Source organism: Strigops habroptila, chromosome 1, assembly GCF_004027225.2.
Source record: "Strigops habroptila isolate Jane chromosome 1, bStrHab1.2.pri, whole genome shotgun sequence".
Taxonomy (NCBI): Eukaryota; Metazoa; Chordata; class Aves; order Psittaciformes; family Psittacidae; genus Strigops; species Strigops habroptila.
The window spans coordinates 27,304,666-27,365,613 of record NC_044277.2 but is presented as its reverse complement, the minus strand read 5'-3'; the positions used below and the strand labels follow the sequence as shown (position 1 = coordinate 27,365,613).

Sequence of the window (60,948 nt, the reverse complement as noted above, 5' to 3'; positions counted from 1 at the left end):
CTGCACTCACAACACTTATTCAGTGTCTTTCTTACACTAGCAGGCTCAAAACTGGACAGAAGAACCAGTTGTACAAATGTTGAAAAGAGGGAAATTATCACTGCCATCAACCTGCTGGCTATGCTTTTGTTAAGGAAGCCTGGCATGCACCACAACAAGGGCGCACCACGTGTTGTTCACCAGGATCTCCATGTCCTTTCATGCAAAGCTGCCTGCTGGCCAGTCAGCCCCAGAACATCCAGGTGCAGGGAGGTGGTTACTCCCCAGGTACCGGACTCTGTGCTCCCTTGGTTGAACGGCATGAAGCTCCTTGTCAGCCCATTTCTCCATCCTGTCTGGGTTCCTCTGGATAGCAGCCGGTAATTTCATCCTTGAACTTGCTGAGGGTGTATTTTGTGCCACTGTTCAAGTCATTAAAGTTTTGCCAGTAAATAAAGCAAATGAAGTTTCACTCCAGCACAATAATGGATACTCTACTGGATCAAATCTTTTCCATAGTATCTGAATAAGTAGCTACCCTAATTTTTCTTAAATTAGCATAATCTCTTTGATTTGCCTCTTTCTTTTTGATCATAGAAGTACAAATATTCAAGGATGGGGACTCTCCATATAGAGGAGGATTGTACCAATACATTACTGCTTTTACTGGACATATTTATTGACCTTGCCAATGGCTTTTTTAGCTTCTCCACTCACAGACATTGTAAGCTGCCTTCCTTTTCTCCTTTCTGTTTTATGGACTCCTGGCAACCAGCCTATCTTCTATCATGCAAATAATTCTTGTGCCACAAATCTTTTCCCACCTTTTTCTTCACTGCTGCCCCTTTCTATTCAGTCCCCTTTCTCTTTTCTGCTTGCCCCAGGAATTTATATCAGTTTCTGTTATCCTTTTCCCATACTCAGCTCCCATTCTCCTTACAGCAAAGGGTTCCATATGTCCCTTGCCCACGCTCTTCTCTCTGTCACACAACAGAGGCTTCATATCCTTTTTTTCCCCTTTATTTCCCTCTTCTTTTTTCCTGCTCACCCAATAAATCACTTTGTGATTTATCAGTAAATATGCCTAATTGGGAAGATGAATAGGGAAAACACGTTTATAGCTGGGCAGTGCAGTATTAACTGGTGTGACCAGCTGACTGTTTATTTGATCTGCAGAAAACTGCAGAGGTATTTAAGCTGCTAGAGTACTATGTTGCTACACGTTCCATAGTTATCGCATTACTTCCAAGCAGACAGACAGAGAAATGTCATCAAGATGATGTCATAATGCTTAGCCAACTGGCTTATATGATGCTGATCCAACACATTTCTGAAATATGCTGCAGTTCTGAGGATGGATCTTTCTAGGCTAGTTTTAGGCAAGCTTATATGTATAAAGTAGCATGTATTAAATGCCTTCCTTTTGTCAGCACATTTCCCTCATATTTTTATTCTATTGCATATGTGCATTTTTCAGACTTACTGAATAATATGCCTGCTGTACAAATACCTGTACCACTGTAGCTGACCAGCAGTTCACTAACCGGGCTTTCCTAGCAGCTAATAATACTGGGACTTCATCCTCTTTGGATGCTTTTCATGTATAGCTACAAGACTAAAATGACATTTTCTGACTACATCCTTTTGAAAAGCAGTGCTTCATTCACTCTCTTAAAAGATTGTCATTGCTAGCAGCATTATTTTCCATTAGTTTTGAAGATAAAATATTATATCCTTACAGTATCATTGCTATCTACATTTTTTCATCAATACACCACTATGTTGAGTCACAATAACAAAATGACAAATGGAAAAATATTGTCTACTTAATATTTATTAAGCCAATTACTTTTCTGAATGTGACCAGCTGATTTTCAAATTTGGGGGGGGTTATAGTCAATAAAGATCAAACAAATGAAGTATTTGTGTATCTTCCTTTCTTAGAGTAAAATTATAGATAACTTTGCCAGCTTTCCTTGGAAGTAGCTGATAGCTGTTTTAGTGAAGTATGACTTCATTGTTCTTTTCTGGTGATCCACAAAATACCTGGAGGACCTTCAGCTCTCAAATTCTCTCTGCTGAAGCTGTTCTGTGTACTTACCACCAAAGTTCACATTTAAAGGCTTCTGGATGCAATCTCTGAAGACAGTGTGAAACACCTGCTGTAGTCTCTTTGCTTGCAATTTGGGAACCACAGTGAGGTTGGATAACTTTCCCACAGATCTCTTATCTGTTCCTTCTGCTCTGTACTCCATTCTGTAAATACTGTATTAAAAGTTTATTTTGGGGGTGAAACTGATGTAAAGGGGTGAGTTAGCATTCCCAGTCTCTTGCAGAATCAATTCAGTATTACAAAACCAGATATAACCCTAGAGAAGTAAGCATGGCCTTAGTAAGGATAGCCTTTTGGCAAAGGTTCAGCTCTGGAAAGCAATGCTTTTCCATTGCCTTCTCCTCCCTTGTACAAACAATGTACAGATGAAGAGGAAGAGGCAAAGAGAAAATGAAAAGATGTGTGTGGAAAAATTGCTTGAATTAAAGATCCAGTATGTATCAGTGTTTATGTGAATAAGCCAAAACTGGGATTGGGGTATGCTGTACAAGTGACAGCATATGATGAAAGATAAGTCTGATCTTACTTGTAATTGCTATTGATCCGCCTAATAATGGAAGAAGGGATTTTTCTGTTTAATAATGGACTTTCACAGTTACTCTTTATATTTCTTTTGTCACTTAGTTCTGAAAAGTGCAAGGAACAAGATTCTTTGGATGAGAACCCTGTAATAACCTAATGCAGCAAGAGCTGATTGTTCCTAGTCTTAATAACAGGAATTACAAAAGTACCACAGAAAAAGCTTTACTCTTGTGTTATGAAAGAAGCAGGCTGGCAATTACATTGCTTTCTATGGTTATATATTAAAGTCTTTTCAATCCTTTATAATTTGACCCTCTGTGTGGCTGACTAGTGCCATAGCTTCACAGCTTCTTTTCCATGTTCTCAGCAAAATGTCAATATGGGAAATTTCTGTAGTTAGAGGTGAAAGCATCTTAGTTGCTGAGATTTCTGTAAAATATGTGAATAACTTGGAAGAATAAATGTACCTTTATATTTATAATGAAAGCAAAATTTATACATTCTGATGAGTTTTGGAAAGGCATATGTCTAAATGCAGGATTAAAGACACAGTTATACTTAGAGAAATACAGTAATTCCTAGATTGATACTTTGAATGTAATTAGCCTTTTATTAAAACATTTTTGTGCACACTCTGTACCTAAATTCAGAATAAGCTTCAAATAATTTCTTCACCCCTCCTGGCAAAGCCTTAGTTTTAATGGTGATTAGTATTACGTGGAAAAAGATCCAGCTGAAGTGTTAAGTCCAAGCATATGTATGAGAAGTAAATATAACTGCCCAACCTACATCTCTTGGCCAACAATGTGCCTTTGTCTCTTTGAACAGGAATTACTCTTGTACTTGTTCAAAATAAGACTACACGCTCTTGGGTTAACAATCTTTTGTCCTGTGTATCTGTAAGAAGTGAATAATCATAAGGAGTGGAAACAATATGTAGAGGTGATAGTTTGCTAATCAATCATGGATTTTGCACTAATTTCTGGTCTCTTGAGCAAAGCCTAAATAAAAAGTCATTTGGGAGGAATCGCTATGTCAGGATTACTAGCAATAGCAACCTCCTCCACTCTCTGGAAGTGAGTTATGAAACATGAGCAAACACAACCTCTTATCTATTTCTGGAAGTCATTTTTGTATCTTTGTCCCCACCACCATCAGTAGCATCAAGGCTTTGGCTGATGGATCCTCACAATTGCAGATCTACCCTCCCACTGTGTTCCTCAGAGGGAACAGTCAGTTTACTGACACAAAAGATGCTTTTGTTGAGCACTTCTCCATGACATGTAAAGAATGCGGATTCATGCTATGCTTTTTGTCGTAAGACTTTGTCTCTCCCCAGCTATACTGCAGAACTATTTAAATTCCGACATATTTCAGTCCTCCTAAAAAGGTAGGTACAGGGCAGGATCTGGACCCTAATTCTAAAAGTGCTCAGGTTAGCCTTACATCTAAACCATTTAATGGAATATTTAAAGGCATTTGAACCATAAATGTCTTCTGTTAAAGACATGCTACAGTGAACAGTCAGAGAAAAAGTGAGAGCTGGGCATTTTCAACGAGCAAGTGGGAATGCTGCTGAAGTTTATAAGGAGTTTGGGTTTCTCTTCCAGATTTTCCTTATGTGTGTTTGGATCCTAAGACTGAAAATTTTATTCTATCAGTTAATACCAAGGATTAAGAATAAATGGTTTGTATGAGCTTTGGAAAATTATCCTGGTAAACTTAATCACCTGTTTAATAGGAGGTCAAATTCTTACTATTCTAGCATGACATGAGGTCAAATTCTTACTATTCTAAGCCTCAGTGCCAGAGCACACATGAGCAGATTGTTCCACTCTTGAACAGAGACTTACCTTTCAGCATATATGCCATCTGGGTAACACTTATGGTAGCACCATAATGGCTATCTAACTAGAAAGTTTATGGGATTCTCTGTGAATTTGCCTGTTTATTTTTTTAGTGGATAGATGTCGCCTGATGAATTTTAATCTCACTTCCTGGCTGCTTTTCATCTCTAAACTTGATCTTAATATTGATTTTAAATTAGAGATCAAGTTCGTCATATATTTTGTAATTCTACCTTTACCATTATCTAAAGCTGCTGTACATTTATTAACTACAACACACGGATGGGACCCACCAAACTGTAACCCATGGTCCGCCCTGAAATAGATTTCCATAGCTCATCAAGAAATCAGGACAACAAAACTTGATTTTGAGCACGAAATCCTATTTCTACCTGTCTCATTATTCTGCTTTGCAATTATGAGCTACTCTCAACGCTCCTGACTGCCCACCTGCTTCCCATCTGTCTCTCAGGCCTCTGAAGAAGGCCTTATTAAATGTTCGTACAATATCTAGCATGATAGGTCCTCTGACTGTTACTGTTATATAAAGAGCAAACACCAACAATAATAACTCTACAATGTAATACAACCTATAAATATATGTGTAGAAGATATACATTTTCAAAGAAAAAGGAGGAGCCTTGTTGGGACCCAAAGGAATCCTCTTTTGCTGTCAAATTAAAAAGAATCCTCTTTTTTTTCTCTCTGTCTCTCTCTCTCTCTTTCTTTCTTTGATTAGGGGAGTTTTAATGGTTCTGTGATATATCATAAAATCTTAAAAAACCAAACATTCTGATGGAGCTTATGTAGATCAACCCCTGTTTAAAGCAGAGTTAATTCCAAAGATTAGATTTGATCAGATTAAATCTCCCAGGGCTTTGTGTTCTTGCCATCCACCTCTTTCTGACTGGGAAAGGAAGTTCTCTTGGTGGGTGCAGGGCACATATTCAAAAATGGGGATACGGGGGAAGCTCTATATGTGATCAACTTCAATGCATGAGTAGAGGAGGCACTAGAACTCCACTTCTTATTTCCTTTCCTCTCCTCTTCCCAGAGACGTTTTCTCATTATGTTTTCCCTGATTTAACATTAATTTGGCTTTCAGGAGCAAATTTAAGCTTTTTATGTATATATGTATATATATACACATATACATATATATAAACTCAGAAATTGGAAAGGCGAAGAGAGTTGGGTTCCATCTGAGCAAATGTTGGACTGAGCTGCTACAGGTAGGCTATGGTCATGTTTGCAGTATAGCTCCGTCTGGAAGTCTGGCAAGCGTACTGAGTCACCGGGAGATAGATCTGGAAATTTGTCTGTGAGTCACAGCAGTAAGAACATGGTAGGAAATGGAAGTGAAAACTGAGGAAGAAGTGGGAAATAGTATGCAATCTGCAGGGCATAAATGCATAGCTCCTAACTACCTTGTTCATATCTCCACTTTTGGCATTGCAAAGTCACTGGAGTTACTGGAATACCTCGGGTGGTTCCAAATCTTCATGTTATCTTGTCTCAAACTGTTCATGGCACACACATATGTGACTGTTCCTTGGCTAACTTTGCTCTTTAACTTCAGTAACTCTTGTAATTTCTTGGTGTTTACATCTCTGATGGTGTGTATATACAGACAGCTGTCACTTCCCCTCTTACTATTCATTCACTATGCAAAACACCCTAAGCTTTTATAGTCTCCTCTCATAAAAGAGAATCTTTAGTTCCCTTGTCTCCCCTGCACCTGTTCCAACTCATCCTAATTCAGCTTTATGAGGACAACAGACGTGTTTCAGAGGAGGCCATGCCAGGGCCTCTCCAGCCACAGCGACATGCCCCTGGTCCGCGAGCAGTTCCTGCTGATTTGACATGGTTTAGTGGTGCCTTTGGCAGTCCTGGGGTAATGGTTGGAGTTGATGACCTTAAAGGTCTTTTCCAACATTCTTGATTCTATGATTCTGTGATCCTATGCCTAATTTGATAATGAAGATTTTATCTGGAGCTGGCAGGAGGTGGATCTTCAGCTAGTTTAGTGATTTCCAGTTTCCAAGAATCCTTAAGGTGGGAAGCAGCACCTTTTTAAAGGCCAGGAGCGATTAATGCTACCCATTTTTTGCAGAGAATCCATTCAGGAAGGCAGTAGGAGACAGCACAGTGGGGAGCAGTGCTGGAACCATGCGTGTATGTGCGTATTTCCTAGGGAAGGGTGGGAACCTTACATACAGGAGCTGTTGGATTGGTCCCCTCACCCCCAGCTGCACATCGAGTGTGAAACACATCACCAGTGGGTCTCCTGCGGGGAGTCCCAGCTTTTCCAGACCTGATGCTGTCTTACAGCAAACAGGCTTTCTACAAACAACCATAAAAAGCCCAGCCAGACCTGTAACTTCAATTTCAGAAGCCAGCCAGGCAAAGCTTCCTGATTTATGTGTGTTTCCGTCTGTGTACACAGATACGTATCTTGTTTGAATTGAAAAAATATTCCCGAATATTGTACCTAGTTCTGGACATTCGTGCTTTTCCACACTCGATTTTCCCGGCGTCGGGGCAGGCTCCTTTCCCCTCAACCACTGTCCCGGGCGGGCTCCTTTCCCCGCAGCCCCGTCTCAAGCACGGCCGGATTTTCATACCGGGTCCCCCGGCAGGGATCCCCCCGCAGCAGTATCCCCTCGAGCCACGTCCCCAGCGCCAGCTCTGAGGAGAACCACCCGGCGGCCGCCGGCGCCTCATCGCAGGAGCTGCGGCCAGGCGGAGTGAAGCGGCGCGGCTCTGCCCGCCCCCGGCGGTCGGAGCCTTGCGGTGCCTCCCGGGGAAGGGCATGGAGTTGGCGGGAGTCTATAAAAAGCCGCCGTGAGAGGAGGCCGCCGTCCTGCCAGAGCCGCCGGGGGAGGCTGAGGCGCGGCGCCGGGGTGCGGCAGCGACACCGACACCATGATCAACCCCAACTACTACCCGTGGGGCTACGACAGCGACAACGGTGAGTGGGGCCGTGGCTCGGCTCCGCTCTGCTGCGGGCCGGCGAGCACAGCTCCGGCCGACGGGGGGACTGCGGGCACCAGGCGGGCCTGGGTCGTCGCTCGCAGGTGTGGAAGAGGCGAAGCTGGTGGAAAGAGAGGCCGTGCAGAGAGGTCTCTAAGTTAAATAAAGTTAGTTTTCATACTGTTAATGTAATCTAACATTTGATATAGCTTTGAAATGCAGCTTTAGGCTAGCCTTGCTGCAGGAGGAGCGATGCTGGTCTGCAGTGCAGCCGCCATGCCTTCTGCCTGGGGAGGCTGTTAAACCCGGGTTGCCTGTTCCTGTGCTCCCGCCTGGCCTCAGTTAGGCTTCTTCCACATGAAGTTCTTAATAAAACCATGATAATAATTAAAACCACATTGCAAATTCCTGTCTTCTTCGGGTACCAGTGGTCTTTTCTCTCTCCAGATGGTTGTTGCATGGTGCCACATTTGAATCATAGCATCATAGAGCAGGGACATCATCAACTAGATCAGGTTGCTCAAACCCCATCCAGCCTGGCCTTGAACACTTCCACGAATGGGGCATCCGCAACTTCTCTGGGCAATCATTTGGGTATATCCCATCATATTTCTGGCTACTGCTGGACTTGGAGTACACTCCTCTAGTTTCCTTCCTTGGGGTATGGTCAGTCTCCTGATAAGTAAAGTCCTACGGTTGCTAGGAAAGTTTAGGTTCAGTTGAATGACTTGCAGTATCCAGTATTTCAGCTAGAATAATCTAATTGCTACCCTAATTAGACAGTGAAACTCTTGACAGGGCATGTCTAACAACCAGACTATTAGTAACCTACTTATTAATACATTTAATGGATGTTCTGTAGCTAAGCAAAATCAAGCTTGCATTTAATTGTAACAAGTATAATTCCTATCTAGCTGGAAAAGGTTGTCTTGATGCTTCTCTGGCCTTCTTTCTAGGACCAGATCAGTGGCACAAAAATTACCCAATTGCCAAAGGACGCCATCAGTCACCTATTGAAATCAATAACAAAGAAGTGCATTACGATCGCTCCCTGCTACCATGGTTTGCTAGTTACGATCCTGGTGCAGCGAAGACCATCCTCAACAATGGGAAAACCTGCAGAGTTGTATTTGATGATTCATTCGATAGATCAGGTTAGTTTTGTTTTCATCTCAAGCTTTCATTATGTATCAGTGGCTATTTCTGAAGCTGGTTGGAGAACAGAGTGTGCTCTGAATGCTCGTGGCTGTCAGAAGGTCTCTGTGTGTTGCCCATATGTGAAGTGCAGGCTTCTGTGATTTCAGTGCCCTGCAAAACTGGTGGGGAAAGCCTGGGACCACTTTTAAACGACATAGGTAAAATCCTAACTAATGGAGAGAACTACAAAGAAGCTTGGTGAAGGGTGAATTAAGGTGTAAGGTAAATTTCTGAACTTCCAAAAGTCATTGCAATTGTGTTGCTTCCCAGGACCAAGGAGTGCAGGTACTGTCTGTGGACCAAATTCCATTTAAGCTATTTGAGATGCCCAGCAGAACACCTTTAACTGTGTATCTGGCTGAAGTTACAGTATTTGAAAACTGCACCTGTGTAATTTCTGATAAATGGAGTAATGAACCATATGTTGCCACATACTCACGGTATTTAATCAGTTAAAACTCCCGCTGGCATTCATGAGATTTTATCTTAATGAAGTTTATAGGGGTGAAAATATCCAGTGTTTCAGATTTAGCATCCAAAATCTTTTATCCACTCATCGTTATGACAACAAGCAATGTGCTGCATATATAATGCATAGCTTTTAAGGGTTAGTGGGGTATATATTTTGAAGAGATACATCTGTTCTGTTTAACAGGTGCTAGAAATATTTAGTTTATGTTGGCAAAATTGCTGACGTTTCATGTTAATACTGTTGGCTATATTTCAAAGGAAAAAGCATTACTGAAAGAAGCATGAAATTGCATTAGTACTGTGATAAAAAGGAAAAATCAAATGCATACCTCACTATTCTTGTATCAATGTCAACAGAGTTGTGTTGCTATTTATAGTACCTGGGATGGTAAAGAAAGCAAAAAGAAACATCAATTTCAGTAAAATATTTAGAGTCTGTCTTATATAGTGTGCAGATTTATTTCTTAACTGCATTAAAAGTTCCAATTTCTATTACAATATAACTAGGATTGACAGCTATAATTACTAGGAGGAATTTTACTCATATATATATGCATGGATTTATTTTAATGGATTTTTAATTGATGACTTGGGTTTCATGAAAATAGAGGATCAACATGTATGTAAGCTGGACTAGTTAATACACTACCAAAACTCAAAAATGACTATGCAGTGAAGACTTTGATTACTTTTTGAGCAAAGTGGGAATCTTTAATGTTGTTTGAATAAAAATACTAATGTCAGATAACATGATACATCAGTAAGGAGATGTAACTATGGCTACATGGAAGACCTCCATGACCACTACTTACCATTTTTTTACCATCTCTTGTATTTGTTTGGGACAGCATCAAATATATCAATGGTTGCATCTTCTGCATAAATGTCAAAGTAATTCTTGTTAGAATTACTCAGATTTTGCGTAGGAGGGAGTATCCAGACACTACGATCTACAGCATGGATCTAACACTGACCACAAAGAGCACAAAGTTTTGCAATGTTCTGATTTTTTTCAGATTAACTTCTCAGTAACTGTTGTGTATCTCAGAAATAAAAAATGACTCACTGGAAAAAAGGTGTATTTCTCAGCTCTCTGAAGGCGAGAAACATTTAGTGTTTATTGTTATGTCTTCTTTGTTATACCATTGCCTGCAGAGTCTGTGGGTGGTGTTCCTTCTTTAATATAATGCTAATTGCAGTACTAATTCCACTGTACGTACTCCTACTGACTTGAGCATGTTTTAGGTTTTTTTAAGATATGTACAGTGATTTATTTTTTTGTGTAAAGGAACAACCAGCTGCGTAATACATACATACGTAATAGCAATCATATAGGAATGGAGCTTTTATTCCTTTGGAACAAAGACATTCTGTCTGTCTGTCTATCTCTCTATCTCTCTATCTCTCTTTCTATCTCTCTATCTCTCTCTTTATCTATCTGAATTATTGCTGAGTTAACCAGAAAACTAAGGGCTTCCTTTGTTTTCCTAACTTTTTCAGTTAGAGTGATCATATTCATATCTGTGGTTCTGTCTAGATTTTCATTGCTGGTAGATGAAATAGATTGCTGAATATATTGCAAAGGTGAGTGATAAAACAAATTACTTTGGATGTCTCCAAGTTTTGCTTACATTGTGTCTTCTCTGCCAGGAATACGTTGAATATTCACCATTGCGACAGTTTCTTTAACTCAAATGATTAGAGAGAAGCTTCCGGGTAAAGTGCCATTCAATGTGATTCACACTCTGTTGAAAAAGGCCTTATTATTGTGATCTTTGGAGTTAGTCTAGTGGAAGGAATTGCAGAATTTTTCTACAGCTCTTTATAAAGTCTGGTTGACTTTAACTACGCAATTGAAGGCTTTAATGACAGATACTTGCTTTAGGAGCTGTCCTCTGCCTCTGCTGCCTGTCCATACAAGATAATGGATTGTTGCGGACTCAGTTCCCTGTTTGGCCATACCTATGTGGAAGAACTGTAAGCACTGTGAGATCATTTCGGGTGGAGGCTGGAGTCTCAAAATCCAGGAAAGAACTGGGAGCTGAAATCAAAACCTCTTAGGTGTCTGTACCAAATAAAACCCATACTAGAACTTGTTTACTTTGTCAGCCTACCACTGCTATGTTTTTCAGCCTGAATGGCAACTCGGATACTCTTTTAGATCCAGCAGTGATTCTGGTTTTGTTTTGAATTAGGGCTGCAATCTTACTTCTACTAGCAGAGTCCATTTGCTTTTAAAATTCAAAAAATATTCACACCAGAGAAGTGTCCTGAGAGCACCTAACTGGTGGGACCATTGTCATGATGCTGTGTGAGATACATAGCTTGCGACTTTCTTACAATTAATGACTCATTGGCTTTCTTTATTATACTTTGGTTAGATGACTAGACCAAGATGTTCAATCATTTAATAAACAGTAAAGATATGTAAATCTTGTACTGGAACTCAGACAAAGCAGCTGAGGAGAGATACTCTAAGGCCATGTCAAATGGATATCTTCTTTCATCTTCTCACTTTGTTGTTTTTGTTGTCTCCTTGGCACTTTCTATGGAAGTTCATTGGCCAGATTCCTACTTTTCCTTTTACTGACTTTCTGATGAATGACATTTCAGGGCTTGGAGTACCTCAGTGCAGGCACAGTTTCTTACAAGGTTACTTTGATGCTGTATGCATAATCTTTCATTTTCTTATCAAAGGAATGTGTGCCTTTGGAAGTGGATGATGCAAAAAAAAATTAAAAGTGACAGTTACTGTTGCTTATCCATCCCTTTTAGTATGACTTGTGCTTGTGGACAGCATTTCCTAGAGTATCACTTTGTGGTAAATCTCATTTATCTTTGCAGATGAGATTTTGATTTTCAGCTTCTGGTGAATAAACATTTATTTGTTGGCTGGTTCTAAAACAATGAGGATAAAACCCAGAAACTTTAATTAAAACTAGCAGAAGTCTGCTATAGACACACAGCTTTTGGTTGATTCCTGCAAGACATTGCTTAACATTTTGTGTACTGAATTTACACTAGAACAAGCCAGTATCCATTATGAGAATAGCACAGCTAAATCCCAGTGCTTGTGTAGCTGCAGTACGATGGCTATGCCACATACTGCAAAAGGCAGCAAAGTTAAATTTTTCAGTGTTTAAAACATTTATTATATGTACTGTCTCAGGAAGGTACTCAGAGTTAATATGAGCACTGAAGAGCTTGGGTACAGAGAATTTAGGAGGTGAGTTTCTGTTAGCTTTGAATTTCCATTGTTACAGATAAAAATGCTTGAACAGTCAAGGGTTCAAGCTACGCAGTTACTCAGTGCACTGTCAGTTTTCTACCTCTGTAGATGGGGATTTCAGCCCTGCCACAGGTCACAAACAAAGTGGATGGAACATTTCTCCAATGAGGAAAGGCTGAGAGAGTTGGGCTTGTTCTGCCTGGGGAAGCGAAGACTCCGGGGAGACCTTAGAGCAGCCTTCCAGTACCTAAAGGGAGCCTGCCAGAAAGATGGGGAGAGACTTTTTAACAGGGTCTGTTGTGATAGAATGAGGGGTAATGGTTTTAAACTAAAAGAAGGGAGATTGAGGCTGGACTTGAGGAAAAGTTTTTTTACAATGAGGGTAAATATGTCCAGTAAAACACTGGCACATATTGCCCAGAGAGGTGGTGGATGCACCATTCCTGGAGACATTCAGTACTAGGCTGGATGCGGTTCTGGGCAACCTGATCTAGTTGATCATGTCCCTGTGCATTGCAGGGTGTTGGACTAGATGAGCTTTGAAGGTCCAACCCAAACTGTTCTATGATTCTATGACGTAGGAGCTGACTGATGAACATGCTGTGATCAAGAGGCACAGAACTGGAAAAGGTGTATTACAGTGCAGATGAGGGTGGATTGCATGCTGACAGACTTCTGACAGACGCTTCTCTTTCCCAGTCTGTCCCTGTAAGTTCAAATACAAACAAAAGTAATTCTTCTGCATATCTGCTCAGTGCTTGCTAAAGAAAATTTCAGTGAGAACTGAAATCTCAGTTCCAAAAGCTTTTAGGAAACAGATTTTATCCCTGCAGTTAGCCAGACTGCTTCAGTACAGAGATCCTCTTTTGAGCAGAGGATTTTTATTACATCTAAAATGTGGCACTGACATTAGAAAGATGAGTTTTATAGTGCACTGTTAGATTCTGTTATAAAGCAGCCTAACAAAGGTAATGTGTCTTTTTCAACTGTCATGCAGTAATACCTTACTAATTTAATTTCACTGTGGTTTACCAGTTCATTTTATGGGTTTGGCAGGATGTAAGGATCATAAATCTTGTATGAACAGTTATTTCTTCTCATGTTTATAAGTGCAACTTACCTCATAAGTCTGGTGCTGCTTACGTTTTTGCACCTAACTTTCATGTATGCTTTCACAGCAAACAGGGAAGGCATTTGTGTAGCCATAACTTTGTCAATTTTACCTTAGTAAGGATAAAGACAACTGATATTAGTGCAGATTAACAACCAGACCCCTACGTAAGATGCTCAGCAAATGGATGCATGTATTTCGAAACCTTCTTGTCACATTTCTGTTGTTAAGGACACCATGCCAACTGAGGTGAAGTGGCCATCTCCACTCAAACTGCATCACACTTTTGTTTTGCTGTGTAAACACACAAAGTGAAATACAGAGGTTTTTTCCTGAATTAATTGCATCCTTCTGTGCAACGCTTGGCCTCTCTAGGGCAAACATCTGCCTCAATGCATCATAAACAGAGCAGCATGAGACAGAACTGGCTAATATGTGGAGTGACTCTACTGAGAATGATAAAAAAACATTATTTTATTAGCCAGTTCTGTCTCATGCTGCTCTGTTTATGATGGATCAAATAAAAGGTGAATTTTTTTTACTGGAACTGATGTCTCTGTGTGTCCATGTAGGATTGTTCTCTGATAGACCATTCTTCCATGTGGATGGGGAGAACACAGAATTTGAGCAATGATTCAGAGTAACATGACATTTTTATGTCTGGTATCAGGCACTGGTGGAGGGTGATGTGCAAACCTATATAAAAAGATTCAGTCACTGAGCAATGGCTTGATAGGTTGCAATGATAAGACACCAAAAAGGAGAGAATACTTTTCTCTCAATGACAGCAAGTTTGAAGGAGTTACATTTTGGTAAGTCTGCTGTGGCCATCCTGTTATTTTCTGTAGAGCACAAATTGGAACAGAAATGTCATGTTTCCAATATTCAGAAGTAAGACCAGCCATTCAGCTAGTCATGTGGAAAGGATTACGCAGTATTTCAGAGGCCCATATATCAAGGAGGGGAGTGAACCTCCAGGCTCCTTTTTTTTAAAGCTCTTGCTTTTCATTTCATCGAGTGTCATAGGCAGAAGCTCGGAGTAAGTCATGGGGCCTGCTAGAAAAGCATCCTTTTGTGAGTGTTTTGTGCTAGGAAAACAGCTCTCACAGCCTTAAAATGGGGAGTCTCTGATATTTGAGTAATTTCCTATGAAATAATTGTTAGAATAATTCCCTGATACATGTAAATAGGTAAATATATAAAAATAAAGCTATATTTTAACACCACTGAGAAACAATTTAAAGATACTGTAGTTTCTTTTATAAACTTTTACCTCATATTTTTTGTCTAACTGTTATATGAGTGTGTATTCATGTTAGTGTTTTCTGAATACAAAAACCTGAGAAGATAAAGATACCTTTAGAATTTAGGTTCCAAGCCACATGTTTTTTTAAAAAATAAAGGTTTCTTTTGCCATCTTTGAGCTATGCAGACATACTTTCGGATTTTTTATGTTTTAGATATTGGGGAACTTCATTCTTGCAACTGTTTGGTTTACCTTTTTTAAAATATAGGGAAATTTAATTACATTGTAATCATAAACATGTATTTATATGATTTATATTACTCACTTGCAATTAAAAGAAAGAAAACGCCTTTTTGTCCCTCAGGAGGTGGTGGTTTATAGGCATCTTAGTCTTTGCTTCATTCTGTGTGCTAAGTAAAAGCTGCTGTCTATTTATAGATGAGTGAAGCAGGAATGTGTTGGCACAAGGTGATGCAGAGCTTCACCTAATGCCCAATTGAAAAATGTCTGATGATGGCCCATCAGTGGAAATAATGACACATTTTTACCTTAAACTGGATTATTTGGTTTTATGGATCTATTCTAATGGAGAATTGATGGCCTTGTCAGCTGCTGTTGTTACCATGTCTGCATTGGCCACAGTACTGAATGTCTGTGGGAAAAAGTAAAGGCAATTTGTTGAGAGTAGGAGCTTGCTCTTAATGTTCATTGGAGAATACTCTTGGTACTTTATTTGTGGAGATGATAATGTATTTCCTTCCTTTTCAGATTTAAGGATATTTTTCTCTAGCATATAAAGACCTGTTCTAGAGAACTGCAGAATGGCTTATGGGGATTCTATAACTTCTATCTCCAGATAAAGTGAGTGAGGATAGAATATTAATTAGTATTTGGTGAATGTGAAAATGTTCTTCCCTTTTATTGTGAGATCCTTTCAAATACGTCACCTTCATTTAAGATATAATGTAAAAATGTGTAAAAAATGCAAAAGTTTATTTAGAATACAGAGTATTGTTCATCACAGGCTGAACTTTTCTTTAGGAAAATAACTTGCATTCTCAGAGGTTGGTTTTCTGGCTCATTTTCCTCTTCCACAGCTGAAGGGAGCAGCTATTATAGCAGAAGCGGCATCAGTAATGTCATAGCTTTTTAAACAAATAAATCATAGCCTGCAGTAAGAGACACAACTTGTAGTGTTTTGTGGGAATTTGTTTATCATCTAGCACTTCAGTAGCTGATCTTAATCGTGGCTATTTTTGTTTGCTTTGATATAGGTAGATATTACATGGATTTCAGGGGGAGATTAAGACATCTAAATTTAGGCAGTTTATGTGGGCTTTTAAAAGTAGGTGGGTTATGTCTCTAAACATTCTAGTCAACAGAGATGCAGCCACACTTGATCAATGGAGTCCAGAGAGCAATTCAGGTCACCATCTGTTGAGTATCTACATTAAGGCAAGCAGAATTACTCTAGAAGTTTGACCATTCTGAGTAGGGGCTTACTTCAGTTACCCAAAAATAGGTATCTCATGCCATTTTTGATAACCTAATGTACTCACCTTGCCTCCAGATACTGCTTTAGAAAAGTACAATTCTACAGATTTTCAACCACATCTTCCAGTCCTGTCCAGCGGTGTTTTCAGGATATCCCAGAAGGTACTAGATGCACATTTTTACAGCTGAACTAAAACAGTGATCTCTATTGACTATAATGGAAGCCTAGACACAAATAATTTTCATCTGCCTGTAGGTGCATATAACTGAAGATGGTTGCCCAAAGTGCTGCTAAAATCAGTGCAGAGTTACTTAGTATCTCAGAACATATAGAATCTGTAACATAAATATTTTTAACACATACGTATTTCTTTTAAAAGAGTTGGAAGGTACTTGAGTCTAATGCTGTTGCAGATTATCAATTGCAGTGCTGAGAGGTGGGCCACTTCCAGGGGTCTACAGGCTGCGTCAGCTTCACTTTCACTGGGGTTCATCTGATGACCATGGCTCTGAGCATGTTGTGAATGGAGTGAGATATGCAGGAGAGGTAAGACTCACCACTTTTTTCCTTTAAAATAGGGTGTAAAATAACATTTGTCATTAGTGTTCATGTGGGACAAAATTTGTTATTTGTGTGCTTTTCAAGGAGTTCTTTCTATTTATTTCTATATTTCTATCTATTCTTACTCCCATCAAGTCTTATAAATGTGAATCAGGTTGAAGTAATTCTCACAGTGTACAAAAGGAAAAATACTAATGTGAAACAAAAGGTTTCATGTTCTCAAACCAACATGAGTCAAAACATAGGGCAGCAAGACTGTATTACTGAGAAGCAATGCAAACTTACTAAACAGTATTCTGAAAGTATAGTAGTATAGCAGAAAGTAGCAACAGAAAGGAGGAAAAATGTGTTGCTTTCATTTTCTGCCACTTGAGGATAGTAAGGGAGGATGAGAACTGTAGATTAATAATATACAGATCTTACATTCATATGGATTCTTTGCTAGAATTACTGTAATTTGAAAGCCAAATGGAAATGAATCACAGTAGATGACCTCTGAACTGCATATTCTGCCTGCTTGCTTAAGTATCTTTTCTGTGTTCTTCAGCTTTAAGATGAGATTTCTGTTCTCTTTTGCAATTTCTGTATTAAGATGTTTATAGTTTATTTTAAAGCAAATAGTCTAAGTGTATAACTCATATATGGATTGCTGTCCCTTTTTATTTTCTTCCCCTTTTTTTTTTTTTTAAGATCTAATCCTCATTCTTTGTTGCCCTAAGCGCTCTGACATATATGATGAACTCTGAATTCAGGCTCTGATGGCTTGCTATTCAATAATGGATTTTTTTTTTTATGCTTTTCTTTGCTTCTAGCTACATTTGTTACACTGGAATCCCAAATACAGTAATTACCTTGATGCTGTGAGAAGAACTGATGGAATAGCTGTTTTGGCCATATTTTTGCAAGTAAGTAGAAGCATGCAACCCTTCTTTGTACTGCTACTATAAAGTTTTCTATTCTTACAGGCTTAAAAAAGCAAAAGCCTCTGAATGTTTTCTAGAGATCGAACCACACTGAAGGACTTGACTTTCAGTAATGCATACTTTTCAAGTTACAGAGCATGAGTCATGTTATTTCAAAGGGTATCCAATACTACACACACTTGTCCCAGCAGCTATTGTGTCACTATGTGAGTGGTGGAAGCTGTAAATCCAGATGTATTCGCCCCTGCTTTGGGGACGCAATGTCAGTAGTGGCTCTCTGACCAGTAGCAATCAGCTGTCTCTATGCTAATCATGGTCTGATTTCAAGGACAGATACCACTTGTAGGCTTTTCATGCACTTTCTCACAGGCAAAACTAACTCACAGACAATACCTGTATCTCATTCTTTTTTAGTGTCTTTGGGGGCATGCAGTCTTAGCCTGAAATACTGGCCTTTGCTCTCTCCTGTTTAATTGATATTCACTAGGGATGGAAAGATGGATGTCTATGTTGAGATCAGCAATTGCAAACAGCAGATCTGACCGTGAAATCTGCTTTTTAAACTAGACTAAAACTTATTCCAGTTTCTCTACTTGGGTCTGAAGAGTTAGTTATCTTTGTTACACTAAAATTTAATGTCAACAGGAATCGCTGTATTGTGAAATTACCCAAGATGCTGAGTTTCTGTACTGATAGAATTTCTTCATTTGGATCATAATATATGTTGGGGTATAGAAAAAGGGTACAGGCAGAAGCCATAGCTTATCAGGCTGTCAGGGGTGATAGGTGTGGTTAATGCATTTTAATTTTGTAGTTGATATATGTTTAGATGCATATAAAACAGTAGGAGAAAGAAGAAAACTGATTGAGCAGAACTCTGGTTAGCTCATGTTTTTTCTTTACAGGTAGGGGAAACTCCAAAACCAGAGATGAAGAGGATTCTTGAAGAAATAAATGCTATCAAAACAAAGGTAACCGTATTGGGCTTATTATAGGAAGATTGCTGCAAATCCTCAGGACAAAAAAAAAGCCCCAAGAGTCATGACTTTCTAGTTTTCAAATTCTGCTCTGCAATATTGCCATAATGTACTTGTGAATAAAACCATGGGTAGCTTTTCCTGAATAAGAAATGTCCTTCCTTCCATTTACATATGAGCCGCCTTTGGCTTTAGTGTGCCTCATGATTTTGTGAAAATGAGAGTCATCTTGCCAAATTTTACACCTAAAAAGTAGGCATGGAGTCTTACTCCCTCAGTGGTCAGTGGTGAGAGAAAGGCGCCTTTCGAAATTGGTCCATTCTGTCCTGAAATAGGCTGCATAATGGACCTTTGGAAATGCTGCTGACTAGACATCTGTGTTTCAGATAATATTATGTGATAAGAATCTCACATTTCATAGGCTGTCTTGTTTGTTATTAGCACAAATATTATAAATCTGGACTACCTGTCTCACTTTATTATGTGGTGACATAATCCAATGTTCAATAGCTAGGCAGAATTTCCATAAGAAAGGCGGCCAGAAGGAAGAGTATTTCTGCACAGAAATGACCAAAGCACATCTGTACTGGACACTGCTTCACAGGAGTTAGCTCAGGTACAAGAAGTACCATTATGAAGTTGTATGTTGTTTCATGCTTCTCTGTGCCCATCTGTGAGGGTCATTCAGTCCACTTATCTTTACACTGCATCACTATGTCTTGTGTAGATGTGTGCTTAGTTTCCTTAGTTCATACCTTTGAAATATCTGAGTCACTCTCTGTTTCATAAAATACCAGAGCTGCATCTTTACCTAATCTTGACTAGAACTGTTGAAGACTTTTCTGTTTGGTTTTGTCGTGTTTGTTTGTTTGTTTGTTTTTTAAAGGGGAAAGAAGCTCCTTTTCCAAATTTTGATCCTTCAATTCTTTTCCCTAAATCTCATGACTACTGGACATACCATGGGTCTTTCACTACTCCACCTTGCGAAGAGTGTATCACCTGGATTATTCTTAGAGATCCTATTATAGTCAGCTCAGACCAGGTAAATTTCAAATAGATAATATTTTACCCACTTCTTTTTAGTTACATGCCATAACCTGATCTTATTCTTTTGACAAGGAAAATACTCATTGGATTCTGTGAGAAATTGTATGATTAAAGGGGCAGAACTGAATACTTTAGAAACTACCTTGGGATTCCATAGGGAGCCTCTAAAAATCTTCAAAGGACTGTAGACTACAACCTAGTATGTGCTATCAACCTATTAGACATACCTCTTTATGTGTCTCTGTATGACTCCGACATTAATTAATTGAGCAGAGATGGTGACCTTCTTTACTTGGAACATCTCATTGTTTCCTAGCCCAGATCAGACATTTTGGTGGCTCACATCCACAGACATCAAAGAGCTTTAGAAATCAGTAAAATCATAACACAGTGTTAGATGGTAGGAGTTTATAGCAGTGTGGAGTATGACTGACAGCAAGCAGTAATTACCATATGAGAGGTCTTGCTCCTGTGGGCAAGAGACTTTTTGCAACATCAACTAAAGAAAAGAGTAGTTCTCTCTTTGTTTCCCAGTCCCCGTGTTCCCACAATATTAACTTTTGTGAGTAGAAAACTAGCTGGATGAGCTAGATGTGGCTCATACCTTGTATTTTACACAGAGCTCAAAACACTGTATTATACTAAGAGCCAGTGTACTAAAGCTCAAACCATTAACTTATATTCTCCTGCAACCATTTGAATCAGAACACTGACACATTTTAGCTAAAGCTTATGTTAAGTTTGAACCAACAACTTTGATTACGCAAGATTTTTTTCAACCATTTTTATTGTTTCAAGCATCCTCACGTAAAGTGTTCATTGCTTACCATGATCAATGTTTTAAGGGTAGTCACTAGGCAAATTATGAAATAAAGCTGCCATGAAAAAGCGACCATCTGCAATGAAATGCAGTGGAACAGCCGGGTACCCTAAATACTTTGCACACTGAATGAAGCACGCTTCCAGTGTTCTCACCTAATGCAGCTGAGCATTTCCAACTCCAAACATTCTACTTTGCAAATATATCTGTTATAGCTTGCTTCTTTCAAAAACATCTTCTATCAGAATACAGACTTAATGGAATGGGTGATTCTCTCTGCCACATATTCCAGATGGCATCATGTAACCAAGAAAATTATGGAAGAGCTGTATCAGGTGCTCGATACCCATGTTTCTGGAAGGTACGCTAGCTAAATTTTTGCAAACAGGAGCAGCATCAGATAAATTCTTGTTAATTTGAAAGCCTTCTCTGGTTACTTATAATAAAGAAGTATTTCTTGTTAGTCCCCATTCCCCCTCAAACACATTTACAGAAATTTGAAGGTCTAGTCCTCATTCTTTGTTGCCCCAAATGCAACATTACACTTCAGCCAATGATTCTACTTGTGCCACACAAGTTAGTTTTCTTATCTGAGGTTATTCCTCTGCTCAGCAGACTATAATGATATGATATCACAAATTTCAAGACCCTAGGATAGTGAAAACATGAACATTAATCAAGTGACTGACATATTATGTAGATATTATATGTAGACACAATTTTTCATTTTAGGTTCTCAAGGTGATAAGGTGTTTAATTGTATTGAACAATGTGTGTGTATCTCACACTCTCCCCCCTATTTTCTAGTACTTTGTATTTATGTAGCTCTTTATCTTTTAAAGAAGAGAACTCAGGTATGATGGAAACCTCAGTTGGCAAGAGGGGAAATATGGCAATGTATTCATATAACTTACAGCTTAATTTTCACAGCTTATTGAATTGATCTGCCTCCTGTTTCCTTGCCCATCTGAAAATTAAAGTATGTGGGCTATTTTGAAGCTGGTACTTGTCTGAAAAACACAAATATGATCTGACTGGTTTCCACAAAATAAATCTGCTTAGAGGTTTATATTACAGAAGATCAGCTACAGATTTTGTTGGTAAAAGCCAAGTCATTACTGAGCATCTCTGGTTTAAAATGTGTTTTTTTAAAGAGTAACTAATCACACCATTGATCCAGCTTCATGAAAAGACTTTTTGATCACTGCTGTATTTGGGTCATGACCTTTCGTCTGCTTATCTAAAGTTGGTGAGTTTTGGGAAACATACAGACTGTTTTCTAACTGGCCCTACTGTAGAAAAAATGGAGCATTTAAGGTAAAAAGGACATTATTATATATGGATGGGACATTGCCTCTTATCCTGAGACAACTGCTTTTCAGGCACAGTTGGCAGTGTATGTGCAGTACTGTGCGCAAATACAATAGAAAGACTTTCCTCACTCGAGAGTGCCTGCACTCTAAGTAATGTGTTCATAAAAGAGGATTGTGTTACCAATTACTTCTAATCCTAGAAAGCATACTACCAGGCAGCCTCATTAATAGTAATTATTTTAAGTGCACGTGCATTTACAGTGGATTGCTGGGATGCTTTTGCAGCCAGATGGTAACAGTATAATAGCCACAAGGGTAAGTGCAGTCACTGTGAATCAGTACTCTGCAGGAAAAATCAATTCACTGGGAATCCCTTTGAGATGCAGAGTGGGTGGCCTAGCTGCTCAGATTACTCTTAATGAAAGGAGAGGGATTTAACTGTGGAGTAACTATCCAATTGCAGACTAATTTTTGCACCTCTATGTAGCTATCGTCTGAATATATGCGTCTTTTTCTCTTTTTACCACGTAGGGCAGATCTTCCACAAATAACAAGAAAAACCGCAACTTCTGAATAGCGCTTTATCAGTATTAACAAAACTGATCAACTGTTTTCATGTCCTACTATTCCCATAGAAATTATTCTTCATATGAAATCTGAAATTTCATCTCAGGTTAATAATCCAGTTGATGCATATTATACTGGTTAGAAATGTGACCTCATCATTATTTAGGCAAACAGATAGCTGTCTTTTCTGAGCTGTCTAGTGAAGAGCAATGTTTAGGTGCCTGAGCTGGCGCAGCCCATAAACTGGAATTAGTAAAATCACAGTGGACTCAGCTTTTACAGCCCAGACATAAGTTCTGCTTCTGTTGGACTTGAACTCTGTACCATGAAGGATAGATACATCAGTGTATTGAAGCTAGTGGCAAACAAAGTTGATGTGTGCAATGCATGGGGCTACATTTTCAAGTGCATACATGAGAAAATGTGTGCATGCTTTTAATGGTAAGCCATTAGACAGAGAAGTGTCAAGTGTCTGAATCACTGCTGACATGCCAATCTAATGTTCATGGCAGTGACAACAAATGAACATAGTGTATCTGTGAGTGGGTATATGTGCTGCATCCTTTGAAAATCAGAAAGTAGCACAGGAAGAACATTATACAGTTTTGAAGAGTATAGGCAGAAGTCTTCTTTACAGTATCCTTCAAAAAAACCCACACCTTGGTTAAAAAAATGGGCAAGGAGACTCAAGCTTCAGACCCTGTTTACAAACCATTTGAAACAAAGTCATTATCCAGATTTACATTCATGTTATCAATAGTGGACTTTTTTGTGTTGCTACAGTATATCCTTTGCTGCAGACCCACCATGAAAGTGAACAATTAGTTTATAATTCAGCTACAATGCTTTGCAATTCCAGAGGCTTCTTAACAGACACTAAGGCAGTAGAAAGGGTTTATTAGGACATAGGCTGTTCTATTTGCATCATCTGAGGACTTCCTGCAGTTTCTGTGGCTCTACACAGTTCTGTAGACAGTACGTAAATGACAGTATTTTTCACAATACTCTTCAGATAGGACCCATTTTTCTGTCTTGAGTATTTCTAAGAATATCACTGCTAGGAAAAGAACGTGAGTACTGTTCTTGTGGTGATGGGGTGAAGGACATCTTCACAACTTTGAAGTCTCCTTGGCTTAATTGTTGGGCTGTGGATTTGATCCGAAGGGCACCAGGACACTTTGGTTTCTGCTCTCCTTCAGATGGCGAAGCTCCGCAGCCTATCCAAGAATGCTGAGAATGAACCTAATCTTCCCCTGGTTGATAACTGGCGCCCGACGCAGCCTCGGTATTTCAGGATGGTGAGCGCATCATTTCTCTAGGACCTGGCTCAGGTTGGGTGTCCCTGAGTGAGGGGACATCTAGAACTAAGAGGTGGTTTTGGTTTGTGTCTTCTGTTGCATTTAGACAGAACTCCATCTGTAGGTCTGGAGACTGAAACTTTGAGTCATGAAATGTGAATTTCAGTTTCAGAGGATAACATTTACTTAGACAAATCCTATCATTAAAATGGAAGTAGAGAATTTGTTTGGCTCTTCGTAACTGCTATAACATAACTTTCATTAATAGTACAAAGGAAGAAAGAACATGCTACTAACAACTACAAAACCATTTCCTATTGCCCACATGTCCCTTGGTGCTTGCTTTATTCCATGCTAAATAGGTTGCACTTAAGAGAATTGTGCTCATCATAAACCCATGTTCTTCAGTAGTTGCTTTCAGCAATATCCATAACCTGCTCTGAGCTGCACCAATTAATAGACAAGGCATTCTTGTAAGTAAAGGAGAGCATTCTTTTGGTACTTTATACTCACATAGAATACAAAAGGATAGAAAATTGCTTCATAACCATTGATAAAGAACTAAGCTTTTAACTTTTTTAAACAATGGACAGGTGAAACAGAGGTCTGTTCTGAAAACTGTATTTAGAGAGTTATATGTAATTAAAACTGTGGAAGGGGGAAGAGCTGTTTCTGTTTGTATCACAACTGATTGTCCATATTAAAAGACTAATTTGCATTTTAAAGTTGTAACAATCAAAGTGACATGGATTTTGAGAACTGGGTCTTTGTATTCTGAATATATATTTTCTTTATGCAAGTGGTTTTTCTGTGTAAAAAGGGTGTTAAGATAGCAAGAGTTCTTAATCTTTTTCTGGGTTTTTTATTTTTTTTGAGGCAGATTCTCACTTTATTTGCAAATATAATTGGTCCTGCTGTCAATGAGATCTGCACATGAATGTCTGAAAACATAGTTTGACTCTCCTGATGAAAATGCAGTTGACCAGGGTGTTCTTGTCTCTTGTTTTGACATAAAGAACAATGAAACAAGATTGTAAGCCTATCCTTGAAATAACAGTGTTTCTGCATTAAAAAATTTAACAATAATACATTTGTATTCTGTATGGTGGTTTTTTTTCAAGTTTAGAAACATGTAAAAATAATGAAGTTTCAAAGAAAGGCTTGTCAATGTCCTCTGTAATACATCTTCATGAAAATTAATGATGGATGGTATCTTTTTCAGATGTTTGTCTGAACTACAAGAGTACTGATAATATTTCATGTGACTGAAAGCAAGGAAAGAAATAGCATCTTAAATATGCTACATCATTGAGACATCCACATCTATTCTTTTAGTGAGATGACCCTATTCTGACAATGGCTTTCTTGTAATGTCATATGAATCAATTCCTTCGCAAGTTGATTGCACAGTGGATAGGGTCAGTCTGTATCTAAAACTGTTAGTCTGAACAGTAATTTACATTGAGCTCTGGAAATACAAAGCGGCTGCTGCTGTGGCAGTGGCTGGACTCTTTGCTGCCATGTTCTAGGACAGGATGATGCTGCTGAGCTAGGTGATGAGACAGGGTTTATGCTCCCTGTCTTCAAGTTCCCCACTGTGAAAGTTTCTGGACCGTGTCCTCACTTTGCTTTCTTCCTTCAAATAGGTAGTGTTTTGGCTGGGAAATTTCATTTAGTCATTGTTAGTATTTCCCATCTGATTTCCTAAATGGATTGCATTGTGCTGTTCATGTTTGCACTTCTCATTTGTAGCCATATTGAGAAATGATTCAGATGAGTTAACATCTGTTTATGTTGCATGCACATATTGCTGACTGACACAGGTTGTCTTACATGCACATACTTCTACTTACTCAGATGACTTACACTGAGTATAATAAAGCCTATGCAGGTCCCTATGTTTGAAAACATTCATTTTTATTTAAATACTATGTTAAATGTAATTTCTTCCCAGCCAGGTTGTTCTGGGAGAGTTCAAAGCTTTGTATTTGACCACCAGTACCCAACACAGTATTAGACGCAGGGAATAAGAACATGCTGCTCAGTTGTGCTTTATACTTCAGAGGAGGGCTTAATCCATAAAGATTTCTTTTTCTCATAAACTTCTATGTAAATATCCAACACAACATCAGGAAGTATTCTGTGTCTGGTAACTGATGTTATTCTGAATAGGAATGCAAGTCACAGAACATCACTGACCATGCAGGGTTCTCATAGAATACCCAGGGCTTCCTGCCTTCAAGTGAAAATGGCAATTTCCTGATGTGTGAAAATATGAGAAAACAATATGACAAAACACCTTTCTACTTGTTTTTCTCCAGTCAATTCTGCAGTATGTGTCTGTTTGCTTATGTGTTACCTCATTAGAAAAAGGAATTTTGAAGCAAAAATTATTTTCCTTACAATTTATGATATTGCAAATCTGGAACATGTAATCCAAAGGGTTTATTTAGAGATATGGTGGTTTCCCAGTCGCACTTCGCAAAGGAGCTGTCTGGGTACTGTAAATGAAGCTGAGGTAAGCCTCATTCTCTAGAGCCATGTTTATCAAATTTTAAACTTAAAGCCAAACTAATCTCTTTAAAGAAAGTGTCATTTGACTTTTCATGCTGTTGGTTTCATAATATCTGTATTTATAATTAGTAAAAGGTAGACTAAACTAGGCTCAGGACTGGGTTGACTCAGTTGCAGATAGGAGAAAGTGTGTGAATATGTGGTTTGGCAGTTGTTTTACAGAGCCCCTTTCCAGTGTTGAAGGGACTGTCTGAAGTAATGATGACAGATTGAGGAAACAGTGCTTCAGCAGGCATTGGAAAAAATTGGAAAGTGTAGGAGTAGAATGAAAACAAAAAGCCAAAGAATGGGGGGGCACTTCAGGGGCACTATACATTGAGCTGTAAGCTGTAGGTATAAGGAGATCAGGAAGAGTGTTGAAGGCAGCAAGGGAGGAAATGTGGGGTGCTGTGAGTCAGCATTTAGAATGCTTTCATGTCTGATGCAATTTTCATTTCTCTCTGGCTGTGTTAATTGTTATTTTACAGTGGTTCCCCCTTGCTTTTAGCTTGCAGCATTCTGTAAGTACAAGAAAAATTAATCACTGGTATGACTGAATTCAGGTCACTGTAGTAATAACATCCCACTCATCTCACTTCTTACCTGCACATTTCCACCATGCAGTGCAGTCCTATGCACCACGAGAGCAGGGAGCCCTGGGTTCAGAAGTATCTGGTAAAAGGGAAGACATCAAATGTTCATCTGGGTGGGGTAGAAAACAATGAGTTACTACTATATTTGACTTTACATACTATATATGCCAGATGATACTTGGTGATATCAGTGCTGATCAGGAGTAGTCCCTCTGAAGCAGACATTAATCTAAACTTAAACAGGGGAAGTTTAGATTAGATATAAGGAAGAAGTTCTTTACAGTGAGGGTGGTGAGGCACTGGAATGGGTTGCCCAAGGAAGTTGTGAATGCTACATCCCTGGCGGTGTTCAAGGCCAGGTTGGACAGAGCCTTGGGCAACATGGTTTATTGCGAGGTGTCCCTGCCCATGGCAGGAGGGTTAGAACTAGATGATCTTAAGGTCCTTTCCAACCCTAACTATTCTATGATTCTATGATTCTATTCAGACATGAGACATGCAGCCACATTGCACAGCTTGTTGACAGCCTTTTCTTCAAGTTACTTTTTATCTGCTACAGACATCAAAAATAATTTGACTTGGCCTAGCTCCGTGGTGCTGTGAGCCTTCCTGAGACTTGAAGCACTTTAAAGGGATGGCTGAACCTGTGTCCACATCACTGGCAGTCTTCAACATGACAAGAAAGTGCGTGTGGAATAAAATCACAGCTGCCATAGCACTCTGACACTATTATGCTCATCAACAATGAAAAGGAATTGCCATCAATTTTAGGTAAGATCTGCCTGTCTAAACTTGGTCAGAATAAAAAATATCCATGGTAAACATGTGGGAAGTCCATTTTCTCCTGTTGCCTGTTGGGAACCCCTCCTCTAGCCCCAGCATGACACTAATCATAGAAGCTATCCTTAGGTTACCTGTATGCAGCTGGACAGGAAATGATCAAGTGGATCTGCCTCACTTTACAGATGTCTCTGAGGCAGGCAAAAGGAGGTAGATCTAGATATGTATCTAAAATTTTATATAAAAGTAGACATGGATTTTACTGGGGATTTTAGTAAAACTCGTTCAGGTGATGGATCTTTTGAAGACTTTAGACTCATCAAATCTTCTTTAGATCAGGACTACATTTAATAAAATAAATTTCATTTATTCTATAGCCAAACTTATGCCTTGGAAATTTCACCAGAGTCATCTATACAAAAATGGGTAGATCTTTAGACCACTTCTTTTATACTGAAGAAGGCAGTATTCTGAAAACTATGTGCATGGCTGTTAAGACTGTAAAAAGAATTCTGAATTTTCTGAATTCTGAAGTTTCAGATTTAATTGAAAAAAAACCCCAAAACCCCAAAACCAGTTCAGATTTCTCCTCACAGTGAAGAACTTCAGAAAATTTAAACAAATACCACTATACGGTAATGTCTGAACCAGTGCTGCAAAATATGTCTTGCTAACTTCACTCCCAGAATACTGGGTTTTGTGGTGTTTTGCTGAAAGAAGTTTTCTATTCCATCATTTCATCAGAAGCATAGTCCTTACAGCTACATTCAGGCTGCCATGCATTTTTCTGCTCCTTGTGATAAAGCATCCTGTGGGGAATATGTGGGATCACAAGAAACAATTTGCACAGACATTCTGTCATGTCAGCCGGCCATATGGCAGCTCACTGGGGCTGAACTCTGGTGTGTCAGCTGGGGAAAGCCATGCCTCCAGAAGGGCATGCAGCTAATCCCTAGTCATGGTCATTAGAGGACTCATTATGTCTCTAATAGAACATGCTGGAGGCTGGCTTGTTTTGGATAATGTGTCACTCCCTTGCCACAAAGCCTTTTTCCCATTGAATAGTCCTACACCTCTGTGGTTTTCTGTGTCTATATATATATATATGTATGTATGTATATATTTATGTGTATCAATATATATGCAAAGCACATGCTATGTAAATACATGTTCTGTTATGGGTTATTGCTAATGTGGGATAGCACTTTGGCTGAAACTACAGCTAATTTCAGACTTATAGGAGATAAAGCATCCTTCTAGTGAAATTAGTCTTACTTTTACTGAGCCTGTCTCTGGTTGGCTGCCTGCAACATCTGACTGTCTTCCAGAATAAAGTAGCTGAGGAAATGACTGCTTTTCCCTCCTTTTTCAAGAACAAAAGAAACTCATCAGCTTCGAGCAGCCTTGCTTCTTTATGAGATCACTCTGGCCATTAATTGCTTTTTCCGCTTTCTAGTCAACAAACTGCAGTGTTAACTTTGAAGGAGCTAAAAATGATGTCTGTTCAGGCTAAAGAGGGCTCATACAAGAAGGAAAGCAAGGAAGAACTTGATGGGTGGAAGGTCTCAGGGAAGATCTGGTAAAGACCGGGCAGATAGCAAACACGTACAGGTGATCACAGTGAGATGTGCAGAACTGATACAAAGGCGGAATTCACTGCTGGTTGCTGAAAGTGGTGAGGACTCCTGAGCCATGAAAGGGTCAAATTCCATCTGTTGAAAACCAGGATTGCACCTCATTGGTAAGCAGTGTCATGGCCATATCAAAGGCATGGAACCAAATAAAGACCACTTGAGGGGACCTGAGCAAATCACTCCTTTGAGAAGAGAGGAGAGAAGGCTGCGCCTTTCATTCTTTATGTGCTACAGTGAGGCAGAGATTTAGTGATCCCACATGAAGGCACTGGGCAGCTTGGGTTAACACTCATAGTTAGGCAAATAGATGAAATGGTCGCCTAGTTGCACATTGCATGTGGCTGGCTTAAACACGTGTTTTATAATGAGGTAGAGAGTCTTGTTTGTCAGATGGTTGATTAGACCCACATTCTTGTTTGTATTCCTGTGGGAAAAAGTGTATGTAGACAGTGGTTGGTTTGGATTTTTTTCTGGGTTACTCCTCTTCATGCTGGTGTACTTGTACTTTTCAGTAGCGGAGCTGAGTGTTGCCTTTCTCTATATAAAGAAAATGCGGAGAATGGCAGCAGAGATCTGTGGAACCATGTCACTGAGTCTCCACTGGAAACACTTGGAAAGCTCTAGCCCCAGGATTTTCTGCATTGGACAATATTCCAAGCATTATGGCATATGGCAGGGAGGTCTTGTAATTATTGCAGTTCACAGTGAATGATTAGATCAGGTTTGTGGCTTTCCAAAAATAGGAATGCATTTACTTTCAAAATGGGTGATCATTGGGAGTATCAGAATGCTGAAAGAAGGTACATAATCATTGTGGCTACATCTAGTAAACTAGGACATGGACTAGAAAGCAGATGAAAAAGTTTTTTTGGGAAGTTTTGTTGATTTTTCTGATTACCATCAACCTACTGGCCATATCAGCTCCTACTGATTCACAATACTTGCTAATCTAGACATAGTGTAAAATCACAGGTTTATTTAGCCAGGTTGCAAATCTCATCTCTAAATTATTTCTGCCTTCCTTCCCATTCAAATGCTGAGAAGGGCATAGAATTACTGTTAGATGAGAAGGGACTACTTTCTTTAATGACTGTAATGTGTCTGGTCCTGAAATACTGGGAGGTCACTCAGTTACTTAGTTGGAAGTTCAGAAACCTTTCAGCGGTGCTGTTCCGGCTTGAAATGCTCTGACCTTTGCTATCATGTTTCTTCTGGAAGCTGCCTTATTGGATAACTTGCTGTTTTAAATCCTTGATGGATTTAATGAAACAAGCAAAGGACTGCAAAGTAACTGTGAACTCTTGATCTATCTAATTTCTACTTAAATTGACTAGTTTGGTCACTCAGCCAATGATAGCTCCTGCAGTAAGTTGGCATGCATGTTGGTGTTCCTAATAGTCTTCATTAAAAGCAGGTAAAGCAGGTCTCAGTCCAGAAATAATTTATAATAACCTTCAGAAAGAGTATCTGAAGAGATACTTGCACAGATACCCTTGGAAAAAATATTGTAGGTACCTGTACATACAGTTAAAAGCATCATGTCTTTATTTTGCCAATTTAATGATAAAGGCAAAAGCAGCGAGACAGAGAGGCAAAAACACTGTCAGTGCTGCCCCATGGTGACCAACCCACCCTCACACACTTCCTTACTGCTTTGATATTGATTAGTTTTCTGTACACCTCAGGTGAAAGAGAACACTATTGGGTCATTCGTGAATAACTTGCAGGGAATCAGGATAAAATCCACTAAGTACAAATTTCAGAAGCCTTTGTGACCTATTTAGCCCATAGATTCAAACATATCTAGGAGGGGCCGACTACCAGATACAGACACATATGGATGTGCACAAGAACATTTTCATTTGGTAAATAAAACTACTTTTTGTTAGGCCCTAAAGACCAAAACGGCCATTATAAAGCATGGAAAAATATGAGCCAATCCATGTGAAATTTCATGATTGCAAAACTGTTTCTATCTCTTACAAGATGGTAAAGACATTATTTCTGTGGGCTTACTCTTTTGCTAAAATTCATGAATTCAAATTATGATAATATAACTTCTGTAGATACAAGCTGAATACAAAGCATCTGATAATGCATTTAATCAATGGCATATAACAAAAAGTGAGCTTGTTTTAGTTAGCGATTCTCGTTTGAAACTGGTATGTTCCTCTTCTTTGAGATTTTTAAGTCACTCTCATTTTCCCCCACCTGGTTCTCCTGCAAGGAAATAAAAATAATGAGATTCTTTAGAAGAATCTCTGATAATAGGCAGGTCTTTCTGTATCAGTCTTTTAGAAGCTAACACCTTCCGATATATATTTTTTTCATAATAAAAAATAATAAAATCAAGGCAAATTCTTAGCTGAGGCACATACTCCAGCAATATGAAAGAGAAAGTGTGGTGGAACTGATTCATTTGTGAAGGTCACCTACTTTTTACTTTCTCATAAAAATTTTGTTCCAAGCTATTTGCTTCTGCATAAGGCCATTAAGAAAGAGGAATGAATATGAGTAGTCACACTGTCCCCTATTAAAAGTGATTGCAGGCTGCTATTTGACCCTCCAACCTGGCCCAGCTCTTTTATAGCTTTTTAGTCATGACATTGGTGTGGGAGGTTTCTGAGGCCAGAGCCGAAAGTGTCTGAGCAGCTGTTCTTTTAGGGATCACCAATGATCTTTGTGTGAAAAAGGTGATTCACTAGAAGATTAAGTGTCTATTTGCTCTACGTACAAGCCACATAACCGACATATATTACTTTGTTTATTCTGGCAGACCTATGAAGAGATGCAGATGGGTTTCACCTCAAATACTTTGGTGTCTCCCAGTGTCTTGCTCTGTCCAGCCAGACCAGGATGAGTTTCCCAAAGTGTCTTTATGAAGTGTAACATAGCCCTCAGACTAACGTTGATATGAGTGCTGCATTGCAAAACTATTCAGCCTATGAGTGGAGCCCCATGGCAAAAGCCACTAAAGGTACTTTATGGCCTTTGGCAGGTCCTTCTTTTCATGTGGAAACTGAAACACAGAAACTTGTCCCAGGAGAAGGCATGTAGAGTCATGCCAAGGCTTGGCCCATGGACTGGCTAATGATAAGCAATGACAGAGCATAATGAATGCAGCCATCTCTGGGAACTGGGATAGGGGTCTCCTCATATCCATGTGAAATTCCCAACTGCCCTGGTAAGGGAGTTGAGCATCCTTTTTTATCTTTTTCTCTAGACCTCTGAATAATTCAACTTTTTCTTCACAAACAGTAGCTTCAATCCTTGGAAGACAAAGAATCTCCTAGGACCTAGTTATTAGCATATTAGCTTTATCTGGGAAAAGTTTTAAGTCTGAATGCCCTCTGGCTGGACAACTTCAAGGACTCATACACACATAGTGTCCCAGCAATCCTTTTAAAGAACAGTGGCAAAATCTACATTTGGAGAAGGTTTTGTTCTGCACTTTCTGGGTTTGCTGAAAAAAAGAAGTTTACTATGTGGCTTCTTCTTGGGTCTAGCAAGAAACACAGCAAAATTCTGAGCCTAGGGTATGTGTATTCATTTGCACACTGTTGAAATTGCAGGTGCCAGGATAACTGCCATTCCAGATATGAAGGTCTCTTCAGTTGCTCTGCTGAATTCTTTTTATTTAAATTTTGTATTTGGGCAAGTTTTTTACTTTTTTGACTAAGTTTTTTTGTATTTGACTAAGTTTTGTTTGGTATTTAGGTATAAACAAAAAATATATGAGAAGAAAATTTATCTTTACATATCTGATAGCAAATAATCTCTCCTTACACACTAGAATTGCAATTGTGTTTGTTTCAAGCTACTACAAGCTCTTAGTTAACGGATCTTATGTTGTATATGTCTAGGCAGGATGTGCATTTATAATTGTTTGCATTATGAATAAAATCTAAACATTAGCACCTGATCACTGCATGGACTACAACCCCCGCCTCCTGAGCATAGCCCACGTGAAAGCCTTTAAGCAGAATAACTATTTCAGGATTTCTAGGAGTGTTCTCCTCCACTCTCCAGTGGTGAGCTCTGAACGTACAATGAATTTCAAGCATATCCACCCTGTGATCACTTGTCTAAAATGGCTTCCCTGTAACAATAACACAAACAGTGGTAGGAGTACTGGTTTTGTTCTTAGGTTCTTCAGGGGTACACTACATTGAATGATGGTTTTCCATAGCAAGTAGGGAATGTGGATTCAGTTTCTCGTTACCAGCTATGCCAGAACTGTCTCAGTTCTGAGATATTTCAGCCTTTTGCACTCAAAGAGGTAGGGAGGATGGGTATAGGAGTTGGTGTACTATTCTGAAAAAGGTTTCTTTTATGTTTGCATATAAATTCTATGTGCCTCCCAACAGATGTTGCACTGAAGATTGCCAGATACACTCCCTCTGACAGAGAATACGGATACTGGCAAGTTATAGAATTAGATTAGAATTTGTGATCATTTTGTAAGTTTATAAAAGATTATTTTTTTATTATTCTCAGTAAGCATCATGGTCTTAAGTCTGTTTTAACAGATTGGTTGGTACTAAGGATTGTGAACGAGTGATAGCGTTGCTTGCACTCCTAACCTTGAAGTTTTATGCCAGTTCTTTGCATCCCTCATTTTCTATTTTCTTCCTTTGAGCTGTTCTAATGTGACTCTGTATTCCCTTCAGACTACAACTGAAGGTCAGTATCTGTCAAACTTTGCCTTGGGAGAGGAGAATCACCAATCTGCTGGAATTTCATAGTGAGAGAGTCTGGAGTTGATAAAACCAAACAAGCTTGGGTAAACTTTCATTCCTGCATTACTCCAAGCAGGCTGTGCCAGAGCACATTTGTGCAGACAGCTCAGATCAGATGTTCATTCTTGACTGGAGCCTTGAGTTTCAGAAAGCACACCATTCAAGTGAGTACATATGAGAGCATGGCGATAATCACCAAAGGAAAGAGAGAGTATGCACTGTACATGAGCTTGCATGCTTTTTTAAAGGAAGCAATTACAAATGAAGCACAACACTAGTTCCATAGAAAGATTGGGGATCACTGACACACTAATCTTTTTCCCCCCCCTCAACATCTATAAACATTCCTTAGGTTTTGTTAAATGTATATTAAGCATTTCATAAAGTGTATCTTTGAGGAAATGTTTTGCTCAGTTTGCATTTTTTGCTTTCCTGGTAAAGCACCCCAGAAAGACTCATCCATGGGCAGAGGCTGTAGATGAAGTAAACCACTGGAGGAACATCCATAAGTACCTCAGGGCTCCTCAGTACTTGGGCTTCCACTGTTGTGAGCTGCAGAAAATCAGCTCCTGACTAGACTGTGTTTAGCTCTAGATCACTCCATCCCGTATTGTTCTTACGTATTTCTGCTCCATGTGGCCCATTTCACCTCTTTTCCCATTAGAGTCCTTTTCTCTTAGAAAATGCTGATGGGAGCAATCTACAAGCATGTAGAAAGCCAATCTGCACTGCTGGGGAAGGCAGATTTTCAGATAAAGGATTCCTAGGCAAAAAATGATGACATGGGATTAGACAGTTTCTGTACTATTTGGTATCTAAAAATGGTGTATGGGAAACTGATGGGAAAATCTCCATCTGCTGTATGGGAAACTGAACTATAGTTAACTTTTTTATGGACTACTGATATATCTCCCTTGCTATAAGTAATTTATAAGCTTTCTGAAAATACCATAGAGAAGCTAGATATATGTTCTTAAAGATGTGTAGAGACTTCCATATGTTCAGTGTTACTATGGATGGAACAGAAACACGGGTGCAAAGGTTCACCAATATACAGAATACAAACATAAATGCTCCAGAGGACAGGGCTAGAGATAACAGTAGGAGTAACAAATGCATGGTGCTGATTAAATATTGCTTGCATTCATTTAAAAAAAATAAATCTATGTAGAAAACCATTTGTGTGATCACCAGATGGAAAAGAATGAGAACAAATAAATGTTTAACTATACTTCAGTTTGGTTGGGTTTTTTTTTACCTGGTGCTGACATGTACAGTGATCTATGTAGCGCATGGCATAACAAACCCCAGACATAAATTTTCTTCTCAGACACTTATCAACATAGCAATGAGAGATCATGTTATTGCCAGCAGAATTACCACATTGGTGTGGCCACATTTATTATCTCACTTCATGTGGGTCACATGGATTGCAATTAAAAAAGTTAATACTCATATATATAAACACAAACATGCATATTATGGCACACAGATATTTTCATTGAAATTCTTGGGTGTTTTAAGATAAGTCTCTAACATATTTTATAATAATTGTATTTACTTGTTTAAAGTCAGATACACAGCAAAGTATTGAGCAACAGCTACACCTGCCTTCCTTTCTAATTTATAGCTCCTGTATCCTGAGATGGAAGAAGAGACAGAGGGAGACAGGGAGATTCGAACTCAGATAATTATAAGGCTGAGGGAACCACTGGGCTTATCTTGATGCTGCCTCTGCCAATCTGAAACTTGTTGCCTGGCTGCTCCCAATGGTGTATTAGTAAGTGGTGTGCTGCATAGACAACTGGACAGCACCGCTCAGCCATAGCTAAGACATCCCTAAGTCATCAACACTGTTTTGGTCACAAATCCAAAGCATAATACCATACCAGCTGCTATGAAGAAAGTAACTCTATCACAGCCAAAGCCACTGCAACAGATTATCTGGATCCCAGATTACGCAACACATAGAGTTTAGATCAGCAGGGCCAGAGTGTCGGAATTCAGATTCAAATAGCTCCACAGTATAGTGCAAAGAAATGGTTTAAACTTGCAGCCACCTGTGGTGAGGCCAGAAACCCTTAGCCATTATGAAAGGCAGGATGGTGTTACTTCACCATCACAGGCTTTGGATAATATTAAGTGCAGTTACACAGTACTACTGCAGCCGGATCCCCAAAGTGTGTCCTATGCTGTCCTTGCAGCCCCCAAACTCCTCCTGTGCAGCCTGCAAAAGGATGCTGCTGTAGGAGAGAAGGAAGAGAGCACACACAGCCCCAGTGCACAGCACATGTCCCCTGTCCTCTCCCCCTCTCTGTGGGAGCTGGGCACACGAGTAGCTCTCAGGTTAGGAGGCTGAGGACATGCAACAGCGGGCCAGTCACAAACAGGTGGACTGTCACTTACACTTTGAGTAAGGCCTAATGGGCACTTCTCCAGGATGTTATTTAGCTCAGACAGTCCACTGGCGAGCGTGGAGTGAGTGAAACTGGTGTGTCACTATTGCTGTCTCACCATGACCACAGCTGGCAGATGGTTTGCCCTGGCTGAAACACTGACAGGGGCATATTGTGCTTAGTGTGGGCCCTAGCAGATAGGGCATGCTCCCCACCCAACCTGCTAGTGATTTTCCCCAGCTTTCCACAGATTTCCTGGGTCTGCACGTTTGGGAGTTGCACCACTGGATATTGGACACAGGGAGTAGGAAGCAACTGTTGAATACTGTTCAAGCAATTTTGCCCTTGTGCTCATTAAGGCTGTGAAAGAAACCCAGCATGCGATTCCATTATCACTCAACAGACTGTAGTCCAGCCTCAAAAGCAAAGCTTTTAATGATGGGCAAACTTACCTTTGACACCACATACTAGTGAGTGCTTTACCTTGCAGCTTCACAACTCCTTTAATAGAAGTTTTAATGGAAACTTATTAAACATGAAAAAGTATTGGCACCTGGGGACAGATAATTCAACAAATGTTAATGAAAGCAGGTGAGTAAGGAGCAATAATAGATAATACTCTTCAGCACATTGCTCTTCTGTCTGGGATTTAGGGGCTTATTAAATACGCTGTTATTGCAGCTGTGTCTGAACTGCAAGATTTTGCTAGTAATTGAAAACAAGATTCTTGTCCACAATAAAAAATCAATCCAATCAATCTGTAAGTTTTATGGAGACTGTAAAGCTTAAAACAGAAGTCATCTTGAACTGATGCAAAGTTCCCAGGACAACAGAACAAGCCACTGTTATGGTGAATTTCCACTCACTGTATTTTTAAAATATAGAAAAATATTAATACTGTATATTCTATTATACTACTTAACTTTTAGAGGTACCTAATAGAAACCAATTGGCCAGGAGCACTGCAATGTACTCATAATGAATTATCTTTAGGCAGCACTTTGCAACCCAATGATGCCAATGTGCTTTCTTGCTTAAATACTTGCTATTGTAGCTCCATTTCAGTTTGAGTGATTTCAGAGGATCTATGCTTACATGCAAGAGTGAAGGATGCAATGATTATTTTTTTTTTCCATGGGCATTGACATTCAACCATAGATTAATAGCTGTATATTAGCTCACAACACTGCTTCATGTGAATTCAGGTAATACTTACCTGATTGAAACCTGGAGGGCAATGAGATAGACTGGAATCATGAACCGAGAGGTTTGGGCATGTATGAAGCTGCCTGGGACTAATTAGTAGGACTATTAGTGATTCACATATCGGAGCACATAAGAGAATTATTTAACTAACTTGACTATTCCCCATTAAATCTGTCCAAGACCAGATTTTTTTCTGTACATATCTGTTGTTACACCACTTTGACCCCTAATCGTTACCAGTCCCAGCACCGAACACTTCAGTGTGGCAGTGAGATACCCCCATGTAGTTTCTTTGCATATCAGAGTCCTGATATTCCTCCCACATGTGGTGGAAATCTCACAGGAGGTCAGGAAAAATAAAGTGATTCAGTACCTCGTGATTAATCTTCAAGCATTTTAACTTGGATGGGGCAGATAGCTTGAGCGGTTATTAATTACTAACATCTGTTTCTGCAATAGGTGGGCCTGCCAGAGCTCTCCAGCACTTGGATCCGAAAGGCAACTTTCATGGGTGCTTGGCTCCGGTGTTTTGGTTGGGTTTATGCCATCTCTCATTTCTCTGACAGAAAGTTGTTGCATTTCAAAACAGAAAACTCCATCTGCTGTATGGGAAACTGAAATGTAGCTAATGTCAACATCTCTCTTGTCCATGCTCAGGGAGAGAATTGTCATTCAAAAAGTACCGTCACAAACCTATAAAGATCCAGATAGGCTGTTTCTCTCTGAGTCCTTGCCACCCAGAGGTAGTAGCAACAGAAGAAAAGCAGTTGGTCCTGCCATGAGCCCCATGAAGGTGGAGATGTTTCCATGCAAGTAGCCCATTGGGACCCATATTGGCCCAGGGGTGCATGGCCAGGCAGGTCTGTGAAGTGACTCCCATAGACTTCAGGAAAATCTGGCTCAGGCTTTAGGGCTGTGCACAACTTCCCTGATGATCCCAGTTTTCCGCAGTGCTCAGCACAGGCCCAGTGTTCCCCCAGATCTGCTGGTGGGTTCTCAGTGTGCAGCAGGCTCTCAGAAAGCCCCAGGTGGAGGCTGGGCTCCCTTCTCCTATAGGAAGACCTGGAACTCCCAAGCAGTGGCTGGACGAGACAAACAGACTGCTGCAGGACAATATAAGGCTATCATCTGAGGGATGCCAGTGCAAAAGCTTAGACATTTGCACTTCAAATAGCCAGTTCCTCAGCAGAATACAGATCCCACTCTGTGGCAGTGTGCATACTTTGGTGACTCACTTGTAGCAACTGCTCATTAATTTGTCTAAATATTATCCATTTTCTGCACTCCCACCCTCTCCAACTCCTCTCACTCACATACATCTACCCAGCCCCGTTCCTGCAGAGGCAGGCGTGAGGCTGCTCTGTGCTGGGGATGCTGGCAGGGAGGAGAAGGCGGCCATGACTATGTGGCTGAGTGGGACAGCCCCTCCCCTACCCCAGGCAGGCAGTCGTTGGTGTCTGGCACAGGGGTGAAGTTGCTCTGGAAGGAGGTGACGTACTGGGATTACCTGGGATGTCAGTGGCGTGCTGGGGCATCAGGAAAAAATCCCTTTGTTGCAGGGGTAGTATTCCCACAACAACTATGTAAAAAAAAAAAAAAAAAAAGAAAAAACCTACCTAATGTGCCTGACATTTGGAATGTGTGAAACTCGAGAGATGTGATAAGAGGGCTAGAGCACCTCCCGTATGAAGACAGGCTGAGAAAGTTGGGGCTGTTCAGCCTGGAGAAGAGAAGGCTGCGTGGAGACCTCATAGCAGCCTTCCAGTATCTGAAGGGGGCCTACATGGGTGCTGGGGAGGAACTCTTCCTTAGGGACTGTAGTGGTAGGACAAGGGGTAATGGCTTCAAATTTAAAGAGGGGAAGTCTAGATTGTATATAAGGAAGAAGTTCTTTACAGTGAGGGTGGTGAGGCACTGGAATGGGTTGCCCAGGGAGGTTGTGGATGCTCCATCCCTGGCGGTGTTCAAGGCCAGGTTGGACAGAGCCTTGGGTCACATGGTTTAGCGCGAGGTGTCCCTGCCCATGGCAGGGGGGTTGGAACTAGATGATCTTAAGGTCCTTTCCAACCCTAACTATTCTATGATTCTATGATTCTATGATTTCCAATAAAACAGGAAAATACAATTAGTGAACTTTATCCATTTGTCAAGATGTCAAAGTTGCTTTTTAAAGAATTCCTCGACACTGCAGTATTTTTATGGCCCTTCCAGTGGCCTAGTAACTACACCTGGTATTCTTCTTCTGCTGTAGATCAGGGAAGGGATGAGGAAAACTGTACTTTTGTCACAGGGCTCATGAGGTTTTGAATGTTGTGATCCCAAGTCAAAAAGCACTAATCATCATGAGTTCACTGAATTCAGAAAGGTATTTCGCATATCTAACATAAGTCTGAACGCTCTGATGGAATGTCAGAGCATGTACCCCCTTGCAGCCTTAATCTGTTCCAGCCTGTAATAGGAGCCACAACATCACACTCTCAGAGCCATCCTGGCAACCCCATGGGGTTCCTTGTCCACTCACTGCTTTCAAAAGTCTACCTAAATACCCAGCTACAAGACTGCAAGATACGCTCATAAAGCACTTATTTTTCTGGCAGTAGCTTGTGCAAATGCCACTCAAGCCATATTGCTTTTCCTTGGACACTGTTCCAGAATTCATTCTCAGGTAAGAGAATTTGAGGATTGAGAGTTCTTAAAGATTTATTGGACAACCTGGGAAAAAAACCCAACAGAGGTAGCTAATAAAAACATTTAGAAGTAGATTCCAGAAAAAAACACTGCCCTGCTACATGAACAGAATTCCCAAACTGGTTTTAGACACAGGATCCATGCTGGCCAATCAGTTTGTGTTTGATAATTTGGAGAATAAAATTGTTTTGGAAACCATTAAGATAAACATCTTACACACAGACTAATGACCTACACTCTCACATCTGCTCTCATGTCAAGCTGTTAGACAAGTGTTACAGTGGAAACAAAACCATACCAGATTTCCTTTTTGTCTGGCTTTAAGATAAGTATACCAAAAGCCCCAAATAAATCCTCATTATGTTACTTTTCTTAAAATAGATTATTGAGAAAATAGTTTAGCACACGAAAAGTTCTTCCTCCATCATAGATTAGTTTGCAGGCCCTGATAAAGAGACTGGCAATACTCCTTTTATCTGATGGAAAATCTTTATTAGTATTCTTACTATAAATATTATTTGTTAGTATTTGTTAGCCAGGAGCCCTTTCAATTTTAATTGCTGATCCCTGAAAGCTCCTTTTGTCTTTCTCCTCTCCTGGCTTCCTTTAATCCTCTCTTCATAGGTCTGTTTTCTTTCTGTTTCTGCCGGTTTTGTCTGCCTGGGAAGAGCCTGCAGACCTTTCCTTTCAACAGGTCTATTAGATAGGTAAAGCCATGGTAAACTTCAATGAGTTCTTATTTTGATCAAAGCTAGCTTCTTTTACCTTCCTTCTGCTGACAAGCTCATCAGTTGTTCAAGGCACGTGAGGGAGTCTGCCAGGCTTTCTGCAGTGACCAGAGGCAAAGCTACAGGCACCTAAAATGAAAATGTAGCAGTTCACAAGTATCAAGGGCCCACCTGGAGCAGTAAGCTACTGCTTGCCATGTTTCTGTCTGAGCTCTTAACAGCAGATCACTTGGATTGGTTTGCATTATCCCCATTTTGCACAGTGCCCCGTCCCAGAATAGACTTCATGAAGCTCTGATGAAGCAGGATCTCAGCTGAACTGTTCTGAAATGGACGGCTCATAACAGGACAGCTCTTAACAGGACTGTGGCACAAAGCGCCAAGGCAAACCTCCATCAGCCTTACTCTCAGCTTTTGCAGAGCTGCAGACTGATGACCTAGCTTGCCCTTTCATCACAGGATTTTAGTCCACAGCAAGAATGAAACCCATTCTTAGAAGACACAAATGCATAGTACCTTCTCTGAAGAGGACCAACTGTTTCTTGCCTGTGTTAGGAATATGACACTCTTACTTCCCAGGTCACACTCGTCTGCTTTGTTTCTGTTCAGGGGCACAACTTTGGGGCATTCAGCATCTCCTTTCATCACTACCCTGTAAATACTCATTTTCTGCCTCACTTTCTATAGCATCAGCCACAACGGGCATCCCCTCCTTCCAGAAGGACATCGCTTCAGAAATACAACCAGACCTTGAAAAAGGGTCAACATGTCTTGTGTAGTATGTGAAGATAGCCCAGCTCGGTGTCATTAATGCTTTCGTGATACCGAGTGCCAGTGACTGCCCTCGCTCTTTGCCCCCGAAATCCCGTGGACTGTTCTGCCCTCTAGTGACAGCCGTGTTACCCAACTGCGTCTCTCCCACTGATCTGACACTGTGGCCGTGAGCAGAAACTAGATGCTGGAAACCTCAGAACCCAGGGCACAAAGCTGGACCCTGGCACCTCCATGCCTGGGGATGGCCAGTGCCTGGAAGCAATGTAAAGGAGGCGCTCACTAGTGCCCACTGACAGGACAAGAGGCAATGGACACATTAACACATGAGAAATTCCATCTGTACACAAGAAAACAGTTTTTACTGTGAGGGTGGTATAACTTTGGCACAGGTTGCCTAGAAAGGTTGTGGAGTCTCCATCCTTGAAGACATTCAAAACCTGATTGGACATGGGCCTGGGCAACCTGCTATAGCTGGTCCCGACTGAGCAATTGGACTAGATGATCTGAAGAAATCCCTTCCAACCTGAATGATTGTGCGTTTGTTGTTTTAAAGCATGGCTAAATTTATCAACAGCTATTTAAAATATTCTATATAATTCAATTTGCTTGAAAAAAAATCTATCAATCAGCAGCCTTTGCATGTATTTGCATTATAAGGAAGAATTTCTTTACTTGGCTACTACTACAGTGTAGCATGTATATCCATTATTATTCAGTACAGCATTAAAGCAAAACAGTGATTTAAGCAACTCTTTGAGAAGCTGTAAATGAGCTGCCATTTTATTTCATTTTTGTGTGAAAGTTTAAAATTCCCTGCCTCTGGATGCCAGAAGTAGCATTTTGCATCTCTTCCTTAGGACTCTGGTGGTATTTTTCTCAAGCCTCATTTTCAGTGCTGTCCATGCCTGTGGTACCCACTTGCAGCCACATTCATCAGTATTCATGGCTGCATCTGTTCTCCAGTGCCACACACAGAGGTGGAACTGCAACAGCCTGCCTGTGGGTCAGGTGAGTGTGTAGCACTGGTGTGAGGACATTGTTCCCAGAGCTCCTGTTGCACAGCCCTGGCAATCTGCCCCAGTGTCCCTGCCCTACACCAGGGATGGCATTGCTTTGTTCTCTAAGGCAAAGTTCTGAGCACTAGGAATCTTACCAGAAAGTCTGCTAGTAAAAATCACCCAGGGCCTGGTGTTAGATGGTAAGTCCTTTGAGGGCAAGGACCTTGTATTTATTTAATGTGTATTCAGTATCTAAGTACCCACTACAGCTGTGTAATGCCTCATGATTGAAGGTGTTGCCACCATACATGTAGGTGAGTATATGAATGACAGATAACTGTTTCTGAAATAATGAAGAACTAAATAAGTGTGACAGTGCCACCTACATTTATTAAATAACCAGCACAGCAGTCATTTTCCTCTCTGTATCAGGCCAGGTGTTCTGCACACTATGCACAGCTTTGGCCAGCTACCAGATGAATGATCTGTTCCTCTTTCAAACCTCGTAATAATACTGAAAATTAGAGCACTACCTGAATTCCAGCTGAGACCAAAAACATGCTGCAGAAAACTGGACCAATGAATCAGCACTTACCTTTTGTATTCTAAAATAATTCATACTAAAACTAATATACTAAGGTGGCAAGATGACAGGATGTTGACATTTTTGTCCCTGAGGGAACAGTGACTCAATAACGACTCTGCTTTCGTCTGAGCCACAGATAAATCTGTAGCTGATGCTATGCAACGTAGATAGCTGAGTCAGAAATAAGGCTCTAAACAGATCTGTGTTTTGCAGCCAGAAGCTGATGAGATCACATCAGCATGCAAAGACAGGTTTCCAAATGTCAAATAACTTCAGTGCCACGAATAAGAAATGGAGAAATGCCTTCCAGGCAGCCCTAAATTCAATTTTGCTACATGAATACTGATATTCAAACATAGCTGTGCAATAGCTTGCATTAGCTTTACCCTAAAGACTACAATTCATGTCATATTTGCACTCAAGTGATATCAGTGTCATCTATTTTTCATTAAAAGTAAGGAAATATATTTGCATGTCACATTAATGTCAGCCAAGTTTTTTACATGGTAGCAAAAATGCTGACCCTAGTTTAGTTGTAAAGGACGCATTAATCATCATGAGACCTAAGAAGTTTTATATATGATCATACAAACCCACACAAAATGTCTTTTAACTGAAAAAACTGGCAGCTCATATTCCCACTGTGCCAGACAAAGAATTTAAATTTTGAGCACTTATGTAGTGGAAATTTCAGTGGACAAGAATTACCTGAACAAGAGAAACAATAACAAAATGTCAACAATTTTGGTATCCTTACAATGGCTGTGGAGAGAGACAGTGCCCCTTAGGGTTAACCTTTAATGAAACTTTGAAGAGTTCTGCATCACCCTAAAGGACAGTCAAATTAATCGTTCCTAGCATGAAGCTTTGTTTGTGAATTCTTCCATGCCTATGTATTGACAGTAGATGCACAATATGTCTAGTCTAGTACCCAAGCATTCCTCAGATGCTGTGCCTCAAACACTGGGCATTTGGTAGAAAGGAGAGTTACCTCATTTGACAGCAACTGGGCTGCTGGATCAAGCACATCTTTTGGCACAGGCTCAGTCCTTTTCTGGAGGTAAATCCCTTTCTGCTGCAGCACAGCATCAGCACACCTTCTGTGGGTCACGTGAGGTTTCTAGTGCGCAGATAACCATGCTCCTGTACTTCTGCTTTATGCTTTGTGGCAGTCCATATCAAACCAAACATTCAGCAGCCACCTCAAAAAATGCACTTCATAGACCTGTAAAAACACGGATTATTATACCTTCATTACCAAAACCACCTGGAGAGCGATCTTGTTCTGTCTTCATCGTACAATAAACAGACAAAGTCCATAATCCCAGAATTGCAGCCTGATGTCTTAAATCTGCACAGACACATTTGTTCGTCCTCCCAGGAGGGAAGCTCTAGACACTGACCTGGACTCTACTTTTAATTGATGGCCACAATCCATGTTAAATAGCCATCTCTATCTGGTACTAATGGTTTTTCCTCATTAAGACCTGTAAGGAGTCAGTAAACACTGAGTGTATGTTTATGGTATGTACTTTCAAAATCCAGGACACAGCAAAGTTTTGAAACAGGTAACACTCAACCCAGCCTTGAGAAGAGACCAGCCCAGGATGCTCGTGTCAGCCCCTCTCCTGACGTTTCCCAGCAAGGACAGCTCATGCTACCTGTGAACTGCTACATTTTCATTTTAGGTGCCTGTAGCTTTGCCTTTGGTCACTGCAGAAAGCATGGCAGACTCCCTCACATGCCTTGAACAACTGATGAGCTTGTCAGCAGAAGGAAGGTGAAAGAAGCTAGCTTTGATCAAAATAAGAACTCATTGAAGTTTACCATGGCTTTACCTATCTAATAGACCTGTTGAAAGGAAAGGTCTGCAGGCTCTTCCCAGGCAGACAAAACCGGCAGAAACAGAAAGAAAACAGACCTATGAAGAGAGGATTAAAGGAAGCCAGGAGAGGAGAAAGACAAAAGGAGCTTTCAGGGATCAGCAATTAAAATTGAAAGGGCAACAAGAGCACACTTATTCTTGCCTTTATGGCTCCACCAGTGATTTCTGACTCTTATTCCTGTAGGTGCCAATTTATTTTTATTGGCTGGATTTCCCGACCATGCTGCAACTCAAGGGCTACCAAGGGCATGATGTGGCCCAGGCACATTTTTGGCATAGGTGAGGAGGAGTAAGGTGTCCATGGCCTGCTGCTCTTGCTAGCAGGTATCATTCACATATGACTGAGATGGAATGATAAAGGACACTGTGGAGCATCTGCCCACCAGCCAATGTGGATGAACACTTCTACCACTCCAGGGCTGCCCACGCTGTAGAAGGAAGCAAAAGTAAACCAGGAATGAGGAGGAGAAAGAAAAAAACTGAGCTTTCATGGATCAGCAATTGAAAAAATCCAAGAAGGCTGAGAAGAACTTGAAACCCAGGTGTGTAACAGACTCTTCTTGTTCATCTCTCAACACTTTGAACACTGCCCTAAGTATATGAAATATTTCTGTGATGTACCATGACACCCCCAAGTAGGAAGCTTGCTCCTGCATTTGGGAGAAAATGTATGTCAGGAGAAAGATACCACTCCAAATTTTGCAGTTTTAATTTTGTACTTGTTGAAGCTCTGTTTGTACAAGGGTAAGCAGACACCCTGGCAAGATCACAAAAATCACTATTTTTAGCTATTTGACCTGCTATATAAATAAAGAGGCAAAGTCCCACTTTTTTCATGTCAGTTGGCAATCTTAATGCTGGCTTGTATTGTCTGAACCCAAAATAAGCAGCAAGGATTTGTTCCAAGTAGCTTTAGACAATAATGACACTTCTTTAAAAGGTCGTATTTCACCTGAGATGGTTTAGAGAAAACAAAATTTTCTAAAAAAGATGAAACCACCCAGGCCTTACACAGAACGGATCTAGTCTGGTGCCTTTGTAATTATTTTTGCACTGTCCACTAGACAGTAAGGCAATCCAAGATGGCTCAGTGCAAACAGATCAAACCAGACAGCTCAGCAGGAGGTTTTGCAGAAAGAGGGGCTTAAGTCCTGGAAGCAGCGCAGTCCTGGTCGGCTCAGTGGCTCTTCTCGAGGGAGTGTGTGCAACCTGTAAAGCTGGGTTGGTAGCAAGGGACAGCAAGGGATTATGCTGCCCAGGTTTTGGAAAAGACTGCACCATAACTACCCATGGTGTCTCTGTCGAACCATGCTGCATGGCAAGGGGCCTTGTAAATCTCTAAACTTACAGTCCTCTGAGGTTATTACACATGGTTAGAAGGGGACAAGCAATACTGTAGTCACTGCTGGTAAGACTTCTCTCTTCTGTGGTACAACTAATTCCTTTTGAATTGTATTTCCCAACGAAAAAGGAACTATATCACACCTATTCCTGCCTTTATAGTTCCATCAGTGCTTTCTGAATCTATCATTCCCGCCCCCGGCAGGAGGCTTTGCTGGCTGCTAATGACTCCTCACACTCTTCTCCTGCTCCAGCGTGGGGTCCCTCCCACAGGAGACAGTCCTTCATGAAAGTCTCCACCAGGATTCGTTCCCATGGGCTGCAGTTGTTCATGAACTGCTCCAGCATGGGTCCCTTCCATGTGTGCAGTCCTTCAGGAACAGACTGCTCCAGTGTGGGTCCCCTGCCGAGTCACAGCTCCTGCCAGCAAACCTGCTCCAGTGTGGACTCTTCTCTCCATAGGGCCACAGGTCCTGCCAGAAACCTGCTCCAGCGTGGGCTGCCCACGGGGTCACAGCCTCCTTTGGGCATCCTCCTGCTCCAATGTGGGGTCCTCCATGGGCTGCAGGTGGAGATCTGCTCCACCATGGACCTCTACAGGCTGCAGGTGGAGATCTGCTCCACCGTGGACCTCCATGGGCTGCAGGGGCACAGCCTGCCTCACCATGGCCTGCACCACGGGCTGCAGGGGAACCTCTACCCCAGTGCTCCAACGGGGAGCACCTTCTCCCCCTCCTTCTACACTGACCTTGGTGTCTGCAGAGCCGTTTCTCTCACATATCCTCACTCCTCCCTCTGGCTGCAGTTGCACAGGGTTTGATTTTTCCCCCCTTTTTAACTGTTTTATTCCAGAGGCACCTCCATCATCGCTGATGAGCTCAGCCTTGGCCAGTGGCAGGTCTGTCTTGGAGCTGGCTGGCATTGGCTCTGTCTGATGCAGGGGAAGCTTCTGGCAGCTTCTCACAAGAGCCGCTCCTGTAACGCTGCTGCTACCAAAATCTTGTCATGCAAACCCAATACAAACTTAAACAATAACAAAAAAGTTAGCTGAAACCAAAGGTTTTTAATTTTTGTCACTGAAGCCAAACCAAAATCCAGTTTCTGTCTGAAAAAGACTTTCAGGTTGTTTCAAGAGGGTAGAGCTAACAGAAGCTTATGTTTCTTGAAATTATCTTGGTGACTATCCAATTCTAAGAAAAAAAAATAAAATATTAAAAAAGTGGATAAATTTTAAAAATGTCAAACTGAAACATTTTAACTTGTTTTGAAGTTTTGTTTCAGTTCTTGGAAGGCCAAGCCAATCTGGTAAACTAAAAATAAAAGTGTTCCAAATCAGTCTTTCCATGCACTTTTCAACAGGAAAGAGTGTTTTGTGGAAAATCTGAATCGGCTGGAGTTCACAGAAGTGTCTTCTCTTATCCTTCAGTTATCTCCCACTTCCACTGTTATCTACGAAGCAGAACCCTCTATATATAGTTAGACACTGTCTAAAAAGATGGAATATTGTCCTCTTCCTGTGGCTTGTGTGCCAAGTGCAGAATATGCGCAATCCTGCACAAACAGCCCAGGGAACACACTGTTAATGCTGCATCTGTATCTTCTAGTTCTTTCAATGGGGAAAACATTTCCAGTGAGAGAGAAACTGGTGGAAAGCTGAATTGTTGCACCTCGGGTGCTCCAGAATGGTTTCTGTTCCCTGTAAAAAAAAGCTCTGTTTTGCATATATAATTATAAACTCATCAGAGCTGAGATTTTCCCACTTTCACCCAGTAGAAGTCACCCTCTCCCTATCTTTTTTTTTTCCTCTGGGGACAATTAATGCGTAATTGAGCGTATCCATGAGGAAGAGTTCCAAAAGAAGAAATTAAGAAAAACCTGTTTTTGACTGTACAAACTGCTGATGAGGGCTCTTTCCTGAGAGCTGGGTAAGCCAAGTTCAGGTTCCAGCTGTGAGCTGCGCAGGGGGGATTTGAATGAATAAGCATGGCTGGAATGGAAGAAGAGCAAAGTAACTCCAGGAGATACTATAGTAACGGGCAAGTTTCAGACATTGTGCTGAGATAGTTTTTTATTAACTAAAGCCTTTCTCGTTAGTAATTAGTGACTAATGACAACTCAAGAACTAATTAAAAATATTTGAAACAGATAGAAGAATAATAATTTTCTTCTCCAGAATTGCCTAGGGATGATTCAAGCTCAACTTGCTTTACTCAAAACCCACATGACCCTTCTGACCAGGAAGAGCAAGCTAACCCGAAGAAAACAGAGCATGTAGGTCTACAGAACTTCAAGAATGATACTAGCCAAAGGCAATTCAAAACTGCTAATTTGATTCTTGTCAGAAAAATGATTAGTGATTGCTCATTGCATTTTGGCACTTTCAGGAACTCCAGGGTTTTACCATGTAATAATTATGAGCTGGCGCTGCCTCCCCTTATATTTGGTTTCAGTGTTTCAGAGACAGTTGTCAGTTCATGTCATTCATATCATTCATGACAGAATCTGTCATCCACACGACCTGCAGGCAGGCTGTTGCAGTTCCACCTCCACGTGTGGCACTGGTGGCACTGGCAGACAAATGCAGCCATTAATATGGATGAATGTGGCTGCAAGTGGGTACCACAGCCAGTCCTAAGGAAGAGATGCAAAATGCTACTTCTGGCTTCCAGAGGTAGGGAATTTTAAGCTTTCTCACAAAATGAAATAAAATGGCAGCTCATTTACAGCTGCTCAAAGAGTTGATCACATCACTGTTTTGCTTTAGTGCTGTAGTGAAGAATAATGGATATACATGCTACACGGTAGTAGAGTAAATAATCTGACTCTGCTCACCACTGAAGTGAAGGGTTTACTATATAACTCAGCCTTAGCCCCTTTGTACATGAGAACAATGTTTTTTTCTTCTCCTGTTTCCTCAAATTATGTATTGGTTTTGCATGGAAAGAGAGAGCACAGAGGTAAGACACTTCTACAAACTCTACCTTCCATTTCTGAGATGTGAGCTCTAACCGGGTCATTAAAGCATTTGTATTCCAAGGATGTTCTCTCACAGATTCATGTTCTCTAGCATCTCCGCAAAACTGATCTCACATCAGTGAGGTTTTTTTTCCCTTATCTCTGGAACCAATAGTTATTCCACCAAAACCCATGAATTTTTAAGTAGACGTGACTGGAACTGGTCCATTGGGCCAGACATTCAGCTAACGTGAAATGGTGAACGACAGATGAGAAGCAGCACAAGAGACAGTTGTAATGGGTCCTCAACATGTGGAATAGTTGCTTATAGTTGATAAAACTGAGGAGGGTAGATAAAAGTAAGAGTGTACTAGAGGTGGTTAAACAAACTAACAAATCATCTTTGCATCATCATTCTGCATACAAACCAGTGTGGAGAAACATTTTTGGTCATTGGTCAGCAAGTTTCCAGCCCCTGATATCACACTCTTAAGGCAAAATATCACAGTGTAAAGAAATTTTGCTCCCTTTTTTTTCAGAAGAAATTATTTTATGAAGCATGCCAAAGATGATTCCTTTTTCTGAGTTTAATATCCAGATAAAGAGCAGAGTCTTTGCCTTACGCAGATCAGTAAAAGAAATCTCCCCTATGAACTGTTATATGGATGAGTGCCAGATGTCTCATGGCAGCTCCTGCACCCTACACAAAAGGACTGTATCCAGAGCCTCTGGGCCACTTTTAATCATGAGTTTTCATCTGATTTGTAAATGCCATTATTCTTGGTCAGTGATTAACAAAAGTCCTGAAAGAACTGGAAAATAATTGCTCCTCATTTTCAGTTATATGTTGTTGGTTTAATTGTGGTAAATGATTCATGGCAATTTACTCTTATAAATTGGCATCTATTTATAAACATACATAATGGAAGACCTTGAAACACACTGTCCGGCACACATTTTCATACAGGGCTTTGGAAGAGATTCTTCACCAGAACATAAACTCTACCATGGGATATTGAACCCTGCATTTCATACTGTGGCTCAGCTTCTACTGGGGAACTTGTGTGTCTGGCCCTGAGCCTTGCACACCACGCTGGAGGTGTAGAGCCTATTCCCCAGGACTGGCTGTAAACTTCCATCAGCGCCAGGAAGAAGACTGCAGTGTGGAAGGGCAGGGTTTGTACATGAAATCCCTCTTTCCTCCCTCACCTGCGATTGCTTTCCAAACGGGAGCAGCCCAGAGTCTCTTGGATGTAACCGAAGGATGGATTCTGAAGAGGTGTTAAACACAGGTACGTGTGTCAGGTCACACAGCCTGGTATTTTCTCAGTGAAGCGCCACCTCCCTCCGCCTGGGAATCGCGGCTTGTCCCCCACAGAACAGCTCTGAGCAAGTCCTTTTATTCATAAAGTCATTCACAATTCGTTTCTACTTGTTCATGTGCTGACGGTTTGAATTTCAGAAATACGGCCCACCTATTTCCACTGTAGGCATCGGTGAGGCAGGAATTGCTACAGCTTCAGCCCGAAGCAGAATCACCCGTGACTGGGCACTGGGCAGCTCTCACTCCCCACGGAAAGAGCTGAGACTACAAGACGTTTCCTGTCCCGGCCCGTTTCCATGCTGACAGCGCAGCACTCGGTGCCAGCGTCTGAAGCCTCTCCCGTCCGCGACGACGCCGCGCCCGTTTGCCGGCGGCCCCGCGGCGGGCAGGGCGCAGCCCGCCTCCTGCCCGCCCCGCCGCAGCAGACACCCGGCGGCCGCGGGCGGCTCCACCCCTCTCCTCGGATCGGCTCCGCTCAGCTCTGCTCGTTTCGGCTCGGCTCGGCTCGGCTCGGCTCGGTTCGGTTCGGTTCGGCGGTGCTCGGCTCGCTGCCCGCGGCGCCCCTCAGTCCTCCGGCTGAGGTGGGGTCGTAAGGGCTGGCAGCACCATCGCCGTTGCGCACCGGCCGCCCCGGTTCAGGAGTTCCAGTGAACATCACTGGTGTCTGCCTTGCTTGTGGCGGCACGCCTGACAGTCTGCACACAGCTCCAGTTGCGTGTTGCAATACTGTGTTTTACTTATACGGAGAAGTGAATCATATAATTATAGAATCAAGAAGGTTGCAAAAGACCTTTAAGACCATCGAGTCCAGCTGTTACCCCAGGACTGCCAAGTCCACCACTAACCCATGTCATTGGGGGCCTCATGTTTTCTGAACACTTCAGAGGATGGTGATTCCTCTGCTTCCCTGGGAAGCCTGTTCCAATGCCTGACTACACTTTTGATGAAGAAATGTTTCCTAATACCCAATCTAAACCTCCCCTCTAATGGCACAGCTTGAGGCCATTATCTCTTGTCCTACCACTTGTTATTTGGGAAAAGAGACCAGCCACCTCCTCTCTCTATCCTCCTTTCAGGTAGTTGTAGAGAGCGATAGGGTCTCCCCTGAGCCTTCTCCAGACTCCAGTTCCCTCAGCCATTCCTCATAAGACTTATACTCCAGGCTCTTTGCCAGCTTTGTTGCCCTATTCTGGACCTACTCCAGCACCTCAATAACTCTATTGTAGTGAGGGGCCCAGAACTGAACACAGTATTTTAAGTGCAGCCTCACCAGTGCTGTGTACAGGGGGGTGATCACTTCCTTAGGACTGCTGGCCACACTACTGCTATTACAGGCCAAGATGCTGTTGGCCTTCTTGGCTGCCTGGGCACAAGCTGCTCATGTTCAGCAGCTGTCAATCAGCACCTCAGGTCCCTTTCCACCAGCAGCTTTCCAGCCACTCTTCCCCAAGCCTGTAGCGTTCTATGGGGTTGTTGTGGCGCAAATGCAGGACCTGGCACTTTGCCATGTTGAACCTCATACCATTGGCCACAGCCCATTGATCCAGCCTGTCCAGATCCCTCTGCAGAGCCTTCCTACCCTCAGTGCAGAGATTGGCAGATTTAGGCACAAGCACACTTGGCATCCTGCACTTTTATTGGTTCCCGTTACATGTCATGGGTTTCTGGTGCCTACCTGCACCATGGTATCACTGCTGCAGCAGCACACAGCGTAAACCCAGGCTTGTGCTGGGCACAGGCTCCGCTGTGTCCCATGGGTCCAGCCTGGGAAGCAGGGAGCAGAGGTGCTCTGGTCACGCTGGACTGAGCATCTGCTGTGGCACAGCTGAGTGCACGGGCCAAGAAATGTGGGGCATGGGGAGGTGGTGTTGGGCTGTGAGCTGAAAAGCAGGCAGCAGATTAATGGGGATTTGATCTCAGTAGGGAAGGAATTGCAGGGGATGTGTACAGGCTTTTGTAATGTGTTTATATTTGATATAATCTTTCCTCCCCCCCTCTTTACGCAAGTTGGATTTAATTGCACAAATGTAGTCCTTTGCCTTCACCTTTCAGAGAAGCACCTCTCATCGCTGCAGAGGTGTCATCACTGGTGCAGCCCCATGTAGTCACAAGACCCGCTGCAGTAGAGACAGAATATAAATGACACAGATAAGCACATCTGAACAACAGTAACAACTCAGGCGGTACACAGGCAAATGCAACTGAACTTGTGCTTTCTGAATGTGCTGTGGTTCTGAACTCCTTTGTTTTGGTGCCTGCTTGGGTCAGCCCTATTGTGCATTTCCCTGTAGCCCTTCAGATGCTCTCTCCAAATCTGTATGCCCTGTGCTGCTCACACTGTATCCAAGTAATTAAATTTCCATGATGAAAGCAGAAACAAACCTTATAACCCTGTCAGAGGCAGGAGAAAGACTCACTGTTATTAGATGGCAGGGTTTGAAATGTAAAGCCTAAATCAACAGAAGGCTATCAGGTCTTCTCTGGTACAAGTCAAAAGGCAAAAACGTCACGGACGCGCAGTGAGTCTGATGCTCACACTGTAGGTCCAGCAGGGCCAAACTTCCAGAGGTGCGATCTGGTACAGTGTGTTCTGCTGTGTTTCAGGGAGTGAAAAAGAGACAGTTTTAGCTGCGACATTTATCTAAATCATTTCATCTAAAGAAGGAAAAAGGAATCAAGATGAATCCCCAAAGAGTGGAAAAGCTATTTCTATTAGATAGGTCCTATTTTCTATAACTTCAGGAATCACTTGGAGTCAACATCTCTTTTGTATCATATAGACTGATTTAAGCTTGATCTAAATTGAGGATTGCCCCTAGTAAAGCTGTAGGGAAAGTTTTCCTGCAGATGCTCCCCAGCAGACTCCCACAGCAGCGGCAGGAGATCACAGAAGCTGTCCTCATGGGACCTTGGCACAGATAAGGGAGAAATGTTCAATGCTGCCTTCATTTGCAAGGTCTCTCAGGGCAGGCAGGAGGAAAACCAGAGTGAGCCAGACCATGCCAGCTCTGCCAAGTCACTGCTTTCTTCTGCCCTAAGGAGCAAACATTAACATGCCATAACACTTAAGAGTTGAAACTGTTTACTAGAATTGTTGCTTTTAATGCCTACATTTATGTAGCATGATTTCTTGTGTATGACTTCTTACCCTGCACAATGTTTTCCCTGTATCTCCTAAATCTGTGACTTTGTGCCTCAGTAAGTCTGTTATCACTGTTTCACCTTTCTGTGTTCCTTCTCTTCCTTGAAGAGAAACTATGTTATTTTGGGGGTTTCTGATTTGGTGGGGTCTGTACACCGATAGGTTTTCAGAGTGCAGCCAAGATAGCCTATACTACTCACTACTTGCTAATGGTGAAGAAACTGAGATATGGAATGTAAGAAGTGTCACCACAAAGTGAAGTCTGTGTGTGACTGAATGCGAATACATGTATGTTTGTATTGATAATGGTCATCTGATACGCTATTTTATCTGCATATTAATCAGTTTTCAAGTCGTGTAGGAAGACTTGAAAATGGAGCTGCTGTAATCGTGAGTATGTCTTTGTATTCTTTGCATTGTGTTTGCATTTTATGAAAAAAAAAGACCTTCTTGCCTTTTGTATGTGCATATTGTTTGTTGGGTTTGTTTTGTTTTGTTTTCTGTTAGCATCAATTTCTGTTGAATTCTCTTACAGTGTTAGTGTAATGGAGGTACCTCTAGATTTATATTCCAAGGCACTGATGTTTTCTTAAATTTTCATGAAACTCCTATCCTTAAGTATAGATATTTATTTCCTCATAAGCTTAAAACTATACAAGAAAACAAAAGATATTAAGCAAATAAATATAGCGGGAGTAGCCAGTGAAAAAATACAAGCACAGCAGGACACACTAATAACTTCAAAAGTGAAACAATTAACCCTAAGTTCACGAAACTAAGGTTCAACAAAGGCTTGCAGGCAGCCTGCCTAATTTCAGTTACATAATAGCAATCATGTGTTGCCTGTCTGCAGAGCCTTTCTTCTTTGCTCCCTGATAAAATGTTTAGCACACCTTGTATAGCTCAGCACATGCTTGAGCACATGAGCTCATTGTTTTGCTGTTCGTTTGGCTTCCCCAAATACTGTGAATTTCTGGTTACCCAGCAACCCCAAGGGTGTCCAAATCTTGCACTTTGAAATATGCAATAGTGTCTATATGGCCTGGAGTAGTCTTAGGGCTGATAAGCCATGATGCTTGGACTTGGATTTCATAAGACTGTGTCACATGGAGCATGTCAGCTATGTTGATTTATGACTTTGGAACCACTTAATCAACACTATCTCAGAATCATAGAATCATAGAATAATTAGGGTTGGAAAGGACCTTAAGATCATCTAGTTCCAACCCCCCTGCCATGGGCAGGGACACCTCGCAATAAACCATGTCACCCAAGGCTCTGTCCAGCCTGGCCTTGAACACTGCCAGGGATGGAGCATTCACAGCTTCCTTGGGCAACCCATTCCAGTGCCTCACCACCCTCACAGTAAAGAACTTCTTCCTTATATACAATCTAGACTTCCCCTGTTTAAATTTGAAGCCATTACCCCTTGTCCTACCACTACAGTGCCTAAGGAAGAGTTCCTCCCCAGCACCCATGTAGGCCCCCTTCAGATACTGGAAGGCTGCTATGAGGTCTCCACGCAGCCTTCTCTTCTCCAGGCTGAACAGCCCCAACTTTCTCAGCCTGTCTTCATACAGGAGGTGCTCCAGCCCCCTGATCATCCTCGTGGCCCTCCTCTGGACTCGCTCCAACAGCTCCATGTCCTTTTTATGTTGAGGACACCAGAACTGTACACAATACTCCAAGTGAAGTCTCACAAGAGCAGAGTAGAGGGGCAGGATCACCTCCTTTGACCTGCTGGTCACGCTTCTTTTGATGCAGCCCACGATACGGTTGCCTTTCTGGGCTGCGAGCGCACACTGCCGGCTCATGTTAAGCTTCTCGTCAACCAACACCCCCATGTCCTTCTCCACAGGGCTGCTCTGAATCTCTTCTCCACCCAACCTGTAGCTGTGCCTGGGATTGCCCTGACCCAGGTGTAGGACCTTGCACTTGGCTTGGTTAAACTTCATAAGGTTGGCATCGGCCCACCTCACAAGCATGTCAATCTTGCTTCTATTCATACTGTCTTTCTGGACATGTTCCACACAACCCAAGACTGTGATGCCCAACAACTGCAGGACTGAAAACTGACACATTGAACAGACTTACATGCCATGGTATGAGTTTTTCTGCACTCACTCACTGTCACCAGTTTTAGCCTTCACCTCCAAACTGTTTATTCATGTAAAATTGCAATAGTGGTAGTATAATGCAGTGATATTATAACGCAGTAAGGGCTTGGGTGTTGAATTTTTTTTCACTTTCACTTTCTGGTTGGAAAGCATGTACTTTAGGGGGAATCAGCAGAGTATGGAGAGGAAAAGAAGTATGGCAAAGTACTTACCTGTGTTTTCCTTTTAGTTAAAATTAAGCGTTCCATATGGGAAACAATAACCTTCATGAAAATAGCCAGAAACTATGCTCTCATCCCTTTTGTGTCAAAATTTTTTGTATAGAAATAACAGACCACTTTTGTGAAAGCAAGAAGCTTGACTCTATTAACACTACAGCTTATGGAGCTTTCACAGTCTTGCGGTTCTTCTTCTCCCGGAGCATCCCTAATTTCAGTCCTCCCACCTCCTCCCCAAATTGTAAGATGTCTGTTTTGGAGTAGAATTTTGGAAAAAACTTATTAAGCATATTAAGCATATTGTTCCTGCTTAGATGCACACTGACCTCACATGATTGCATTCTGCTGTTCAGAAACATCCTCTTCTTGTAAATCAGACTTTCCAGAGAATGATAGTGAGATGATGAGAGTTTTGTGTTCCATATACTGGATAGGACCTTAATGAAAAGTTGTAGAAGGGCTCATGATGTGTATAAGAGACAAACATTTGACTGATGTCCTTAGCCTCACACTGTTGAATGTTGAGTTGCTAATGTCATTGTGGAGCAACCTGAAGATACTCAATCGTATGTGGTGTTGCAAGATTATGGCACAATCATGCCTGGAGCTTCTGCTAATGGCATCTTTCTGGGGCTGTTCTTTCTATCTACCTACTAGAAATCTAGTATACTTCCACTGTCAATGAGTTTCAGGTTGCAAGTCTTCCTTGATTTGAGAGAACAAGAGTTTATATTAATGTTGGAATTATTTGAGGGAAAATGAAGATTAACTACCAGCATGGTATGGCTATACTGTTTTCAGAAAACAGAGGAGTACTGGGGGAAATGAATAGCTAGTTTGTACAAGGCCTGGAAGAGACAGATGTGAACAGTGCCTAATCCTGGTTCCTCCTCTCTCTGTTACATTTAATTTCATTATAGGAAATTATAGGAAAAAAAAGGCAGGTTTCAGTTTTCTAGCTCAGATATATTCTTATAAGATTATTTTCCCAATTCAGATCTTATTATCCCTTAAGATATGCCTAACTCAGGCTGCTACTATCATAGATGTATAAAGGCTTTGAAATCTTAGTTGTGGGAATGGAATATAGATGTCACTTAATGGAAAAAGTGCTTGCGGTGTAGATGCATCTGTTATTTGAAGAGTTTAAATGTCCTACCAGAAGATTCAAAAGCTGTGGGTGCAGTATGGAAAATGGAGAAATGAGGTAGAAATGCACATTTAGTTCTAACAGACCTCTCTAGGAAACAGACAGGAAGATCAAAAGTCAAGCTAAAATGCTTGGAAAATAAGGCATGAACTGATATTCATCAAATTTCATGAACAGAAATTCATCAAATCACAATGAAGGACAGAGCAAGATTAACTGCTGAATGTTTGCAGAAAAAGAGAGACAAAAGGGCTGGATGATTTGGATGAAATAACCAAGGAAGGAAAGTCAAAGTGCGAAAGGAAAGAGAGGCATTCCTGAGGGAGACAGATAACAATTCAGTGGAGAATTTGGAGAAAGGAAAATGTCTGCTCCAAAATGAGCCCTTCTAGATTGTAGAATAAGGATAAAACAACATTGGGAGCTCAGAAAGATTGAATCAAAAGTAGGACCAAGACAGAGACTAAGACACTTCAGAAGAAATGGGGATATGTGGGGGAGAAAGAGAGCTTACTGAAGTAACTGTAACTTATTAGCAGAAGAAACTTGGATTCAAAGACAATACTCCACAGAAAATGTGAAATACTAATACCAGTGTGTAGCATGAGAAAACTGATAGTTTATGAATCCTGTAAATTAAAGCAGGAACCAGTTAGGAGGAAAGATAATAAATGTAAGATTGTGTGTCTATGGCATGACCTTAATCATCCTGACTTTTATATTAAGGACACTTAAGCTAAAAACCCTGCTCATCCCCTGTATAATTATTATCATAAAATAGATGTCTCAGATCAATACCACATGCACATGCTATTACATGCCTTGTAATAAAACAAAATATTTATTTTCTTTCAGAGCCAAATCCCATGCAGTCAAATTTATTTAGTGGTTTTTTAGCCCTAAAGGACACCCTGTTGTCTTTTATCTGCCTTAAGGAAAAATAATTCCTTTTTAATTAGGTTGTTGCAGTCATGTGCTGGTGCCATTATACAAACTCTTCTGGTATGTAATGATGGATAAATACAGCATAGCATTTATATAGGTTTGATGCTGGCATGGAAATATTGATATGCAGGCAGTAGAACAGGTAGAACAGATAGACTCTGATAATACAAGTTCCTTCCCTGAGTTCTGCCTCAGTTCTGACCAAACCTAAGGCTGGTGACGTAAGCTAGGATCACTTTTCCTAATTTTGCGAAGTGAAAGGACACAAATTTATATGAAATGCCTACCAAATTTACATGAAATGCCTCAAGCTATTGAATAAAATCTGCTTTTCAAATGCTAACAACATTTAATGCCTTTAATTTTATTGAAAACCAAGTTACAGTTATCCCACATACCTAATTCTGAGCTGTCCACTCCCACTATCTTCTTCTTGTGTAAGATAGAGTCAAACACAGAAATGGGAGGGACTTAAGGATGGCATTGGTTGTTGTTCTCCTGGAAAGGAGAAGGGTGGTACTTTTCAGAGAAAATTCAGGTTGGTTATCAGATAAAGGAGTTTATTGGCAAAAACTATACAGATAATGAGTAAAAATATATTCAAGCAGAAAGTTCAGAGAATGTTGAATTAAGCCTCATTTAGACTTGGGATCATTCTCATAAAATTATTTTAAGAAGTATCTTGGACGGAAGACTGTTTAGGCTTTAAAATGTCACTGTATGGTTTTGCCCATCATACACTGTAGAGCATATTTTCATTATACATAGACATTATAGCAGACATATTAAAAAAATCCATGGATTCTGAACTTAGCACTATTGCAATTCTTTGGAAAGCACAATTACGGATTCTTCTACGAGTAGTGATAAAGACAGTTCACTACTTGTGTAGGCCTGATGCTGCCACTGGAATAGTATCATAACTGGGAAAATGATACCATTTGGCAAAATAGTAATTTGTTCATGAAGCACTGTATAGTTACTGTCCAGAGTATCTATATTTAGTAGTAGTTTCTTGGGTCTGGAATAGTTTAACTACACAGTGGATCCTGGTGAACCTTTTCCCTGGAATCCTTACTGTGGGGAAATGTCAGTCGGTTGATATTGTACATCACTCATAAAGAATAACCATGAAGCAGAGAGGGCGAGTTAACAAGGTCAGTGAGTGTAAAAATGATTGCAGGTCTATATGCAATAAACACCCTGTATTGCACAACTTGAAATGGTGTTCAGAGCTCTTCCGTCTGCAGCTGTAGTTTCTGCTTGAAATTCAGTTCTACTCATGGATACAAAAAGAGAGGAATACTCTTTTCCAGAACTTTCTGAGAAACGGTCTTAGCAATTTTTCAGATGTGTTCCAAAGCAAGTATAGGTGTAAAATGTTGCTCCCAGTAGGCCATCAGTAAGTAAATCGTTAGTGTAAACAGTTCCTGTTAATCCCTCTACAAAGCTGTATTTAAAAAAAAACCCACTTTTGCAGTTTGAATTGAGTCTGAAGACCTATTTTGGAGGTTACAGATCATCATGCCTCATGTCCAAAGCAGAACAAGCAGGATATGCTCTAACATGCATCCTCTTTTGATGTTGCTTATAACATCAAAGTGCTTGGAGAGGTTTGACTGACCTTTACCTCACATCTCATCATGAAGATGTGTCAAAATTAATAGCTGCTCTCGGAAAAGAGAGGCTTTCCAGGAATCTTCAGAATTGGGATTTCTGATTGCATCAGAGCTTTTAACAAGCTCATAGAAGCTATGTAAGAAAGTCTAGGGTTTACCTTTATTTTGCCCTTTTTTTTTCTTTCCTTTTCCTGCCTTTGTGTAGTGATAAATGCTATGGAAGTTGTTCCATTGTTGTCCTGAAAATGGCTTTTTGATTTCTTAAAATAAGCACTGGCAGCATATGAATACAGTAACACTGGTGCTCTACCACAGAGAACTTGATCTGGATTCATTGACAAACAGACTTCAATCTGGTCTGTCAGCAGGTATATCTAACCAAAAGAACCAGTCTGAGGCGTGCTGCTTCCTTTCTCAAACAGAAGCTGGCTCTGGCCTTATTAGTGCCATCAAATCAGCTTGGAGGCTTCCATCACTTCCTATTGTAAAACCATTCCCATGCTAAATGACAAGCCTCACCTGAGCATTTTCTTCAAATAAAGCATAGCCTGTATGCCTTTTCACACTCAACCTCACTAGCTATTTTTGTTCAATGCAGCAGCTACATCAGTGACCTTCAGTGTTACTTTGCATTCTGGAAGGTGGTTCTGTAATTTTCTCCTCTGTGTATAGAAATTTCAAATGGTAGCTGTAATTGACTGCCATAATGCTTGGTTTTGACCACAGCAAGGAACGATTCAGCAGACACAGCATGTGATGTCTTCTAGGGAAACAAGCCGTTTTTAATTCTTTCCCACAGCAGAAGGTTGCTCAGTAGTCCTAATTCACAATATGAAGTTATCTGTGAAGCCACAAAACAGTGCTGTTGTCTTTTTATTTTATTAAAGT

The 60,948-nt window shown here is 40.9% G+C and overlaps 1 protein-coding gene across 1 annotated transcript; it reads left to right on the top strand.

Annotated features, from left to right (window-relative positions):
• Positions 1-7,386: 7,386 nt before the first annotated feature.
• On the top strand, positions 7,387-23,710 carry LOC115609884 (carbonic anhydrase 3-like). The gene is made up of 7 exons (XM_030490645.1): positions 7,387-7,432; positions 8,391-8,588; positions 16,611-16,729; positions 17,557-17,649; positions 18,573-18,638; positions 19,531-19,686; positions 23,591-23,710. Exons 1-7 carry the CDS (start codon positions 7,387-7,389, stop codon positions 23,708-23,710), a joined length of 798 nt encoding a protein of 265 aa, XP_030346505.1.
• The last annotated feature ends 37,238 nt before the right edge of the window (positions 23,711-60,948 follow it).

Bases quoted from the DNA above. Each gene is read 5' to 3' on its own strand.
- LOC115609884 (XM_030490645.1), top strand. From the start codon at position 7,387: ATGATCAACCCCAACTACTACCCGTGGGGCTACGACAGCGACAACG. The intron at 8,589-16,610 runs GTTAGTTTTGTT...TATCAATTGCAG, and splicing joins TGATTCATTCGATAGATCAG to TGCTGAGAGGTGGGCCACTT. The intron at 16,730-17,556 runs GTAAGACTCACC...CTTTGCTTCTAG, and splicing joins GAGTGAGATATGCAGGAGAG to CTACATTTGTTACACTGGAA.